This window comes from Durio zibethinus, chromosome 27, assembly GCF_047325235.1.
Source record: "Durio zibethinus cultivar Kanyao isolate XHJ-2024 chromosome 27, ASM4732523v1, whole genome shotgun sequence".
Classification (NCBI taxonomy): domain Eukaryota; kingdom Viridiplantae; phylum Streptophyta; class Magnoliopsida; order Malvales; family Malvaceae; genus Durio; species Durio zibethinus.
Window position 1 is genome coordinate 5,044,198 of NC_143188.1, and position 72,089 is coordinate 5,116,286.

Sequence of the window (72,089 nt, forward strand, 5' to 3'; positions counted from 1 at the left end):
TCGAGTGTGGGGGAGGAAAACTTGGTTAAAAAATTTTCAAAATTGTTTGATTTATCATTGAAAGTTTTTGTTTTCAAATCAAATTAATAAGCTTTAAGTCATGATAATGTTTTTTTAGTCAACTTTTCATGATATGATCATAATTGACTTAAGCATCATTCTTGGAAAAGCATAAATATAGTGAAAAGCATAGAATGAGTTCTTGAGCATGATTCTTTTGATTATTAATTTTCACTATTTTGAGCACTTTAGTTTAGATCTTTCAAATGTATGAATCTTGGTGAAAAGTTATGTAAGTATGAAGTTGCATAAAGATTTAAAGCATGATGTTACTTAAAAATTTGATTAATCATCCCTTGAGATAAAATTCTAAATTATACTTCATCAAAGAAATGATGTAGGCTGTCTTGGGATAGTTTGAGTTTTTCAAGCCAACCCATACATTATTTATCCTTAGTCACCCCAGTTTGAACTTATATGTATCATTTTCTTTGTTTTTCACCTACATAGTTTAACTTAGCCTTTTCTCTATGCTTATTTATCATTTTAGCTAACCCACTTTGCTTCTAAAGAAATATTTACAATTAGGAGGAAGAAATAGCTAGGAAAGATTTAATGGCAAAGCAAACCTGTTGTTAAAAAATAAAAACCAAAAAGGGGTGAAAACACCTAAAACAGTAAAGTACAAATCCAAAAATTATGAGGTTGCTTAATAAGAAAAAAAAAAAAGAAAACTAGATGTGCACAATGTTCTTGGAAAGCTTTCAATCTTAAAAAAAGATCAAAAGTAAAGCATAAGCAAGGATTCTTAAGCCTAAATATCCTTTATCATACCTTCAACCTAAGCCCCATATTACAAGCCAATAAAAACCTACTGATTTTTAGTTAGGTATATAAATCTACATTAGTGAAAAAGGTATGAGAAAAGCAAACTTACAAAGTAAGCTCTTATTTTTTTTAATTGATATGTGATGACATGTTTTCATACTTTTTACTAGATGGCATGCATGGATTAGAAATAGACTAATCACACACACACCAAAATTGCAAGAAAAAGTGATTTTATTCTTGAATACATTTTATGTTTCCTCTATGTTTGCAATCTCATGAATTATCTCATAATACAATTTAAGAATTTGTGAAACTTTGACCTAGAGTACATATATCGTGCTCTTTAACATTGTTAATTTAAGATTATTTTGCTTGACGATTAGCAAAAAGCTCAAATATAGGGTGTGTAGACACTGAATTTTGTCTGGGTTTATCAAATGAAGTCATATTTTTAGCTCTTGTTTAATAATAATAATAATATTGGTTTAATTAAAATTAAAAAATTTTTTAAAAAAAGAAAGAAAACAGTTGGGATAGGGACAGACATGGTGCCGTGCACGACAACAACCTGTTCACATGCCCCTGCCACCACCATTCCCAAATCCATCGGAGCCTCTACACCTCACCTACCCCAATTACCCAAAACCATCGATCTTACCTTGCCATGGCATCCATACCTTTCCAGGCGCATACTCTACCTGCCACCACCATTCTCGACCCTATAAAACACCCAGTCTCTTCCCCTTTCAGGCTTTCTCAAACAAACATACACAGACACAAGCACCCAAGCTTTCCTACACCTAGAAGATTGTAGTTCCTACACCCAGAATCCTTAGCTTTCCCACACTAAAAAACCCCCAAAATACCTAAACAATCCCTAAGCACCTAACCAAAAAAAATAACAAACATTCCCCTCGTAAGGAGAAACCTTAGCACCAAAGCCTTTTTGCAACAAAAAAAGTGATCATCAGTTTAAGTTTTCCAAAAAAAAAAAAGAACACAGAAACTTCAAAGTCATATTTGCTCCTATCAAGGCTGTTTCTAGCAAAAAGAAGATCGAATTTGGAAAAAAAAACATGAAGGAGAGTTTATGATAGGTTTTTTTGTATTTTTGGGTTATCGGCGACCACTGGTAACCACCACCGACGTTGAACCTCAGCGACAGCTGATGAGATGACACGACATCGGATTCTGATGAAGGTAAAGAGTTTTTTTAAGGCTGAGATTTTTTTTTTTAAAGAAGGGAAAAAATTATCTGAGAAAAAAAATTGACTTTTATATAAAAAAACAAAGAAGCAAAATGACACCATTTAAAGGGGAAAGGATCCATGTGTATCCGTGACCAAACTCGGGATCCATGCAATTGACCCATTGACCCGCCTTCTTCAATAGCCCTGAACTGGTTCAATCAAAACAGACTGAACTACCAAATCACTAAACTAACCGAACCGATCATCAATCCGGTTCAGGTATTTTTTTATTTCTATTTTTATTATTTTTAATATATATTATTTATATAATTTTTTACTTCATTATTGCTATTTATGCATTTTTAAAACTTTTAGAATTTATTGTTTTATAATAAGTAATAATAATAATAATAATAATAATAATAATAATAATAATAATAATATTGATAATAACAACAATAATAAAAAATTGATTTTAAAACTTTTGATTCTTTTTAAATTTTTTATAATAATAAAATATTTATAAAAATGCTTATAAAATAAATTAGTAATAATGAAAATTTTTCTGCCTAGATATTGGAGGGAGTATAATTATACTCTAAATAATGATAATTTCATCTAGATGTTGAGAAATTATCAAGTAGTAACAATAATAAAATTAAAAGTTGATAAAATAACAATAAATAATAATAATGAAAATGAATTAATAAATAATAATAATATTAGATTGTTATTAAAAAAAGGGGAAAAATATTAAAAAATTTTGCAAAATCATAAGAAAAAATCGAACTTGCTTCGAAAGTCCGCCTAGATGTTGAAAATTTTTAAAGATATTCATTTTTTAAAAATAATAATAATAATAAAAATAATAATAGTAATAAAAACTCTAAAACCCTCAAAATCCTAAAACTAAACTCTCTAAACTTTAAAATTCTAAACTCTAAAATCAAATGCCTAACCCTAAAATCAAAACCCTAAAACCCTAAAACCTCCAAACCCTAAAACTAAACTCTAAACCTTTCAAACCCTAAAATTGAAACCCTAAACCTTTCAAACCCTAAAATTGAAACCCTAAACCTTTCAAACCCTAAAACCTCTAAGCCCTAAAATTGAAATCGTAAACCCTAAAATCAAGACCTTAAACCTAAAAACCGAAAATAAAAAGTCTTAAAATCCTACATCCTAAACCTAAAAACTTAAAACCCCAAATTTAGTACACAATCCCAAACCATCACTCAAAAGTCACCAAACTTTAAAACCTTGGCCCATACCCAGGTTCAATACCATTCTGAAACTTTAAGGATATGTGCAAAAATCTCAAGTGGAGTAATTTGTTCTCGAATGTCGCCTAGACAATGAGATATTTAAGAAACTTTATTCCACTAGATTTTTTTTCGCAGGTCCTTAATTAGCTATAACAATGAATTGATAACTAATGAATAAAAAGTATATTAATATAATGGGATCTTAAATATAAATAGTCGCATCTAAACTTTGCCTAGGTGTTGAAGAGTCAATGTGGTCTCATTATATTTAAGAATCCATTTTTTTTAAATTGCATTTCATCATCTTGCATAATATTAATTGGCATACATACATTATTATATTATTATTGTTATTCGTTTTGCATTCCTCTATCTTTAATTTTTATTTGCTATTTGATAATGTCATCATTTATTTTCTCATATAAAAATGTTTTACAAAACAAAAAAGACAATACATATTTTAAAATTGTGATATTAAAGTAAAACGAAAATAATATTTTAAAAGAAATAATTCTTGGTACTCTGCCTAAATGTTGGAGAGTTACCAACAATCGTTTTTTATAAAGAGTATTATTTTCATTTTAAGGAATATTGTGTCGAATATTAAGTGAAAAGAGTTATTTTAAATTTTACCTAGATGTTAGAGAATTTTAAGATAATTTTTTAATTTAAAGATTTTCTCAATATTCCTAAATAAAAATTTCAATAAAAATTTATCTTTAAGTGAAGGGAATTAGTATTAAATTTCAAATCGAAATCATTTCAACCAATATCGAAAATAGCACATGATTAAATTGTACCAATTTATAGGCGTTATGGGAGTGCTAATCTTTTTCCACACGTAATCGACTCTCGAATCTAACCTAGTTTTTGTAGACTGAAATTTATCTTTTGGATAAACTTTAAACTTGCTTTTATAGTTTTATTAAAAAAATAAATTTTTGGGTGGTCAATTATACCCTAAAAAAGATTGGTGATGACTTATTCAATTTTTCTCTATTTTAAAATTCTTTACATCTAGCAGTCCTAAAATCGTTACGATAGGGTGTGATAAAAATTAAGGTTTTTTATAGGTCTTTTTGAGTTTACAATTTAGAAATTTTATTAACCTTTACTAAAATTTTCCCCTTTTTACTCATAATTAGTGTCATTTTTAGTTTTGTAGGAAAAGATGGAAGAGAATGGAATTTTAGCACAAATTGGACCAAAAATGCACAAAGCTTTTCATGGTTTGCATGAAATGAATAAGATGCAAAGATGGTAGAGACATTTGACCAAAACTAAGCCTACTCCCAACCGGTCCATAATTTCACAATTTTTTAGTGTATTCGGCCCATGCATGGAATAAGGAAAAAAGAAGTTTAAATCAAGTGAGAAATCATTTGAAATTTAAAAAAGTTTGAAAGCAAACAAAAAAGATCAAAGGAAGATTGCGAATCAATTCAAATTATGGCTGAATTTTTCCCTCTCTCTTATTAAATTCAAAATCAAATGAAATGACAATGACAACTAAGCAAGGGCAACATGGAAGCACCAATCATAAGCAAGAAAAAGCCATGCAAGTGTCCACCTAGACTCTTTCTTTCCTATTCATCATTTTAGTCTTAATCAAACTAAAACACTTTTGAATTTTAAATGTATTTGAGTGAGAATCAAAGTGTTTAGGTTTAGCCCCTTTTTCAACCCAATTCAACTATAAATATAAGTGTTTTGCTAGGTAGAAAACAAACTTTGCAGAACTTCACTCTCTTCTTTAAGCATTTTCTTTCTAAGTTTCAGTTATCTTTAGTTTTAAGCAAATTTTTTTTCCTTTATTATTTTGTCTATGGTTCTAATCCAACCATTATATTTTCTAGCCTTGTTTTTTTTTATATTTCAAGTTCATTTTAATACAAATCCATTTCCAAGTTCAATTGACAAGTTGTTTTGTTCAATTTTCTTTTACACTACTTCCCATTTTCAAGCAAAGTTTTGGTTTTATAAAATTTTCAATTTTTAGCCCTAATTTTCTATCCAAACTAAGCTCTATTTGGTCCTATTATTGCTTCCTTGTTTGTTATGCTATGCTTTGTGTTCATCTTTAGTTTGATTTAAAGTTGCAATGCTAAATATTATTTTCATGTATGATTATGCCATGCTTTAGTTTTCTATTTTTGTGATCTAGCCTATTTGATGTTTATTTCAGTTTAATTATGTTCAATTCTAATTTTAGGCTATCATAATTCAATTTATGATCATCCTTTTATGATATTTCATCTATTCATAAGTTTGTCATCTTAGATTGTATGACATGTTTATTTTTTTTATGTTATTACTACATACAATTCGTGATCATATGACATTTACCTTATGTTGTGCATACATTCATTTATTCTATTCATTTCATTCTTAGTTCAGACTTTTGCTGTGCTCATGTATTAATAGATTAAGTTCATAAATTTAAATATTTTTCTTGTTAAATATGATTATATTTTTATTTGTTTAATTTATTTTCTACCCATATTTATGTTCCTTTTTTTAAGTTATTACATGTAAGTTGTTTCACGTTTCCACATGTTTTTACATGTTCAATTTTGGATGTGACCATTTATGCTTATGATTCCACTTTAATTTCATGCCTTAATCATGTTAACTTAAATTTAACTCTTGTTTCTTTTACATTTTCCACAACATTATTTAATCTTCTTTGAATATAAAGAAAAAGAATTCAATTTTTATAATTGGCATTCTTTTTCTGCTATTATATAATCTTCATGGGAACGAGCTTTATGTATCATTTTATTACTTGATTATGATCTGTGCACTTACAATCATTAAAAGCAGTAATCAATATACATTTTCATAAAGTCTTTAAACTATAAAGAAATGCAAATCCTGAATGTCTATAAACTTCAATTTTAAGGCCTTAGACTCTAAATCTTAAACTTTAATCCAATTCCTAAACCCCAAAATCTAAACCTCCAACCATTTTGTTATATATGAAATTGTTAAATTGTTGAACTCTTTTGTATGAATTAGAGGTGAAGGTCGTGTTGGTAAAAGTGGAGTACGTAACGCAACTAACTTGTATATGTACATAAAATACAAAAAAAGTTTAATAGTTCAAAAAACTTTTAACATAAAATACATCAAATTTTTTTATGAATACATAAAATACAAAAAATGTTAACATTTCAAAGTCAGAAACTATTGACATATATATGTTATAAAATCCTAATCCTTCATCCTCTTATTTCATAAAAAAATAAACGTTGAGGTGGAGACTAAATTGGTAATGGAGATTAAGCTTTCATGTTATTGCTACTGTGGGTTAAGAGAGAGTAGGCACGAGCGATGTTACTAGGGGTAGTGCTAAATGTGATGGTCTTGTCGATGCTGGGGAGAGTGAACATACATAGTTGGTCTATACTGATTGCTATTGATAGCTATTTTATATTGATTAGTATTAGTTGCCCTTAAAGACCTAAACAATAGGTCATTTGTAGTAAATAATGCTTATTTTCATTCAGGCACATCTCAATTTAATCCACCCATAATAATACTGTCAATATATGACATTATTGTTAATATGCCATCCTATGCATTAAACAAGATAATCATTATTAATAACACATAATTGATTGAGTAAATTCTATAAATGCATAGGTCATACAAGTAATAATAAAAGCCTTTTGGTCAAGATATTTAGAGATTAGGTAAAAGGTTTTTAAACTAAATATCTATTATTTTCATACCCTTCTAAAGTTGGTTCGATAAAAAAACAAGCATAAAATTAACTATGAAAATAAAAATAAACAAAGCATAAAAATATATAAAAATAAGTAAATGAAAAAAAATGAATAAGAATAATAAGTATATGAATGATATCAAATGAAAAAAAAATGCAGTAACTAAACTAAATGAAAATTAAAAACTAAAAATCAAAAAAATTAATTAAATAGCCTAAACCGAAACTAGAAGGAAAATCATGAAAACAATGAGTATAATAAGCAAAACAAAAGCTAAATTACATCAAATTGAATACAGTCAAAATTTAAATTGCAAAACCAGTAAAAGACCTAAAGTAAAAATAGTTTGAAATGCAAGCAATGACAGAAAATTGTAAAATCTAAGCTAAAACATGAAAATCGAAAGTATAACAAAATCTAAAAATTGAATTTAAAACTACCATTCTAGCTCTAAATGATGCAAACTTAAGTTAACATAAATTGGAAATTTAAAGTTTGACTAAGGAACAAGATGAGAAAGAAAAAGAAAATAAAAAATTTTAGAAAAGTTCCATGAAGGAATTAAAAAAATTAACCAAACAACAGTTGTGCTAAAACAAAATTTTAACGATTCACAAACTGAAAATGTAGATTTAAAAATTTCTAATGAACATGAGCTTACATTGAACTAAAGCAAGATCAAACAAAAAGTTTAATACAAATTTCAACAAAAAATTTGTGCAAAATAAAGAGAAAATAGCTCAACTAGCTAGCAAACTAAACAACACTAAAAACATATAAAATAAAGCATACATTACAAATGTGATCCAAACAGTAATCAAATGCAAAGAAATAAACTGGATCAAGCAAAAATTAACAAGTAAACAAGTAAAAATAAGAATATTCAGTGAAAAGAAAGCAAACAACTCACTTAAAGGAAAGAAGAACCAAGCTTCAACTTGAATTGCACACTTGATCTTTACTGCATGCAGGATTTCAACCTCAACTTACAAGAATTAACTGTATTGATTGAGAATGAATTTGATGCTGATTTTTTACTATGTTGAAGCCTATGAGTAACAAAACTATGAAAAAAAATTATAGCAAAAAAAAGGTACGAAATGATTGAGTTCTAATTAAAACATTGCAATTAAGTCAAGTACAAAAATATAGAAACAAAATTGAGATCAATGGTAAAACTTGAAGATTTAAGCTAGAAATCAACAAATTTGCAAGTTTCATTGCTTAAATCATTAAGAACACTGAAAAAAAACTTGAAAAAATGTAAAAGTCCAATCAAAATCAAAAGAAAAACATGAAGATCAAGGGCTGTTTGTTTGCTAAGAAAGTAAAATGTAGTAAAAAAAATGTAAAAAGTAAAGAATAAGAAAAATAAAATCCTAAGCTAAAGTCTTCCTAAAATGGCTGGCTCTACTCTTATTTATAAGCAAGTGAAATGGTGAATGAAGCCTCAAAAAACCTCTCTAAAATATTAGTGAGCTTTTAAAGACTTATCTTTTCCTTACTTCTGCACTTTATGCATAGCTGTTTAGCTTTAAAACTTTTCACTAGTATGTGAGCTTTTCTTCATGCATTTTTACCATGCCAAAAAGTTTTTTTTATAGCCAATAAGAGCTCTCCAAAGTGCCAACTCATGTTCTCTTTAAAACCTCCTTTAAGTTTTCAAAAGATGGCACCAAAGTGTATTGGTTACATAGCCAACTTCCAACGTGTAAGCTTGCATCCTTGTTCCCTCTTTTTGGTATTAAATGCATCCATTTATTCTTTAATTTTTCTACCAAAATTCAAGTCATAAATGAAAAAAATTTATGCTTATAATGTTTTAAAAAAATCTAGAAATTTACCATATAAAAATTAACTTTCAACTCACTAATACACACATTACCTTTCAAGCATGTATTAAAATCCTAAAATGGTACTAATGCATAATTGAGCCAAGAAAGATAATTCTAAGTGAAGATTATAAGAATCAGGACTTGAAATATGATTTCATGAGTTCATTTGAGCTCAAGAAGTTATAAAAAAAAGGGTAAAAAAAACTACCTTAATAGGCAATGAAGCACAATTATACTAGTTATGACATTTGCTAACATTTACCACCATAAATCTACCAACATGTGTCCAAATTGTTCAAAATTTCTCATTTTCTCTATGTGTATCTACACATGAGATAAATGTGCATTTATGAGTAATTTTATCAAAAATTTTAAGGAACAAGACTAAATATGAATTAAATTTCACTAAAAATGAGCAGTATAAAACTAAAAGTTTTAGTGCAATCAATAATTGCTATCAAACTCAATAATAACAAATAAATTGATTGCTTATAATTTTACTGCTAGGCTCCTTGTCAACCAATAATGATTGAAATTAGGATCTTCATTTTGGATCCTGAATGTGTCGATGTGAAATTGATGTATACCAAGTATTATAGTCAAATGAACATTCAATAGATGTCCAACATTATTGCCCTCGATACTTTTCAAGCAAGACATACATATCCCATTTCTCTCATAACTAGTCTAAAAGGTTGTATTCAACTTGATATGTAATAGATGATGAACCTTGAATGACTTAAGAAAAGTTTAAATGGGTTTTAGGAATTGATTGTACAAAACCAAATTATCATAAAACCATTTTCTGGATGATATGGCTTAACAACACCCTGCACTTCAAATACTAAAAAAAAAAAAAATAACTAATCTCATGTATTGGGTGCTACTATTATTGTTTTGCATAAGGTTCCCAACACACCTCGGTTGGTTGTAAGTTACATAGATACTCCTATAGTTATTGTAATTGATTGAATATGTGCAAGGTTCCAACATAGAGCATGAGGTTGAGTATCAAAATATTTCAATACAACTACAAGATCTAACGAAAGAAAATGCTCATAAATCTACACCTACATCAAATACATGAAGTATCATTATTCACATGTCTGTTTCTATCAAATAAAAGAATAAATTAGACTAAGATCATATAACTATATTTATATATATACCTAAAGAAAAGTCATATAACAAGTAATTTGGTAAATGTCAAACCTACTGGCTACCCCAAACTGCATGTACAGATATGTCAAGTAAGTTGTTTTGTAAGCATATCTACCAGTCTAGTTAAATCTCTCAAGAAGGATAAATATACTTACGAATACCTTATTCCCATTTTGCCAATAAATAGTGTACACTCTAAGAGATAAAGTAAAAAAGTTGCTTACACACTGTACAACTCAATTAAAAGTTATATTTATATTATTTTTAAATCTATCCCACAACTATTATAGTTTGATTGTTGCACCATGATAGAATTTGGTCTCATTGGTTGTTTTAGCCTTTGACACTTTAAAAACTACACAACATCATGTTCAATCGTCACATGATTTTGATGAGAAACCATAACTTTCATGACAAGTATGTCGAGAATGGTGGACATATCATATAGTGTGATTGTCATTTAATCAAATGGTAAATGAAAGGTGTTCGTCTCAGGCTATCACTTTTCTACAAATATAAACACTATCATATTATTAGACAAATGATAGGCATAATCGATCAATGGCTACAATCATGATTGAACAATGTATGCATGAATAAGCTAGCTAGAAGCATCTAGAGGTCACTACTATAACTTTGCCCCATGGTTGATCGATTTCAATGTAGCTCGCTCCAATAACAACAATAACAAATAGAAACTAGTTATTAACTTTACAAGTATTAAGTGACAGTAATAAATCATAAGTATGATCGTAATTGACATAGCCATCTTCATCTTTATCATTCACATCATCTTCATCTTTATCATTATGCTACTAAGTGGGAGATCTATCCTTAAGAATAATATCATGCTTTAAGGGTCATTAACTAACTCATCTACATGTTCTTGGACTCATTGTCTCCTTTTAAAGGTAGTCGAATGTGTCAAAATGTTGATTGTAGTACGTCCCCACCTCCACCAACACCACTTCCTTTTGTTTGTGTCATATCTATTATTACATAGAACAAATAGTCAACACTTTATCTCTCAGACATTTTCATTCAAGTAAATTTAAAGCAAATATATAAATTAACCCTACATTGAATGTGTATTATATTAATAGTCAATACTATATAAATTTGTATTACTATAGGTATTGAATTGGAGTTTCTAGATATATGAATTCGAAAGCTTTTAGAAACTTTTGAAAATGTAAATCTGAAAGCTTTTAGATGTTTCTATATTTGTACTTTCGAAAACTTCTAAACATTTTCAAATTTGAATTTTCAAAAATTTTTAAAAATTTTCAAATTTGAATTGTCAAAAACTTTTAAAAGTTTTTAGTATTTCAAATTTGAAAATTTAAATATGAAATCGATGATTTCATACACAATTTCAAAAGCAAACACTATAACAGAATCAATGAAATTAAAGAACTTAATCAAAATTAGACAAAAGCAAAGACAAATTACTTTTAAATCGAAGTAATTTGATTAATTTCAAAACTTAGTGATTCTAGTGTTAATTTTTGGGGTTTAGGGTTTGAAAGTTTATGATTATTGAGATAAATGGGCAAGGGGCAAAAATGGTGTATAAGGGCTTAGGGGTAATGGGTGGATTAAGTAAAAAAATGGTTTTTAAATTTTGAATATAGGTTGTAACATGTATTGGGTATATAGAGGAAAAAAAAGTATAAATAAAAGCACCTTATATATATCATAGATACTATTTCATATAATTGAAATTGAAGATTTGAATTTAAAAAAAATAAGTTAATGTCATGAATGTGATACTATTCTTAAACTATAGTAAAGTATTTAATGTGATACTTAAATTTTAAAAATCTCTAATATGATACTTTAATTATAAATTTGTTAATTAATACAATATTTGAAAAATTATTTATCCATCATGTATCATCATTTCAAATTAATCATATTGAGATGAATATCATATTAATTAATAAATTCATAGTTTATATATTATATTAGAGATTTGAAAATTCACGTAACACATTAAATATTTTATTTTAATTTATGGACATTTATGACATTAATTTTAAAAATATTAAAGCAATGGGCCTTGTTGGGCGGCCCAGACTCCTAGAAACGGATTGTAGCCGTGCGGCCCATTCTGCAGCTTGCAATCGCAAAGGTTCTTTCAATGACCAAATAGTCCTCAAGCTTTCCCTAATATTCCCCATTTTCCTGTCTAAAACAACTTCTTTCCCAAGACAGCTTTCTATTAGATAGAGAAAACAGCAAAAAAAAAGGGATAAACTCAAAAACCTCAACAATCAAACCTAAACCAGATCGAAGTAAAAATGGAGTGCGTTTTCGGTCTAGTAGGCAACGGCTTCGCCATAGTAGCGGCGGACACATCGGCGGTTCACAGCATCCTCGTCCACAAATCCAACGAAGACAAGATCATGGTCCTCGATTCTCACAAACTCATCGCCGCTAGCGGTGAATCCGGCGATAGGTTCTCCCTTTTTTCTTTTTCTCTGTATAAATCTACGTATATGTTTCATTAGTTATTCGTCCTAATAAAATTTAATTAAAAATATGTAGCTTTTTTTTTTTTCCTACAGAGTGCAATTCACAGAGTATATACAGAAAAACGTGGCTTTATATCAGTTTCGAAATGGTATTCCTTTGACAACTGCTGCCGCAGCCAATTTCACTCGCGGTGAGCTTGCCACTGCCTTAAGGAAGGTATAAATTTTACTTTTTTTTTTTTTTTTTTACAGTTTCAAATTTCAATTAATTGTTTTGACTTTTAATTAGGGTTTTAATAGTTTTGTATTTATGACTAATTGATCATTTCCCTTGGTTTTTGTTAAGTTGGAGTTTTGTAGGATTTGTAGAAAGTTTTTCAATTTTTATTTACTTGCTTTTTAAACTTGTTTACTGGCGACGATAAATGTGTTTTGGAAAAAAAAAGTGTTATTTAGGGTTGACACTAGTTACAATGAGTATTTTGCGTGTTTTAAAGGTTAATAGTTTGTGTTGGAGTTGATATTAGCGATAATCTGTTTAGCTTTGCTAGATCTCTCTCACGGTGCATATTTGAAGAAGTGTTCAGCCTGTGATATAAATAATTTTTTCTACAACAATGTAGGAAGAGCTTTTAGGTTTCTAGAATTGGCTGTAATACTGATTACAATAAGCTCTTACCATGCCCTGAAATGTAGTGCAGCCTATTATGTGTTTTGCTCCCTCTTTTACCAGAATTGGTGACAATAACTCCTTTTCTCCCTTTATGGCATAACACATTGAACTAGGGATGTATCGTTGTTAATGAGGGCTAAATTTTGATGATCGAGCTGAAAGCATTATGTAGAAAGAATTGAGCACTTGTTATGTTTTTCAATTATTGCTGTTTGTATTGTAAAATTATAGCGATTTTTGAGATTCCTGGGTAATACTAATTACTTTTAGGGACTAGGTGAACGTGCTGGCCGGTCATTTTTTCTGATTAGCTAAATGGTTAATTTTGACCTCTGGATTTATTTATGATGCTTAAAGTTGCTGGATGCTAAGTTACTTAAGAGGTTATCTTATTCATCTTAACCCTTAGGTTTTATCTGGCACCCTTTCAGAGATTGTGTTTTATTTGTGACTTACTAGATTCATTTAAAATGGTTTAGTCTCCCATTCCATATGTTCTTGAATGAGATTCTTCTAAGGATATTCTATTCAGTTGAAAAATAAAAGCAATTGCACCCAGTATTATCCAGTGCTGTCAAGGCGCATGCCTAGGAGTGCCTAGGCACTAAGGCATAGTTCCAGATAACAAAAGTACCTCAGGCCCTTTTGGGTGAGACATACATGATCAGGTGCCTGCCAGGTGCACCTAGGCACACTTTCTTGCAAGGTGGTAAGTGCAAAAAAGCCTGCCTGATTGACGTTCTCTTGCATTTCTTTTATCTGGTCAGCTGCTGTGTTGTGGTGTGCAGTGTGCTTGTTGGTCATTGTGGTTCTTCGATCTTGCAAATTCTAGTTTTGAAGAAGTTCTTTCTTAGGTTGTCTCTGTTTGTTTTCCTCTTAGCTGTGAGTTTAATTTTCTGACCTTGGATCAACCAAATTTAACTAATTAATTAATGAAGAAAAGTTAAATCAAAGTATATATTCTCAAGCCTTGTTGTAGATATGTGACGTGCTTTTACAGGAATAAATGTTATTGAATAGCATGTGACTCAAAAATTGATCTTCAGTTTCAAGTGGTTGGTAATTGCACCAGGTATATGTATTCTTGTTGCTTTGGTAAGTACCTTTAAATGCACCTAAGATATATATGCGTCCATGCATGAGACAGTTTTTTTATTTCTGTCCTGCATGCCAAGGGAATTCTGAATTTGTGTCCTGCTCACCTGCTTATTCTTGTTACTGCTGTTGTTAACAATGGCATTTGGTTTTTCCAGAATCCATACTTCGTGAACATTCTTCTTGCTGGCTATGACAAAGAGACAGGCCCCTCTCTGTACTATATCGACTACATTGCTACACTTCACAAGGTTGATAAGGGAGCATTTGGTTATGGATCCTATTTTTCTCTCTCTATGATGGACAGGCACTACCACAGTGGCATGACAGTGGAAGAAGCCATCGATTTAGTTGATAAATGCATAATGGAGATAAGATCGAGACTTGTTGTGGCACCACCAAACTTTGTTATCAAGATCGTTGACAAAGATGGAGCAAGGGAGTATGCCTGGCGTGAATCTGTCAAGGATGCTGCGGTTGCTTCAGCCTGAAGATTTTATCCTGGATTTGCTCTTCCATTCTGGTTGTTTAATTTGCACGAACCAATAGAAAACATTATGTCTGAACAGCCAAAACTTAGTATAAAAAACTATTTACCCACCATCTGTTGCTTGAATTGATGTTCTGAAAGGGAAAAATTTGGAATTTAGTGATATTTTATTTTGAAGTGGAAATCTTTGAGCGGCCAATCTTGTCTCTTGTTTGATTATTGCACGTCTCTGATTCAATTTTGGGCTAATTACCTTTGGTTTAAGCTGCAGACACCTATTATTTATTTATATGGGTTTGTTTTTGGGTTTTGCCTACAGTTGGACTGTTCTTTTAATATTGACCATGGGATTTTTAGTGTTGTTTATATATATATATATATATACTTATTTATTGAAAGGCTGGTAAGCGATGAAAAAAATACTTAAAGGCTAATTAAAAAAAAAAAAAGGTTTCTTCGTAAGCTTCTCCAAAAACTATGTAAGTATTCAAACAGAGAAAAACAAAATAAAAAGGGGACAAAGCAAGAAAAAAAAAGATCACTCGGAAATGAAGGAAAATAGTAGTGAGTTGACAGAGATGAGTTGAATCGGGGAGTTGAGCTGAGCTGAGCTGGAAGGAGAGTTGGAATGAGATCTGAATCGGTGAGTTTTGGATTCAAAGAGAGAGAGAAAGAGAAAAACCCATGAGGGAATATAAACCTTAAAAATGCGAACTGAGAAAGAGCGAGAATGGCAGAGAAAACTTTACAACTCTTTTTGTGTTGTTTGAAGAGTCCTGCCAATGTCCATTACAGAGTCCTGCCAATGTCCATTACAGTAAGGCACTAGATTTTCAAAGAAGCTCATCCTCCATTAATTTAGTTAAGAAAAGAAAAGAAGAGAATGGAATAGAGAGATGGGAAATGGAAGTGAAGATCGATAGTGGGTTCCGACACCAAATCAATCATTCGTCAATTTTGCAGGTTCTAACAAAGAATCTATGAGTTGAGATTCTAATGCCTTTTGTTCCTGACAATTTTTTTAATTCAAATACTCTTTCCTTTCTTTGTTTATTTTTGTGTTGTAGGTTCGTCTAATTTGTTTTCATTGACTTTATTTTAAGCTGTGAGGATTCCGATTATGAGGTTTACATGTTTGCATGTTAGGTATATTAAGAGCAAACTCTTCCAACTATAAAAACATCATCAAATATTAATAGAGGATTCCGATTATGAGGTTTTTCATGCTTACATGTGCAAGATTTGATTTTTTGCTATTTGTTGTCTAATTTTTTATGCAATAGCCTATTTACAAATGTTGATGGAGCTTTTTGCATTGCATGTGTTGATAGAGATCTTTCCAAGAAAATACATATTTACTCATTCAACATCTGCCAATGTTTCAAGTTGCAACCAGCAAGGTGTCTATCTTGCTAATTGCTTCAACCGTATGGAAGAGTGTGAAAAAAATCTTGAAGGTCCCCTTAGGTTTTAGGGATCAGGTAGCCATCGATTCCATCCTTTTCTCATAGGTGCTCCTCTCATGCCTTTTCTTTTTTTTTTTTTTTTCTCAAGATTTCTTATGTTCACACTATCTACTGGGAGCAATCGGGAAACCTAAATGGCCATGTGAGTATCCATTGCCTTTATCCATCAAATAGGAATGATGTGAGACCTTTTCTCCTTGGTTTCGCTATCCATTCTAGTCATATTTCATAACCAGTTATGTTTTTTCATGGAGGACCTAGAGAAGGAACATCGCGAGGTAATCAAAGATTCTTTGATCCTCCAATTTATTGGATCATTTTATTTTATCAGGTAAGTCTTTGTACCTTTACGTTAAACTCTTAACAATGCTTTCTTTTAACCTCTATTAAAATGTATGTTCTGTTGCAGCGTGCGGTAGGAAAGAGTATTCTTTATTCTTGCTTGGAAGAAAACACTAAATGGGATCTAATTGATGACATTGAAAAGCTAAAAGAACACTTGGAAATTCTGGTAGGTATTTTTTATATACATGGTTTTGATTGCTTAACCTATGTCATCTTTAGGTTAGCAGTTCTTGGTGAGTTAACCACATTGTTTTATCTATTTGCTGATTATCAGGTTTTTAGTTTTTTTCTATTTGTTGTCTGGGTTTTTATGCATTAGCCTGTTTACAAGTGTTGATGGAGCTTTTTTCTTTGCATGTGTTTATAGAGATCTTTCCAAGAAAACACATACTTACACATTTAACATCCGCCAATGTTTCAAGTTGCAAACAAGGATTCTATCTTGCTAAGTACTTCAACCATATGGAAGAGTGTGAAAATAATTTTAAAGGTCCCCCTAGGTTTAGGGGAACAAGTAGCCATTGATTCCATCCCTTTATGTAAAAAATTGAACTTCTATCCTGTTTTGCATATTCTCTCTTCTCCATGTGTCTTTGGTGCTGTTTTCCAATTTACGGTTTCTAGGAAATAGGAATACAAGTCTACAACCCAGTTACATCTCTCACAATACATGGTTGTAGTTCAATTCAAAAGTGGATGGCCTGTTTAAGAGCATATTTGGAGAAGAGATCATTCAATCTTAATGGCTTGGGAAAGAAATCAATATGCCTCATATCTAATGTTGTATTTCAACCAATGAAAATTATACCTTTACCACAAACACCGTTAATCTTCTTACAAGAGCAGGTACTTGGAAAGCCTGCTTCTTTGGGAGGGGAACAAAAAGCTGCACAACTTCTTGGTGATTTGGTTTCTATTGGACACAGCTCGCAGTGGCTTGGTATTCTATCTATGCAACGTATTAATTGGTTTTTATTCCAAGCTTTTTGCTTCTAAAAACTTAAATAATTTCTTTTTTTTAGAAATTGAATTGGTGAGTCTGAGCGTATTATAAAAAACTTCATGAAACATTTAGGACACTGATCTAAAATTTATTCTTGTCCTTTAAACTTAGCAAGCAAGTAAGCTGGCGCATGAATGCATTGGTGATCTCGGACTAGATAAGACGTTTTATTTTTAGAGGGATACGAGAGGCATTTAAGGCAACTAACAAGATTGTGGGTACTGGCGTTACCGCTTATTGATATTGCTACATAAACATTACAAGGTCTATAGGTTCGAGTGCTGTAGAAAAATTTTGGTTTTTCTTCCACATTACCAATTCATTCATTTCATAATCATGTTGCCCTCCAGGGCTTTTGACCCCTTGGTTGTGTTTTCACTTGCAAAAATTGACAAATTAATTGATTTCATCTTTGATTTATGCATTATCCAAAAACTAACTAAATTTGAATATTGAAATGCGTTGAGTTCTTTACTTCTAAAATGGGCTTTCCTTTGCAAATATGGAAAACTACTTTACAATGGAGAAACCATAGATTCATATAAAATAAAATAGAGAAAACTATTATGGTACTCTTTTTTTCCTTGGGAGTATTTAGCTCTTTCAAATTAGATAGCAATTGTCATTTTTTATATGATAATTGTCCTTTCCGTGCAACCATATTGCTATATATGTTAGTGTTCATGGTTAACTACAATGATATTTAGATATACATGATTGGGGATGGAAGGGAATGCACAATATGACCTGATTGTCATGATTTTTTTTAGTCACCTATTTCTCTAGTAACATTTGTGCCTTTATTTTTATTAACGAAAGATTACTTCTTTAAAAATATTTTGAAATGACAAATTTTTAGGAGGTTTTATGATTCGTTGGAAAAATTAGCTAGGAAAAAATACGAGAGGCTTACTTATTTAATATTTATGTAGAAAAGAGTTTGTGATGGAGTTGTCTAATCCTACTCTATGTGTGTTTAGTAAAACTATTTGTTGATTGGTTCCAAACCACCATGGCATCAAAGATACACAAACAAAGGTTGTTTGGTAACATTATAGTGTTGAATCATTGGTTTTTATCTTAAACTATCTTTCTTGTATAGCCTTGAAGACTATGTAGAGTTTAACGTAACTCTGTCATGTTTATCTTCATTGTCTTAAATTGTTAAATTAATTTGTGTTTTTGCTTACTTTGTTGTTTTCATTATAATTAGTTTATATCTTTACATAAAACTACTAGAGCTATTTTTGTTTCTTTATTTGTTGGTTTTTCATTTTATTTTTATTAATTGCCATATCAATTAACAATTATTTATCATAATTATATTATTATTATTTTCTCTTAAAGTAAAAGAATAAATTATAACTTTGATATTAAAACTTAATATATATATATATATAAATTAATATCTAAAATATATACAAATTAGAATATGAACTTTCTAATTATTTATTATTTGGTTAATTGAGTTTGCAAAATTTATTAGAAGTTAAATTCACTTGTAAATTAGGTGATTTCTGAAAGTTACTTTTTCATTCAACTTTATGGTATTTCATTCTTTGTATTTATTTTGCTTTGTAGGTTTCTAGGCTAGCATTTAGTTGTGCTTTTTGAAAAATTATTTAATTTTGAGTTAAATTGAGGCATAACAATTTTAGAAAAAATAGATTTATATGATTAGCAAGATCCCAATTCACTAGTTTAAAGTTTTATATGGTCCCTGCTTTTATCTATTCTAGAGTCTTTTCGCAACAATTGGAGTTTTAAATTCATATATCTTTTTTTTTTAGTGACTAAGTATATTTTTCTTTGTTAAATGTTTAGTTGCAAACAGGATTACTTATTCTTCTGTGATTCAATGATTATGACAAACAAATAAATCTTCTATGAATAAGTTTAATATCCAATCATCATTGACTTCAACTAATGTAAATGCTTATAATATAAATAGCTATATAACTATTTTTCTTAGACATTATTAAATATTTAAATTATTAATATATAATTTTATTTTGCTTCTATAGCTAAATTATAAGTATATAACTTATTTTACTTCTACGGCTAAGTGTGGGCTTGAAACCTAGTATATCTAATACTTGTGCGACATTTAATTTTTGGTACACAAAGATAATTATTTATTTTTAAGGTTTTTGTTGAAATTTTTTAATGAATTAAAAAGATCAAATGATAAAGTTAAAAGAAAGTTATAGAGATGCACATGGCCTTTAAGTAAAAAAGCTTATATTGACTACTTATTGAAAATAAAAAACTTAAACTCCGGGTTGAGGAGTTTCTTAGAATGCTACCAAGATATCAGTATCTTTGACTTCATATTTAGGAGTATAATAAGTAAATTTATACTCGTTAACACTAGTTTTGAATCCAACACTTGCTTTAATTTCTATTTGTGGTGACATAATTCCCTCTCTACAACTCATGAATTGAGAATTCTCGCAACAATAAGGTACATAAATTAAAAGTTAATGAAACCTTTTTGAAGAAATCTTTCAAAAAATTATCAACTAATTTGAAAGGTTCATTTACCATTTGTTGAAAAGAAAAATAAAGTAGAAGTATTAGGCATGGAAATGAGACATAAAGTCAGAAATGTGGAGTGATTGCTTGGGATCCCAAATGTTTATTTTTTTTCTTGTAATTTTTGTTGAGGAGAGAAACAAATAGAAATAGAATAAAGGTATTTTCAAAAAAAAAAAAGAAATATAGTAAAGGTAGAAAAGGACACAAAAAGAGAAAAAAGGGTTTTTGATATGTCAACAATAGATGTCTGGATTTGATCTTGCCTAAACCTAGTTGATTTACAGATTTTAAGCACTATTACTTTGGTTATATTGAATGAGAACTCCAATGGATTTGTTGCTTCCTGGTGGATATTTGATTTTCTTTTAGATTTTGTTTTTTTGTAGTGCTAATATTGGTTTTAATCTAGGGACGCAAGGAAGAGGTGGAGTCAATTTTTCAAAGAAGATGATGGCACAAAGAAATGTGGAGTCATTTTTCTTCATGGTGCTGAAATCAGTTCTAATCCAATAATGCAAGTTATATTGGTCACCTTGTTTGAGTAATTTTTTTAGAGGTAATTTTGAGTTTTGATGTTTTTCTATTCCTTAATTTTTTATTAATTTTTAATGATCTTTTATTATCAAATGGGATAATATCTCAATTGGCCTCTAAACTATTGTAATTTTTCTAATGTGGTACATAAACTAAAAATTTCTAATTAGGTACCTAAATTTTAATTTCGTATATTAAATTGCCCTAACCCGTTAACACCATTAGAATAATGCTGATGTAACATTTTAATATTGATATAGATAACACGTGGCTGTCATCAAGTAGTGATATGGTTGCATGTGCCATTTTTAAAGAATAAAAAAATAAAAAAACTTGTTTTTTAGAAATTCTACTTTAAACACTTTTTTATTTTTTAAAAATGGCATGTGATTATCATATCTCAAATCACATGTCAATCACATCAACATTTAAATATCATATTAGCATTATTTTAATGGTGTTAAGGGGTTAAAGTAACTTAATATATAGAAATGAAGTTCAGGTACTTAATTAAAATTTTTTTATTTAGGTACCACATTAGAAAAAGTGCAATAATTAGGTGCCAATGTAGCTTATCCCTTATCAATTTGAAGAGAGCTAGTTTGAAAAGAGAAAAAGAAGAAAAACTTGAAAACAGTTGCAACATGGGAAAAGAAATGAATAGTGGTGATAAATGAAGTATTCTAATATATGAGAAAATTTTAATCTCAAAATTGTCTCTAATTTAATTGATATTTTTTGTTTTAATGTAGTATTTATTATCTTTCGTTTGATTGATTTTAAATTTGTACAAGTACTAAGATGAGTTTCATATATAACTAGTATTATGCCTCTCGCTTTTCTCTAGGATTTATTAATCACTTAACATTTGTTTCACATTTTAGATTAATTGTTTTATACTATTATGATTCTTTTGGCCATCCAATCAAAATGATATTGTATTACCATAAAACAAAGTTCAATTACAACCTAGTAATACAATCATTTTAAAGCTAAAAGACATATTAATCTAATGATTATTCATATTTGAAAGTACATGATTAATCCCTTAAAGGGAAGTTGGCAGACTATCTTTCAAAAGAATGGTGGTTACTTATTTCAATCAATCCTATTAAATTATTAGAACATCTTATTTGAAAATTAAATTCTATCAAACTATTAGAGGACTTAATGATTTTTTAAAAAAGTTAAAAATAAAAATAAAGTTTTGAAATTAATCTTACCAAACTATTGAAAGATTTTACTCAGAAAATAAGATCTTACCTTACTATTAGAAGATTTTATTGATTTAGAAAAAGTTAGAAATCATAATTAATTCTACAATGGAGCTTTTTCAAAAAGTGTTAATAGTCTTATTGAATACTTTTAAGGTGAGAAAATATTCATAAATTGCTATCAAACTATTAGAATAGTTTAAGAATAATTTTTAATATTAAATGATTTTAGTACGATCTTAAAGATGTTTTAAGGTTTTGGATAACGTGAAATCAACTAATACCATCCTTTAGATGGGTATTGTAGGAATGCTATAATCTTTCCCATATATAACCATACTTTCGGATCCAATTTTGATTTCGTAGATTAAAATCTACCATTTTAAGAAACCTTAGTCAAGTTTATGATCTCTCTTTAAAATGGATAGATTTAATTAAGTAGCCAATCGCACCTAAATACAAATATTGGTGACAACTCCTTTTATTGTTTCTAAAGATCAAGTTTTCAAATTTATACATTATAATAATTTGGCAACTCTACTGGGGATGATAAGAGCAAGACCAATACTAAATTTTATGTTACCTAATCTTTAATTTAATAGTTTTAATGGAGTTAATTTTTTCAATATTTCTATCTCTTATAAGAAAATAAAGTACTTACACTTTTGTAAAGTTTTATGTCTCCTCATACGTTAGCAAAATACTTTCACTCAAATTGAATCTTTTTTGTTTTTTGCATTTTTATCATGTACAATGACGAGAGAAATAATTTGGCAACCTTTAAATTGAAGATTCGAACCATATATATTGAACTTTAGGTACCTAACCTATACGTAGAGCCATGTCTTCCTTATTCATAAAATTAGCTTGAAGTTTAGAAATCATACTTTTCATTATATATGTTGTATAATAATTAATTTCTATCTTTATATTGTGCACTAACTAACCTTTTTCTTTGTTGGTTTTCCTTTTCTCCATGTTTCATAGCAACATTCATAAAATTGTATAAGAATATTTACCTTCAAGACATTTTTGACAAAGTACTCTCTTGGAATGCACAAAACATCTAGTTTGTGCCTTATCCATTTATGCTAAATGTGAGCCACCCAGTGAAGTGAAGATAGAGTAAAAGAGAACTCAGCAGAAAGAAGGGGATTTTTTGCTAACTAGTTATATTTTCACTTTGCCTAAGAAAATGCATTTACGTCTTTGGGCAAAATAATCAAGAAGATTTGATAGACTTCTAGAAACATATGAGTCCATCAAGATAGCAAGATTTCTACCAAAAGTATGGCATATTGCAGATCTTCTTTTAGTAGTGGTTGAAACTTCACTAATTAAAGCCGCTATACAATTTTGCTATCTTTCATATCGATGTTTTATCTTTAATGAAGTTGACATGACATCGATTTTGCTAAATGTCTGATATACAAACAGAATTTATGTAAAGAAGCAAAAGTTAAGGTATCGTAAAAAATTGGCTAATATTATGAGAGTTGATAAGGAGGTGATAGATTTGTATGTTCAAGAAAAATGAGTGCATAAAGGTATTCCTTGAAAATATCTCTATGATTTCGTTGTAAAAGATCTAGATAAGGACAAGGACTAAACGTGTTACCTTGGTGATATATGGTTTGGTGATTTTTCCTAGAGTTTTAAGTCATATTGAGAAATAAGTGGTAGATTTATTTGAACAAATGGAAAGAGGATGTAAACCTTCACCGATAATTTTATTAGAAACTATCAGGTCATTTAATTATTACCACCAAAATGAAAAAGGCTATTTTTTGTGATGTACTCGATTACTTTACTTATGGATGAATAGTCATTTTAAATGTAAGAAAAATGCATTTTCAAAGCTTCATTTCACAATCGAACTCCAATCAAAGAATTTTATGAAAGTGAATAGCCAGACACAAAGTCCAATATAGAGTAAGAGTTTCTGTTATAGAGGCTTACAAGTGCACAAGTGAAGTGGTTAGTCCTATAGATGAATTGTGAACCGATTTTGTATCATTGTGGAGATGAAACTGGCCGTTTTAAGGTTTATGGAAGAAAAGAGTTATGCACCACTTATGGTACAAAGTTAGTTTGGAGCTAAACAATTCATTCCCATGACACACAAACTCAATCAATTAGATTGTCTTTATGGTGTGCCAAAAACATTTCAGAATATTGATAGTATGGTTAAAGCATGGAAGAAGCCCCAATGGGTAAGCCTTAGGCTTTTTACTAATAAAGCCACTCATGAATATCTTATATGGAGAGCAAAGATAGGCAAAGATTCATGAGCCAAGAGTTAGAACAACTACCATTAGATGTCGATATTTTGAAGAAAGAATTTGAAGTCAAAAAGGATACGGTGAAGCAAAAGATTTAGTGACTTCAAGAAAAAAATAATAATGGAATGACAAAGTGGAAAACAAGAAGTTAGAGTCCATAAGATTATTAAGGAATGTGACATGACCTTTAACAACTTGACTAAACAACATCAAAAGCACAAGAAAATGAATATTGAAATAGAGAATTGAGAGACTAAAGTTTGAAATATCATAAGATAATGTAACATTAATATTAATGAGTTAACTGAACTATATTAAGAGTGCAATAGGTGCTGTGTCAAATTGAAGGCTAAAAAGATAAATATCACTTACCTGATCTGTAAGAATGAAAGATTGAAGAAAGATATTCTTAATTAGAAGATGAATATAGCCAAGCTCAAACATAGAATGCCTTGTTTAGGAAACATATTCAAAATTTGAAGCAAAAATTGAACGACTATGAGAACTACATTGCTATATTCATTATGGAACAGAACGAATTGTCGTACCAAGTTTAGTTTGGTAAAAGAGAAAATTTGGAACGATAGAGATACATAATGCATTTGGCAATACAAATTTACATAATAGTGTTCAAGGTAGGGGAAATGGCTAAAGAGGCAAAATTATTAAGACATGAGGTGAACCCAGTAAGAAAGCATGGACAATGTTTGATAAACAACATCAAAAAGGCAAAAAACCAATATGAGTAGATCAAGTGTTTTTATAAGTTAAGAATATTAGATTGTGTAAAATAGACTTCTTTGGAAAAAATGAAAGTTCTTTTCTTGGATATTGTCAAATGGCAAATATTCTTACATTTTTATTCATTCATGCATTGCATTGTATTCATGTTTTATTCTGTAGCAACATTTTAAGCAAAAACATAATATCTTTTGCTAATTTAAAAATTTTGATACTTAAGATTCAAGAATAGTTCGACCTTTGAAAACCCCAATCCAGCCCACTTATCACCTGTACAACACTCGAGTCCAAGCAAAACTTATAGTGCAATAACAAGAAAGCCATTTTGAAAAGATAGAGAAGGCACAAGAAAAGCTGAAAAGGGAATTGAATAAGACACTGAAAATGTTGAATAAACTAGATAAAGGCAAACTAGTGGAAGATTCACCTAGCTTGCATGAACATCCATTACAAGATGTAGTGGATCCTCTGTACCCTTCTAGGTTTGATCCAAACCAAGCCCAAACTTCTCAAACACAACTATTCATTTTTCCTAGAGCATATATTTATCTAGAAATGTCATCTGCGGTTGTTGCACAAGGACAAATTCAAAGTTATACCAATCATATCTTTATAAAAAAGACAACAAAACCAATTCAAGTCCCTAATATGGATGACCAAAATGAAAAGGAAAAAATGAAGCTGAAGGCAATGGAAGCCTTAGAAGACTCAAAATCTGAGCAGAAGATGAACTCGCTAGAGGAGATGTTACAAGCTGTTCAAAGGATGGATTTTTATGGCTCAATGGATATGATCAAACTTTGTTTGGTTCATGATGTAGTTATCCTACCAAATTTCAAAGCTCTAAAGTTTAAGAAATATGATGTTACTAAGTGCCCAATGACCCACATTACGAGGTACTATAGAAAGATAGCTATTTATACCAACAATGAAAAGTTACTGATTCATGCATTTCAGGAAAACCTTACTAACTTAGCTAGTAAATGGTATGTCCAGTTGGACAGGACCTGAATCTATTCATAGAATGAGCTTGCAAAGGCATTCATCACCTAATATTGACACATCATAGACTTGACCCTAAATTGCCTTTCTTTGTAGAACATAAAAGAGGAGACTGAATCTTTTAATGAGTACATCTAAAGGTGGAGGGACATGACTGCTCAAGTCCAACAGCCTTTTATTAAAAAGAAAACTATGGTGTTATTTGTTAGCAGCTTAAAGGTACCTTATTATGAAAAGATGATTGGGAACACCATAAAAAATTTTGTAGATATAGTGATGCCTTTACAAATTAGGCCATGCACTTTTAATATGAAGTTTCAAGTTATGGATATCTCACCTTCGTATAATTGCTTGTTGGGTAGGCCTTGGATACATACTGCAAATATTATTTCATCATTACTGAATCAGAAAATCAAATTTCTTGTTAAGAATCAACTTGTGTGTGTCACAAAAAAAAGATTAGTTGGTGACTCATCCTCTGACCACTCTATATGTAAAAGCTATAAATGAAGCTTTAGAGTGTACATATCAATCTTTTGAACTAATTAATGCCACTTATGTGGGTGAAGGCTCTAAGCTATATTTTCTTTGCTTGTCTATAGCTATGAGAATGGTCACTAAGTAATTGGAATTGGTTTTCTTAGGGTTGGACTTGGAAAACATTTGCAAAGAATTAGAGTGTCATCAGTAACATTCGACAACAAGAAGAGGTTTAGCTTTAGTTATAAGCCAACAAAAATGGATAAGAAAAAGATCTTTGAAGAAAATAATGTAAGAAAGATGGCAAATCTTAAGGGAAAGGACCCTGAGTTTGAACAAATGGTTATTCCCTATCATTATGACACATTTCAATCAAGAGGACACATCTATCTGAAGTTACTTTAAGCTCTTAAAAAAAGATTTTTCATGAAAAAAGCTTTATCATAAGGGATAATGTGAGATAGGTTATTGGAGCAGCAATTGTTAAAATGGGAATAGCAACAAATGCCTGCACGGTTGAAACACAAGCAACCAATTCTGAAGATTTGATTGTCACTTATGTTTCTATCGTGTAGGCATTTGTTGCTAGTCCCATTTAACTATTGTTCCAATAACCTATCCCGCATGATCCCTTATGATAATCCCTATACCACCTCGTCTGTTGCTTGTGTTTCTCCATCTATTGCATAGATAGTCATAAAATGTTTTCAATATGAAGAAGTTGGAGATTTATCTACCATTAGACCAATTCTACATAATGTTAGAGAGTTGTTAGAGCAATTTGAAGATTGCCAGCTGTAACACATACTAAGGAATAGGAATGTGGCAGCACATGAATTAGCAAATTTAGTCTTTCAATATCAGAAGATGTGTTTTGGATTGAGAAAATCCCAAACATTATTAACTCACTTGTAATGCTTGATCTTTTAAATATGGAGAAACAAAAACTTTTTTCCAAAAAAGTTGTGGTATTTAAACCATGAATTTATTAATTAATGTGGTAATCGGAGGATTGTTTGTCCATTATGTGTCATCATTTAAAGCTAACCACATTAGAAGAGAGTACTATATTAATTAACAGATCTATAATTCAAATATCACGTTAAATATTCTTAAAATTCAAATAACAAGTTAAACATTTCATATAGTATAGGGGCCATTATGACATTAATCAACCTTTAATAATAATACTAAAACTTTCTCTTGAAAAATAATAGCTTATATTTGTGAAAGTTATGCAGAAATGTACAAGCTATACAGATTAATTATTGGTTAAATTTAGAAGTTTATTGGTCATGTTTAAACATTACAAGAATAACAAGTATCAGTGACAGAATTTTACCGACAGATTATCGACAAACTATCGAAACCATTTCCAACAAAATTTATCGATGAAAATAAATTTATTGATAATTCGTAAGTTAAAAATTGATGCCATTTAATGTGAAAATTACCAATAAAAAATTTTATTGATAATCATTTTTGTTACCAAAAATAATTTTTTAAAAAAATTTTACCGATTACGAACAAAAATTCCATAAAAAAATTTTAATAAATTTGAAACTTCCTTATCAAGGAAAAGCCTAAATCCTCATATTTCCTTCAAATCCCTAATCCCTCTCTCCCTCTCCCACTCTCCCCCTCCCTCTCTCCCCACCGTGTGAGTAATTACAAGATATTTCTCTTTCCTCTTTCATCGTTCTTGCCCTTTGATCTCCTCTCTATTTTGGTTTAATTATCTGATTTCCTTTTTTTTTTAATTAAAAAAAGAAAGAAGAGGGGAGAAACAGTTATTGAACGACGTCGTAATGGAAGCACATGGCGTCGGACTCCGGCGAGTGTTAGTGTTGGCATTTTGCGTGGTCGGCATTTGGTCGGCCTATATTTACCAGGGCGTTGTTCAGGAAACTCTGTTAGTATTTTTAATTTTATATTCATTTTTGCTTTTTACTCAAATTGTCCTTTTTTTATGTTAAGTTTGATTCTTTTCGACCTTTTCGATTAATTGTTGCTTCATTTGATCTGTTGCTGATAGTTTCTGAGATATGCATTGGATTTTTAAATATGCAATGAACTATTCGTAATTTCTTAGTTCATTTGGAAGTGGATTTAGATGCAAAGAGGAAGAAAAAGGCTTGGATCTCAGTGAATATTTTACCGTTGATTTAGAAGTTAGTTTTAAAATGGCCTTTATTTGGGTTGAATTAGAATATTTTGCCTTGAATTCTTGCATTTCAATTTAATTGAACGTATATTTCGAAAATGGAAACTGTTCAATTAAACAGTAACTTTTCTACTGCTTTTTGTTGAGTATTGTTGAGTTTTTAAGGTTTTGTTGGAAGCTTTGAGGTATAATTCATGGATAACTTTCCCTTTTGTTTGCGGAAGCGATTTCTAATAAGATGTTTTGATCCCTATGTGAGTGAATCATGTTGTTGTCCTGTAATTGCATTGTTTGATAGCATTCGATACGACTGTTAGAATTGATGAGAGATTTCAAGGTCTGTATTTTCTTGTGCGCCTTAGATGTGATATGAAATTTATATTGCTCCATGCTCGCTTTGGCCATTTGTGAATTGCAATGCTGATTTCAATTAGGTTTAGGATTTACGTCAGCAATGTTGCATGGACTTAGGATTTGGTGTGAGTTGATATACGTTAGACATGGTTATTTTCAATTTTTTACATTTAAGATCTATGCATCATTCACCTATAAATTAAAGCATTCAAGAATAATGGGATACAGGTATGGTAGGATAAAATGAAGAGTCCATTTAACACAGCAAACCAGATGCGTTATATACTTTTTTTCTTTCTTGATGGACCTGAATATTTTGTTGACTCTATTTGTGCATTATTATTTTACAATGGGCTAGCAGTAAAGGTATGGTTGGTCGTTACCTTTTTTTTTTCCAGTTTAGATCATCGAAAGTAGGTAGAACTTAGACACAAATTGCTTTGCTGTTCTGTCTAAATTTTCATCTTGGTTTTGTTATTTTTTTTTGCTAAAATGCTGACTGTTATTCGCTATGAACTTTTGTTTGTCAGTCGAGTCTCATTTAGAAAATTTTTGAAATCTTGGTTCTTGTTGGTTTCAGGTATGAAGGATGAGGTTGATACAAAATCTCAGACAGTCTAGGCTGAGCCAAAAGGTTCCTTCCCTTCTATCTTCCTTCCTGTGCATATCTGTATTATGTCTGTCACTTTAATATTCCAATTTTCATTTTCTTGTTCTCATTTTTAATTTGGTTGTGCAGTGGAAGACAAGGAAGTAGCTACTCCAGAGGATGCTGAAGCACTATATGAAATGGAAACAGAAAAGAAGAGCCACTTGAATTTTGTGTTTATTGTTCATGGTGGTAGGTATTACTACTTCATGGTTTTGTTTATGTGAAAATTAGCTTGCATTACATATTAATGTCCATTATGAACAGGATGTGCTAAGCTAGGGAAACAGTTAAAAATTATACTATTAACCTCTCAAGCCCCTTATTTATTATGCATTTTTGTGAGCTCAATTATGTGTATCAGCCACTTGCATGAGTGCTGTGAAAAGCAGTTATAAATTTAATTATTACTAGGACCTCCTGGTTAGAATTGAAATTTGAGCTTGGGTATAGAGAATGCTACTTTTTCTTTTTGGATAATTCAATGTTACCTTGAAGCTATTGATTGTAACCTTAAAAAGAGAGTTTTTAGTCTCAAGTTGAAACTGCTTATGGTGAATTAGAAGAATAAGTAATAAACGAGGTTTTTACTTTGCCAAATTCACTACCTGATCAATAACGAGAATGCCTTACAGTCACAGGATTTTCGGTAATTGCATTATCTGACTTAACTATTTTCCATATGTTAAGTATATGGCATATATTATGGACACTAATGAAGAGGACAGGGTTAAGGTATTGTATAATAGGGAAATGCTGTTACATAAACTTTGAGAATATGTGTTGGAAGGGAAGGAAACATTCACATGTTCTGTAGGTATTTTTAGTATTGTATATTAGAAGTATTTGTTTATTTGACTTGCGTATATTACTAAATGTCCGTTCGAAATTTGTAACATATATATATTTTTTGTATTTTTATTTAATAGAATTCATAAACAATTTTGTAAAATATTTTACATTCTTTTATAAATAAAATGAATGGAGCGTTTTATTTATTTATTTACTCTATTTATGTATATTTAGTATGTATGTAATTATTTTAAAAATAAGTATAAAAAATAAAATAAAATGACAAAAATTATAACTAAAATATATTAAATATAATTACTGATAGAATACAGATGAATTTTTTAATTGGTGATTATCGATTATAAATTTCATCGATAATAATTCCATTGGTAATTATTGAAATATTTTGTTTATTATCGATAGAATAGCATTACTAATTTGGTTAACATTAATGGAATTTTTCTATCGTTAAATCTGTTGTTATTGCTATTATTGACATTTAAATAACTTTTACTGATGAAAATTTTTCTTCATGCTTCAACTGTAATTTCTTTTAACGAAATGAAAACTAATATATTTCTATTTTCAGTAAATATCTTCGAAGATGTTACATATCTAGTAAATCTAACTCGAAATCGCTTATTCTGCCCCAATTGAAACTTGATTGATTTCTTTGATCAATAATTTGAATCAGTCAAAATTAATTTGAATTTGACATGATCCAAATTCGAATGAATTCAGAACAAAATTGACTCAAATCTTAAATAATTTGAATTTAAATTAATTCAAATAAAAAATAATTTAAATTCAAATAATCTTAAATACTTACTTGAAATGATTTAAAATTAAATTGAGATTAATTTTTCTTTCTAAAATTATTAATATATTTAATAATAATAGATGAAATATAAATTATTAACTTGTTAAAATTTAATATCTTTAAATTATATTTTCAATCTCTTTTCTTAACTATTATTTTTCTTAATAATGTTTAAAAAATTAAAAGTCCATTTCTTTTTTTCTTTACTCTAAAATATTATAAAAAAAATAAAATAGACAAATAATAATTTTAAAAAAATTAAAAAATCAATAAAATTTAAAATCTAACAATAATCTATAAAGCTAATTATAACAGACAAAACCATCAGACTAAAATGAAAAATTATCATCACTTGTTTATAATCTAAAAATAAAAGAAAATCTAAAACTTAACCCAAATTCTATAATAGTCAATATGTCACAAAGGTTACACATAATCAAATTAGCATATACGACAAAACTCTTAAGCAAAATTAATTTTTATCATGAACAAAATTAATTTTATATTTAGCATAATTGTAGACACTTTATTGGGTCTGGGCCCAAACAAAATTAGGTTGGCTTAATAAAGCCCAAAGTATAACTCCAATAAATTTTTTTTTTAGGTTTTATTGACTTATTTTTATTTATTTTTGTTATTTATTATTTTTTTTGGTTGATTATTCATTTATTGTTTATCTTTGATTTATTGTTTTTTATTTGATTTTATCTTTAGATTTTCGGTTGAGATAATAGTGATAAAAAGAGTAAAAAAAAAAGTATAATAATAATAAAGGTGATAAATATTCTGTCATGGATTGGTGTTAGTGAAACTGTAGATGGATTCGATTTGTGATGTGATCTTGTTAAAGATTGACTTATGATTAATCAAAAATTCTTTTGATTTTTCACTATAAATACACACAGAAATCAAAGCAAGAAACACAGATCAGAAACACAATAATTAAATACAGAAACAGAGAATGCAGAAGCAGAGAGATGGGAAAGTCTAGTAGAAAGCAGAGATTAGAAAAAAAATTAGAAAGGAAATTTTGGAGATTTTTTTTTGGAAAATTTCTAGAAAATTTTCAGATTCTAGCAAAAATTTTCAGTGAAACTTGCATTTTTCGACAAAATTTTTCAGTTTTCAATGGCTTTTCCTAGTTTTCGGCAAAACATTCAATCGAAATTCTAGGTTTTTAAAGAAAGAGGGAGAGAAAAAGAAGGAAGAGAGATAGAGAATGAAAGGAAAATCTGAGAAAAAATTGAATTTTGGCTTTTATAGCCAATCAAAACGACATTGTTTTAAGGTTAAACAAGTCCCAAAATCCGTGCGTTTCCATTCTAGCTAATCTAACCTGATCGCAACCCGTTTCTATCGACCTGCGCTCTAGCTAACTATTTTAGCCAAGCCAAGCCGCGTCTTTGGAGCTACCCTTTATGTCTCTAGTCGAGCCAATTTAACCGTTAAGTCAAGCCAATTTATTTTTTTTGGTATTTTATTTTATTTTATTTATTTAGTTATATTTATCTTATAAGTTTTTTTATTTATTATTTTGTATGATTAAATTTTAGAAAAATAAAAATATAAAATGAAATAAAATATTTTTTTGAAAATAAATAATAATTATCCAAGGATGAAATTTTTTAGAAATTTTAAATTGTAAATTTTCTATAAAATTCATAGGTAAAAAATTTTATCTGAATTTATCTCAAATGGTGGAATAATTTAGATAAAGTTTCAATAACAATAATTGATATTTATTTTCAATAAAAAAATATAAAAGTTTTTGGGAAATAAATGCTAATTACCCAATGATGAAATTCTTAAAAAATTTCAAATGGTAAATTTTCTAAGAAATCTTTAAATGAGAAATTTCTCTGAATTTATCACAAATGATGAAAAATTTAAGAATAAAAAAAAAGAAAATTTTTAAATTGACCCAAATAGTGAAAAATTTAGAAAATAAAAATAAAAATAAATTTCAATGATGAAATTCTTAGTAATTGCAAATATTTGATTATTTAAGAAATTTTTAGGTGAGAAGATATTTCTAATTTAGCCCAAATGATAAAATAATTAGATATATTTTCAATATAACAAAACCAAAATATAAAAATAAATAAATTAAACATTTTTTTGATGATGGAGCATTTTCAAGAAAATAAATGGGATTCTTGAATACTCTTGAGGTGAAAAAATATTTTTAAAAATTTTATCAGATTGATGAAAGAATCTTAAGAATTATTTTCAACATTTAAACATTAAAACTATTAGAATCAAAACTTTAAGATAAATTTAAAATAAAATGGTACTATCTTTTGGATGGGCATATGGGGGTGTTATTTCCCCATATGTAACCAAATCCCTAAATCATGTTCTAGTTACTAGATCCGAACACATTTTTTTAAGAACCCTTAATCAAGCTTAAGAGTTTCTTAAAAGAATAGATTCATTAGGTGACCAATCACACATAATAAAAAATATTGATGGTGACTCCATTTGTTAAGCTTAATTATAAATTTTCAGATCTATATGTTTCATAAGTTTATATTATTAGCAAATAGCTTTAAATTCATTTAACTTTAATATCTTAATTTTGATATAATTTAACTATTTTGATAGAAAGTATAATATTGTTCTCACAGACATTGATGATCAAATATTCGTTAACTACTAAATTTATTAATTAATTATTGATGAGAAAAAAAGACCGCTGAAATTATTATTTTTATTTGCTTTGCTTCCGAAAATCCATGAATTTGAAGTTTTATTTCTTTGAGAATTGACAAATTTAAAATAGTGGGGCAAAGATTAATTACTCTATTTCCATAATAGTTTCACTTTTTGTTTCTTTGTGGTAATAATAAAAATATTTTTTAAAAAGAAAGGAAAAGATATTTTCCATGTGCATGTTAATTTGTATTTTGATTGATGTGAAAAACTAAAAATGGCAAGATGACAACTAGCGCTAGGTTCAAAAAATAATCGAACCGGTCATCTATGTAAAATGTTTCATGCATGATAGGATTTGAACTCATGAGCTTCTAATTTTTCGTTAATGATTAAGTTATTGCAACAAATATATATTTTTGTCAATTATTTATTATATTTAATACTTATTTAATACCACAAAATTATATTTCAAACAACAAAATCCCAATTTAATTGGATTGGTCAATTAAACCGATTGAACCAATTGAATCCAAGACCGAAAATTTCACCATTTCAACCTTCAATCCATTTTTAAAGCATTGTCAGTAAAGACAGTTACCTCATTTTTTTCTCAGTCAAAGTTGAATATTAATCCAAGTATTATCTCAATTATAAGGATTTAACCCATTTCAGGGAGTTTAGTCTCCGTATTTTCATCGATACTAATTTGCCACTCATACAATGTATAAATTATCTTTAATTATTTAAATGTGTATAGTTACATAAATTAACATTATTTAATCATTTATATATTCAAGATATAAATAAAATACGTATAATATGATTAGGGAATCAAATCATCATAAATTAAAATTTTTTATTAAAAATTTAATAAATTTCCAAAATGTGAAAAAAAAAATATTTGAAGAAGAATAAAATATCCAAAAGATATTATAAATAATGATACTAAGTGCACCAACAAAATATTAAAATAAAAACTAAAAGTTTCATCACTTCAAATTAACTTTCTTCAATTTGCATATCTCCATTTTGTGTAGTCATTTTCAAGTACCGACAAATTTATATGATTTTAAGATTAGTTTCATTTATTTATGAGAAATAATTATTTTAAATGTTTAAACAATGTACTAAGAACTTAGTTTATTTCACAACCTATAATAATAACATCCTACAGCAAGTATGGTGTTTCTTCTATTTTGCATGTGAGAAATATACTTACAGTTACACAATTCACCTAAAAATGAGAAAATCAAGTCAGTTAGATTTGAAAATTTTAATAATTAAAGCCAAGTTCCTCTATATTAAGAAAAGCCAATTTTTTTCATGAAACAATTATCAGACAGAACAAAAACTAATAAATATTAGAAAATAAATAATATCATATGTGTAATTATTCATTTGTAAGATCAAATCACTAATGTTTTTATTTCTAAAAAATGCAATTAAATGTTTTATTTAGAATAAAGAATACAACTAAATGTTAACTTAGATGTTTGTTGATAAAAGGTCTCATACAAAATACTTACATATGGATCTATTCTTTATCGTCACCCAAACTAAGAAACAAAGAGTTCTATACATTTTGAAAGAGAATGATGCAAATAAGCATTGCAACAGAGTAATAAAACATCTACCTACCTATCATTTTTTGTATGAGATTAGTGCATTTAAAACCGATGGTATAGTATCATTGCACATGGTATCGCCACTTGAGGCCTGCAAGTATATTTGTCAATCGCCATTTCTAATAGTGTTATAAAACATAAAGCCTATTTTAAAAATAAAGTGATTACCAAAAAAAGCAAATTTAATGTACATATTTGTAGGTTAAAGATAAGAAACATATCATCAACACTTATAAAATAGAAGAATAAATACTTTCATAAATAGGAACTTTATATTTCACAAAATATAAAGAAGTATACATAAAAGGTATTGAAAAAAGCAGAAAAATATAATTGACTTTAAAAGTTTTTTAAATTATTTGTTCTAATAAGTGATATTTGGTCATTTTGAATTTAAAAATAATCAAATAATAGAGAATTATTTTGAAATCTCTAAAAATAAAAGCTACATTTGAGAGTTTGAAATTTAAAAGATATATATTTAAATTATCCAAAAATCTATTTTTTTTAAGTAATCAAGAAATTCATTTTAAAGATAATATATGAGTACATTTTAGTTTTTTATATTTAAAAGGATATATAAATCTAGATTATTAATAAATTCATTTTAAAAATAATATATTTTACATTTTAGATTTATTCTTCTCTTTAAAAATATTTACTTGGGTGTTTTAAAGTTTTTATTTTTTTTATTTTGTTAATGTTTCTAGTTTTTATTTCAGTAGAAATTTTGTGATTTGGATGGATATATGTAATTAAATTAATCTATAAATAATTTAAATATATATTATTATATTTGAGATTTTAAAATTCACAAAGATAGAGATATATATTTAGATTATTAGAAAATCTATTTTAAAATATCATATATTACTAAGATTTTTAAAATTAAAAAGATATTATCTAGATTACTAAGAAATTTATTTAAAATTTAAAAAGATAATATATTTAAATTAAATTTTGTTGATAACAATATTTAATTATAACTTACAGATTTTGTTGGTAACAATTTATTTAAATTATATATTTAAAAAATATATATAAAGATAATTATATATTTTTTAAAAAATTATTTATTTAAAATGATAAAAAAATAATAATAATCAATTATTATTATTATTATTATCTTACGTATCATTCAAAAAAATTATCCATATAACTATCTATGTGATAGGTTTTGTCAGATTTTTATGTCTATTACAATATAATATTATATATGATTGAAGATAATCATTAGTGGTGTAAATTTGAATCTTTAAATTGGCTGACATGGCTTAAACTTGACCAAGTTCCATCGTATGTGGACTTCTTTTATATATTTTAGGGACTACAAATCTAAGAATTTTTTTGGTCTAAGTCCCTACATTTTTTTATCATGTTTTCTTTTTTAATTATAAATTACAAAGTTTGTTGGCAACAATATATTTAAATTATATATTTAAAAAAATATAAAAAGATAATTATATATTTTAAAATTTCTATATATTTAAAATGATAAATAATAATAATAATAATAATATAATAATAATAATAATATTCATCATCATCATCATCATCATCATCATCATCATCATCATCTTACGTATTATTCAAAGAAACTATCTATATAACTATCTATGTGATAGGTTTTATCAGATTTTTATGTCTGTTACAATATAATGTTATATACGATTGAGGATAATCATTAGTGGTATAAATTTCAATCTTTAAATTGGCTGACATGGCTTAAACTTGACCAAGTTGCATCACATGTGGACTTCTTTTATATATTTTACAAATCTAAGAAATTTTTTGGTCTAAGTCCCTACGTTTTTTTATCATTTTTTTAAATTATAAATTATTAAAATTATGATTAGGAAAATAATCAAAATAAATTATTTGAGATGGAGTAATTAGTTGGTTATGTTAATTACTAAAGGTGTCAAAAGTTGATTCTATGAAATTTGGTGATGGTACACATTTTCATTGTCTTTTGATTGATAAGAGGTAAGAGAAAATGAAAAACAAAAAAAGAAATTTGTAGTTAAACAGTTGAGAATTTATCTTGAATTTTTGTTTTACATGGGAATTTTAATGGAGTTATAAGTATTAAGAATTTGTTTTGAATTTCATATAAAATTTTAATAAATTTATAAGGGCTTCACCCTTATAAATAAGTTATTATCCAAATAGTTAGACACAAAAAAAAAAAAAAATTAAGTGAGTAGGTTATTAAAATAATATGATTGATTTTAAGATTTGATTATATATTTATAATTTTTTATAATTAATAAAATTTTTCTCTTATTTATAGAAGTAGGCAAATGAAATGTTAAATCACGTTAAATTATTATATTTTACATAGATAATTTATGATTTGATTTTGTTTTCATTAATTTGTAAATCCAAGATTTTTGGTTTAATAACAGGAATCAGAGCAGGTTAACATAAATGATTTTATGTTTGATATATGATTTACTCTCTCGTTTACTAGCTACATTGGGTAGATGAATTTTTATATAGTATTTTAACTGTCCTTCGGATAAATGATGAATTTTTAATTATAAAAAAAAAAGAGAAATTATCTGAAGTGAAATTTAATTTTTCTCTTATTAGGATAAAGAGATAAATGAAAATGAGTTTAAAATGATACATTTAATTTGGATTCTGGTTTTTCTGTAAAATCTTAATTTCATTTTTCAAATCTGTCCAAGTTTGTGAAAGAATTAATGAAGAGGAAAATTTTAATAATAGGGACTTATACTAGTGTATTCTTACATTATTTTAGATTATTAAATCAAAATTTTTAAATTTAAAAATATTATTTTAATTTAAATGAATCATAAATTTAATTTTAATTTAACGATCCAAAAACTATAGGAGATTTGTGCTCAAATTTTAAATGGTAATTTTTCTTTTCTCATCTCCTTACCATCCAACAAAAAAAAATTTAGTTTGTGCTCTCCATGCACCCTTTCAGAATATTATACATTGAAAGAGCATAAATTTAACTGCTATCAAAGTTCCCAATGTCTATCAAAGAAATTTACTTTCACAAAAGCCTTGCACCTTGAAAATTCATCCAATATTACATGTTATGTCTGCTAAAATTAACCGTTCAAAAAAGCCTCCATGAAATCAACAATGAAAATCTAAAAGCTCCAAGGAATTGCTCGAACCTCTCTATTAGAAAAAAAAAAAAAAAAAACCTGAACCAACGTACGAGCATCTGTCCTCTTTACCATGTCGATGATGATGACGTGATTGCAACCTTGTGTTTCCAAAGTCTGCCCTTAGTCCCGAAGAGCTGTGTCATGTCCTGAATCATCAATGTGTGCAGTCAATTTTCTTTGGTCCGAAGCAATAAAAAAGAGTAGATATCATTTTCAGAGGAAACCAGCCATACATAGCATCTAGAAGAAGCAACGACCTTCTCCAATGCACAATTTTGTTCATAATTGTCTTTTTGACTTTTGTAACGAATTTTCTTCTATCTAAACAGGATTCAAATTCCTAAAAGAGAGTTCTACAAGGCTAAATTCTGCAATCTATAGAAAGGTAGAGTCAGAAACACGTTATGCTTTCTTCGCCGTTGAGGTTTCCAAGAGTACTCAGCTTTGAACGCTTTAAAAATCCATGCCCCCTGTATCAAAAATTCATCAGCTGAATATAGGTTGGTCATCCATTTCAAACCAAACAATATATGTAATTTTATAAACCCAAAGCGTCCATCATTGCAGCCTTCAAAGATATGAACCTGTAGTTGACTCTTGATCCCTTTAAAGAGTAGGAAAGTTGGTTACCTACAACTGCCATCATTGCATAGTCTCCCTATAAAAACCACAACATTCTTCCATCGCTGCATCAATTCTAGCCACATTTCAAAGTTGCAGGAAATCAGCACAATCTACAGGAATTCTCAGCAATTACCATGAAGATGGCAACGTGTCTTGTCCTGGCCGTCGTAGCTATGCTTTGTGCAGGAGCTACAGCGCAGTCAGGTTGTACTAGTGTATTGATCAGTCTGTCACCCTGCCTCAGTTACATGACCGGAAATTCATCAACCCCATCTCAACAATGCTGCACACAGCTAGCTAATGTTGTGCTTTCTTCACCACAATGCTTGTGCGAGGTCCTCAATGGTGGCGGTTCATCACTGGGGATAACCATCAACCAGACTCAAGCTTTGGCCTTACCTGGCTCATGCAATGTTCAGACTCCACCCATCAGCAGCTGTAATGGTAAGGATGCAATTACATATGTATTTCAATTTAATCTCAATCTTGCATAAATTTCAACAAAAACTTTTGCTTATTACAGGAACTTTAAGGTTTCTGCAACAATCAATCAGGAAATAACTGAGAAATAAAAATAATAATAGTTTAAAAGTTCTTCATTTAATTAAGAGATGATTGGAATTTACTCAAAAATTTGTCTGGTATTACTAACACCTCGCCTGCTTGTTATCAGCTGCTTCTCCAGCTCCAGCGGACTCTCCAGTTGCATCACCAGAATCAGGGAGCATAATTCCCACGGGTACAAAATAGTTGTTTTCTTCCAGACTATTTCTTTCATTGCCAGATGACTGCCATGTTTAGGCATCCCATTCACTCTGATTTTTTCACATAGAATTTTAAACAATCTCGAATAGCATGAAAACAATGAGTTATATTTGGCAAAACTTTTCTCTTTGTTCCTCAACTTTGCCCATCGGAGTAAATGTTAAAAACGGGTGCAGGAGGTGGATCTAAAACAGTACCATCCACGCAGGAAGATGGCTCTTCATATGGAGGCACCACCAAATTGTCACTCTCTTTGCTCATCTTCCTTCTATTGGCCACATCATATAGTTCAATCTTCTCATCACACTGCATGTTCTCTAGTTTGCCCTAACTCTCATGACACTGTCCTGGTAGCGAACATTCTATGAGATTCTTGATTTGTTACTTACTTTCCCTTTGGTTGAGGATGCATGTGATATTCATACTTTTATCCCCTCCAAGGGCCAATATGTTTTTGTCTTCCCTTCTCAATAAAGATTGTTTATGATTACTACTGAATGTCTAATAGAGGATTTATTAACGTATAGCTCTTCAAAGTGACAAAAAGTTAAACCTGAGGTTTAACTTAATTGGTTTATCTAATTGTATTAATAGGTGACATTCAACAAGTACGAATTCAAATCATAACACATGTAATTCTTTCTTTTATACTCAGGCTGTGACTGCACCTCTTTTGTACATAAATAAAAGTGACAGAAAGTAAAAAAATCATCAAAGCAAGAACACAATACTAACATATGGAAGTGAATTAGAGTTGAAGCTCAAATGATATAGAAGTCTATACACTCAAGACAACAATATTGCAATTCTGTCATGTGTTGAGGTCAACAAGCAGTGACAAAGTGGCCGAATTGATAAATCAAAATTGTAATTTGCTAATGATGTTTTACAATTAACTCATGCGAAACCTTAAGCAGAATGCTTCTTGAAAACCGCCTTGCGCTACTAATGTTAGTATTCCGAACGGTCAATTCATTCCAGCAGAATTTCAAAAGGTTACATGTGCATTGGCACTCAATAAAACAAAACCATCAGCCAAGAGTAACCATATGGTTTAGATATCATCATAATGATCCCATCTTTATGTCATTCCTGTTACAAAGATTAAATTAATTCAAGCTATAAAGGGCTTTCGCGTGCTCTTAGGAAGCTATGTTTTGAAGCTGAAATTAGAAGCCTAAAAATCACCACATCCAAGGTGGGAGATGGCAATCTAAAGAAATCAGATGACCAAAACTTTGTCTTAAAGCAACAAATCGGATGAAAGATAATAGTGTCAACAGTCATGCTACTTGCTTGGATGGCAAGCCAATTGGATTCACAGCATTCAAGCCGGCTTCTGCCAATGATAGATGCAGAGGATTAATAAGTTATGCTTTGGGTTCAAAGTACTGGGGCAAAGGTATTATCACAAAAGCTGTGAAAATGGTTGTTCCAATTATGTTTAAAGAGTTTGCAGATGTTGAGAGAGTGCAAGGTCTTGTTGATGTGGATAATCAAGGGAAAGATCACTGATGTTTTGTATTTAGCCCATTGATCCCTCATCTCATGGCAAGTTAAAGGGTTTGTTTGATTTTTTTTCCTTATTTCTTTTTTGATCAAAAAATTGTTATTAAACTTTAGCAAGAATAGCAAACCTTTTCAAAGCTACATATTTGCTTTAATTGTAAGTCACAGCTTTAAGTTGCAAAACCTCCATGCCCAAGCTTGGAGGCAGAAAAAAAGCCCAGTTCACCATACATAAACCTTTGTCTGGATTTGCCAGCACTGAAAGGGTAGATTGTTTTTAAAGTGATATGCACTAAAGGTAAGATTTTTTTAGGACATTTCCCTGCTACAAAAAGTTTCTAAATGGCAAACCAAAAGACAGTCAGAATAATGGACAATACTTGCTGCAATCAACTTACGGTGATCTATTTTATAGTTCAACCATAAAAAGGTAGAAGGAAAAAATTTTTAATCTAATGATTAAATTAATAACATGTATTAGTTTATAGCTCAACCATCAAATTGTTTTTTTTTTTTTTTTTATTATTTTCTTTACATCTTATCAAGCAGAACGTAAATATAAGTGTATTTATTAGTATTCTATAGTTCTCACAGTTTCAATTGGGGAGTGAAAAGATCATATTAAATCTAACAATTTAAAACATCATGTGAACAACACAAAAATGGAATGATTTAAAATTTTAACGAAAAAACATATATGAGTTTTACAAAAATAAAAAAATGTATAACTTATTTTCCTTATGAACATGAATCATATAATTTTCATATAAAATTTGATACAAATTATGAATTATCAGGTCTAAGAACTACTAGGGAAGAACTAAAAATCTTAAATCATTCTTAAATTTTACTTGAACATTGTGGAATGATCCTTCTCTTTGTGCTTGATTTACTTATTAGTTTAATTCTTCCTTATCCCATAGCTGAATGAATAATTCAGTTGAATAAAGTAAGCGGACAAGCTTTTCTCAACAAGTCACCTGCAGCTTGGACTTTGGATTCTTATCAGATAATCAATTGCCAGCCAAGAGGTTGGTTCAATTTAATGCACCAAATTCTACATTATTTGACCAGGTTCTCGTTTCTGATTACAACAACTGACATATATTTATGGCTAGAGTAACCCGTTATCTTAGTTGGATCACTGGTTCCAGGGAAGAGGCCCCGCCATACCTTGAGAAAGTTGCTATACCCCAACCTTATCGTAGGTCCATGTTTAGATGATCATTCGATCGGATATGTTTCAATCAAGCCAGGATCAAGTGATGATAAATGCAGAGCCTCACGGTACCTTGGGTATTTAGTGAGTGCAGAGTACTGGGGACAAGGAATTGTTGCAGCTGCATTGAAGATGGGGTTTCCAGGATTGGTAAGGCATGAAGCTTTTGCAAAGGAAGAAAATCAGGGTCCCAAAAGGTGTTGGAAAAGGTTGAGTTTTTGAAAGAGTGCCTGTTAAGGAAGTATGGGTTTTCAAAAGTGAAAACAGAGACATCATTGTCTATAGTTTCTTATCAACAGATAGGATTGATTGGGTGATTGTTTAAATTACCCCTATCATTTTCAAAATTATCATAATAATTTAATCATTAAAATGATTTTATTACTAAAATGATTTTATTGTTTGTGATTTGAAATTATTTTATTTTGTTAAAATCATTAATTCTTAGTAATTAAAAATCAATGTGTTTGATATTATTAAAAATTAGACATTATTTTGTTTGAAAGTAAATAATTATGTATATTATAATAATTATATAAGTTAATAATTAATGTTATTTAAAGATAATAACGTGTATATAAAATATTAGTGATATTTTATTTACTTCATAATAAATATTATTAAATTAAAAATATATTTTTTGATAGTAAACTAATTTTTATATTATAAATTATGTAAAAAAATATTTGAATTAAAAAATAAAACTAATGTATTACAATCAAAATATTATATTATAACTAAATTTTTAAAAAATTACAAAAAAAAATCACATAAAATATTTTTGAACTTGTTATAATAAATAATAATTTAAAAATATAAAAATTATAATATAAAGTTATTCAATTAATTTTAAGAAGAAGTTTTTGATTTTATATATTCAATGGATAATATTTATTTTTATTAATTTTACATATCACTTTATTTTAATGATAAAATTTTTTTATCTCTTTGGATGAGAATTAAATTATCCTTCAAAGCATTGATCTAATAATTCTTAATGATTTAAAATTACTATTACATAAAATCATTAATTGATTACTAAACACAATAATCTAATCATTATATATAAGTCACCGTAATTTTTTTTAACGACCACTTTATATCAAACACATCTTAAAAATTTCAAAGTTCATATTGTACTTTGGGCCACATTGAGGACTAACCGGCCCACAACCTTAATACCTTAGGGAAGAGGGCATTTTTAATGCTGTAACAAGGTCGCTATGTCCCATCCTTGGCTTAAATTAGATTATGTAAATTTAAAACAAAAGCAGTGCAGAAAGACAGTATTTAATGTAATCCATCAGATAAGATATTTACACGTATGACTTTCTCCCAGGATAACCATGAATTTCCAAACAACATTTATACAATTTGTCTACTTGTTTCTAAATGAGTGATGAGCATTGGGGTACTTCAATTGATTTATCTCGAAGGAGTATGAACCGTATTGTTCGTCCCACCTGTTATTGTGTGGCAAAAGTTTACATTGTATTTGATATATATATCATTGAAGGGAGCATTCACTTATAATTATTATAGCATAATTAATTAATTATAATTTAAAATTATGTAAGATCTATAAAAAATTTTATGTGAATACGTTTATAAGTATGAATCTCCACACAAATTTTTTTATTGTGATTCAATAATTATAATATTATAATAAAAATAATTATAACTAATATACTCTATTAATATATTAATTATAAAATTATAAAGTACAAGAACTATTTTGACTGTATTATCATTGTGGAAATAGAAGTTCTAGTTTTTTAAAATAATTTCATTTGCTAAAATTGTAAATGGTAAGATCATATCACCTCAAGCTGAGAGCTGATTAATTGGAGCACTGAAATTGCCCTTTCTGCTGGATTCATATATGTAGCTTCGATTGATCATCTACTTAGGAAAATTATTGTATAGTGCACTGAAATTTGTTCATAAGTGATTTCTAGTACGCCAACGAGTATTTGACTTTGCAGCGTAAGGGTGTTTAGGCATTGAAGGGAAGTCCAAGTTCAATGAATAATCTCCTTATTTTTGCCAAGTTTTATAGTTAGTGAATTCGGATGAGTCCAAAATAAGATAGAGCAAAATAAAAACTAAAAAAAAAAAAAGTGACGTTTAGTACTCTTTAATCTTATCAAGCCTTTATCTGGATTTCTTACCAAGCATTAATCTAGACGCATCCAGATGATGAAATCAAAGTAGGTCCCATTTGTTTGGAGCTTGATCAAGACTTGAGAGGTTTTCCATGGCCCATTTTTGCTTCATAAGTCCTTTAAGAGGACATCAATTTCATTACAATCACATTCATGTTTTCTATTTTTTGTTTGAATTGATAAAATCTATATATTTTAAACAGTTAAAACTTAAAGTTTCAGTTATAATTAGGATATTCTAATTAATAAAGAGAGACATGAATGTCAAATAAAAAAAAATATATATATATATATATATCTGTGGGTCTCTTTCTTCAATCTTAACCTTTTAGGATGGTCATAAAATTATCAAGATCAAGGTTACATCATGAAAGAAAATATTGAAGTAATTCCCACTTGCTCCAACTATATATATATATATATATATATATATATATATATATATATATATAGGGTTAGGGTTTTTGTGCATTTGACTTTCATTTTTTTTAATAACTTGATGCATAAGTTATTAGAAAATATTTTCAAAATATGAAAATTAAGTAATAACTTAATAAAAAGAAATCATGTTAAGTTATTAAATAACCTAAGGTGTGGTTCCAAGATCAATAACATAATTCTAAGCTTAATAGAATATAGTTAAGAAAGTTATACATGCAAATAATTGGTCGTCATGCTCAAAAGAGTCAACTGCCATATTCAAAGGAGAAGATTTGTCGACTACCAATGGCATAAAGTTGGCTACTTTGAGAAACAGAAACTAAACATAGCTTTTGTGTAAAATAGCAATCAATTGTTGTAGCTAGAAACGAGTGGAATTGATTCCGAACCCTAATAGAATCGAATGTCAATATTTAAAAAGTCTTTTGGAAATTAATCCATGCCATAATGGTTGACTGTCATTAAAGAGGAATCGACTGCTCTATATCAAGCTATAATTGGAACCTTTTTGGAAATGGAAAGGAACAAGTTGTTCACATATCGAATGCATTCTATAAGATGAAAGGAGTCAACTGCTTTATAGTGAAGTTGACTACCTTGCTTAAAAAAGCATTTTGGAAATTGGAAATAGAAAAAGGCAACCGATTGCCTTCTAGGTAGAGTCCATTGCTATATGTGAAAAGTTATAATGAAAAAATATGTTTGTAATCTTTTAGAAAGATATATTTCTAATTAAAAGGAAGTGATCATTGATTGAAATAATACAATAAAAAAATTACAACCATAAAATTTAATCTCTGTAAATAGATATTGATGTGAGTTCATTTGTACACCATAAAAATTCAAAAAACTCTTTCCCTTTCTTCCAATCATTTCTCATTCAAAGGTAAGTTTCTTTAGTATTGTTTACTGAAGAAATAAGCCTTAAGGAATGTGGCATTTGTAGTACATCTTAAAGTAATTTCATCCATGATTGAAGGTCCTAACTACACATTAAGGAGGCTACAAAATGTTTTCTATTTATTAAGATATTCAATCATCAACAAGTTGTTTTTCTTATAGCCTTGTATACATTATTTTATCTAACAGTTTTAAGACTTATTTGGCAATATGGACAAGTTCAATTCCATAAAAGAGATGATAACCAATTTCCAAATATTAGAACAATTTGATGAAGGCAACTTCCTAAGGTGGCAATAAAAGATCCATATCTTCGTCAATACATTGAAGATTCCATATGTTCTCACTACTCTTAGGTCGGAAGAAAAAAAATGATGAAACTCACAAAAGGCAAAAGTGAGAGAATAATAATTATACATGCATGGGCTATATTTTAAAAGTATGTCCAATTCTTTATTTGATACCTACATTACATGTACATTGACAAATAGAGTATAGGATAAGTTGGATGCAAGGTACATGAAAGAGGATGCTAAATCCAAGAAGTTTCTATTTCAAGATGGAACATGTACAAGATGACTAATTCTAAATCGATCATGGATCAATTTTTTGAAATTGAGGCTATCTTGAATAAGTTTAAACAATACAAGATAGAAATGGATGAAGCATTTTTTGTGCCTTCTATAATTGAAAAACTTATTTCATTATTGAAGGATTTCAAGAAAATATTAAAACAAAAAAAAAGATTTTAATCTTGAAGAACTTATGAGTCATCTTCACTTGAAAGAGTAATACCACAAGAAAAATGACAAAGAAAAGCAAGCTAGTTCTTTGAAGTCAATGTAGTGGAAAGATGTAAAGCTATCCAAATCCACAAAGAGAAAGGAACTTTCACCAAATGCTAAGAAATTCAAAAAGAAGAAAATGTGTATATTTCTATTGTGGGAAGCAATGTCATTTCAAATATGATTGCTTTGCAAAATAAAGAAAGAAGCACCAAAAGCAATCAAAGAAAGTTTTGTTGCTATGAATTTTGAATCAATGTCAGAGAAGATAAGAAGTCATGGTATATTGATTCCAACACCATAAAGCATGTTTGCAGTAAGAAAGTCTTGTTCAAAACTTTTCAAGAAGAGAATGTAGGCAATGAGCTTTACATGGAAAATTTTTCAAAAACTGAAATCAAAGGTAAGGGAATTCAATTAAAATTCATTTATCATAAAACGCTAACAATTACCAATGTTTTGTATGTCCTCAAAGTTAGGAAAAACTTTGTATTCTTTAGCTTGCTTAATAAACATGATTTCAAGTTAGTCTTTGAAAGAGACAAGTTTATCTTGTAGAAGGGTGGCATTTTTGTGGGATATGCTTATAATGGCATGTTTAAACTTAATGTATCCTCTATTATAAAAAGTAATAATAATTCGTTTGCTTGCTTGCCTGATTTTTTTTTTTTTTATCTTTGGCATTATAGATTAGGACATGTTCATTATAGAATAATGAATGCAATGTCTAAATCAAGTTTAATTTCATGTGTTACAATGAATTATGGTAGATGAATAACATGCATGCTTACTAAAATTAGTAGAAAACCTTTTTATAAAGTTGAAAAAAGTTCTAAAATCCTAGAATTAATACATAATGATGTATGTGATTTGCATAGTTCTCTTTCAATAGGTGGTAAAAAGTACTTGTAACTTTTATAGATGATTACTAAAGATATTGATATGTTTACTTAATTTATTCTAAAGATGAAGCTTTGGATAAGTTTAAAACTTATAAATACTAAGTAGAAATGCATTGTAATTCTAAGATTATGACATTAAGAATTGACAAAGGAGGTGAATATTTTGATCCTAATTTCTTTGAATCTAATGGAATAATACATGAGGTAACACCTTCTTATAGTCCACAATCTAATGGTGTAACTGAAAGGAAAAATAGATCATTGATCGAAATGGTTAATGCATTGTTATCTTACTCCAGTTTAAGATAAGATTTTTAGGATAAGGCATTGTTAACTTTATGACAAATACAAAATAAAGTTCCTAAAAAAAGGAACAAGTTAACCTTATACGAACTATGAGAAGGAAAAGAAGCCTAATCTAAATTATTTTAAGGTATGAGGCTATAGAGCAATAGTAAGAGTTTCTGAACCTAAAAAAAAGAAGAAATTAAGTGAAAAGTAAATTAAATGTATATTCATTGGCTATGCTTAACATAGCAATGCATAAAAATTTATGGTAATAGAACCAAATGACTCAGTTCTTATTAATATTATTATTGAACTAAGGATGTTATCTTTGATTAATATAAATTCAAACTACAATCTTATTCCAAAAAAATTAACCTAGATAGCTCAAAAGAGTAAGAAAAGGTAACTTTTATTAAAAAATAAGATAACCTTGTACCTAAAACAAGTAAAAGAGTAAATAAAGTTAAAGCCTTTGATCCAAAAGTTCACATATTCCTAGTTGAAAGAACAAGAGAAACAATAAAGAAACATATTGAATATATTTTCAATATGGAATTGGATCTTAAGGCATTTGAAGAGGTAATGAAGTCTCTACATATAGCTTTTTGGAAAAAAGTTATAAATGAAGAAATAGATTTTATTATGGGAAATAATACATGAATCTTAGTTGATCTACCTCCTGCTTACAAACCTATCAGTTAAAAGTGGATTTTCAAAAAGAAAATGAAAGTCAATAGAACTATAGACAAGTTTAAAGTTAGACTTGTTGCTAAGGGATTTACACAAAAGCATGGCATTGATTATTTTGATAATTATGCATTGGTAATAAGAATTGCTACAATAAAAATGCTTATAACTTTGGTTTCCATATATTAACTTGAAATTCATCAAATGGGTGTTAAAATAGAATTCTTAAATGGTGAATTAGATGAGGAAGTATATATACAACAACCAAAAGGGTTTTTACTTCTATGACTATAAAAGAAAGTGTGTAAATTGATTAAGTCTTTATATGGACTTAAACAAGCTCCTTAGTAATGGCATCAAAAGTTTGATGATGTTGTGCCAGTTAATGGATTCAAGATCAATGAATTTGATAAATGTGTTTATAGTGAATTTGAAAAGAGGAAAGGTGTCATCATATGTCTATATGTGGATGGTGTGCTAATTTTTGGTATAAGCATAAAATAAGTTGAAAATACTAAAACATTCTTGTCTAGCAATTTTCTTATGAAAGATATGGGTGTTACAAATGTGATTTTAAAAATCAAGATAATTAGAGAAAATTCTAATATAACTTTTTCACAATCACGTTACATTAAGAAGATTATCAAAAAATTTAGTCATTTTGATAATGCAACAGTCCCAACACTTATTTATCTTAAATTGAAATTAGTTCCAAATAAAAAGATGTCAATTGCACAACTTCAATATGCCAAGGTTATAAGTTGTTTAATAAATGCAATGACTTACACTAGACCGAACATAGCTTATGCAGTTGGTAAACTTAGTAGATATACAAGCAACCCAAGTAATTTTGCATTCGAATTATATTACAAGAGTCTTTAAATACTTAAGAAAGACTATGGATTATGGTATTTGTTATTATGATGAACCTTCAATTTTAAAAGGATACATTATGCAAGTTGGATAACCAATATAGAATATCATTCATCCATAAGTGGATGGGTTTTTATGATTGGTGGGGGTGCAGTTTCTTAGTGTTCTAATAAGCAAACTTGTATAACAAATTCTACTATGGCCTCTAAATTTATGGCATTAGGTTTAGCATGCACAAAAGCAAAATGGCTAAGGAATTTACCACTAGAAATTCTTTTATGGCCAAAGCCATTGTTACTTATGTCAATCAATTATGATAGTCAAGCTACGCTTGCAAAAGTATATAGTCAAGTGTACATAAGTCTAAGACATAGCTATGTTAAACAACTCATAAGAGATATGGCATTTCAAACTTTCATTGGAATGGGACTCAACTCCATAAATTAAGTCACACATGATAGAATCTTAACTTAACGTTTAATTGCACATAAAGTCTTGAGTTTTAATGAGTAAAGTAGATTATTTGAATGAGATTGCAAGTACTTTAAATTAAAACCAACCCAAATAGATAGGTACTTGAACCATATGTGGAAAGGTTGAGATTTAACTCTTATTGAATCCATAACATGTAAATTTAATGTTGTAATGCTTCTATGGTTGCATTTTTGTCAAAGTTCACCTATATTAGTGGAAGTGATGCCATTTTCAGGAGCAAAGATTTGACTTTGAAAAAACACTTATGAACATACAGGACCTACAACCATTGAAATTGTGTTAGAACAAGGCTAAATAACATTTTGGTAGGATTTGATATTTTGTGTGTGGTATTAGTGCATTACTAGACATATAAATTCATTGGTTCAATGATTTAAGATCATATAAATTCATTGGTTCAATGATTTAAGATCTATCATTCCATTTGACTAAATTAGCACTAAAGTAAAGATTTTGAAATCATGTTGTATGATATCTTTACTTATGCATAAAAATTTTAGAAATATTGAAACTAAACCCTATTTTTAGAACAAGTAAGGGAATGTTAGAAAATATTTTCAAAATATGATTAAGTAACTTAATCAAAGAGAAGTCATGTTAAGTCATTGATTAAGTTAAGTTAATCAAACAGAAATCATATTAAGTTATTGAATAACTTAAGGTTTGTTCCAAGATTAATAACATGATTCTAGACTTAATAAAATCTAGTTAAAAAGGCTATACATGTAAACAATTGACTACCATGCTTAGAAAAGTCCACTACCAAAGGCATAGAGTCGATCTCTTTAACAAATAGAAGCTAAACATAGTTTCTATGTAAAATAACAATTGCCTGCTATAGCTAAAAATAAGTGGAATTGATTCCTAACCTTAATGGAATTGACTACCAATATTTAAAAGTATTTTAGAAATTAATCTATGTCATAGTAGTTAATTGCCATTGAAGAGGTGTTAACTACTCTATATTATGTTGTAATTAGAACCTTTCTAGAAATTAAAAAGAGTAGACTGCTCACCTGTCGAGTACATTTTATAAGATAAAAGGAGTCGACTACTCTATAGTAGAGTCACTTGCCTTCCTTTAGAATGCATTATGGAATTTTGAAATATAAAAAGGTAGTCAACTACCTTTTAAATGGAGTCAACTATGCTATTGAAAAGTTATAATTCCAAAACATGAAAAATGGTTTCTCTTTGTGTGAAAAGTTTGATTATTCATATCAACAAATATGTCTATAATATTTTAGATAGACCTATTTCTTATCAAAAGGAAGTGATCTTTGATTGAAATAATACAATCAAAGAGTTACAACCTTAGGATTCAATCTCTATAAATAGAGGTTAATGTGAGTTCATTTGTATAACATAACAATTCAAAAATCTTTCTTCCTTTCTCTCAATCCTTTCCCATTCAAAGGTAAGTTTTTTTTAGCATTGCTTACTAAAGAAAACCTTGTTGAAGACAAGGTATTTTCATTCTTTTCAAGGAGTATTTATTGGCCTATTTTATTGGTGCAAAGTAAGAACAAACAATGCTACATTGTGCATTTTGGTTCACTCTTTTTGCATACTATAATTAGTTAGAGTGAAATAAGTTTTAAAAGAAGTGGCATTTGTAGCACTCATTAAAATCATTTCATTCATGATTGAAGGTCCCAACTACATATTAAAAAGGCTAAGTTCTCTAGTTATCAAGATATCCAAGTATCCACAAGTTATTTTTTTTTATAGTCTTCTATGCATTATTTTATCTTACATAATTTCCTTACCCATGCTATTACTCTTTTAATAAACATTAAAGATTCTATTGTTAATATGATTGTTAGCTACAAATAAACGTCATACTAAGATTTGATTAGGCCAAATCCTATGTAGATATGTCTATTTAAATTCTCTAAGCCAAATACTAGTTATGATAAAAGAGATATTTATAGTTTACACATTTTTATTTTTAATTAAATGTTAATTATTATATGAGTAGATAGATGAAAGAAGAAGAATTTAACATTTTGATTACTGATAATCAATTTATATCAAATCATATAAATTATAAGTTCAAATATTAAAAATATATAATATATAATATACATAAAGTTACAAAGATATCAATAAGAAAAATAAATAGTTTATCTCGTAATGATCAGAAGCAGATCAAACCACTAGTCAAACTTGTTAAATTGATGGTTTGACATCCAAATCGATTTGATTCTAGTATTAAATTGATTTTTCAATTCATGTAATACCTTTATCAATTTATAATTAGTTTTTATCAGATTGTACTAAACAACAAGTACGCATACAATGCAAGTAGAACACATCTTTCATACTTTTTCTCCTCAATTTTGTTATATGCCTTTTCTTTAATTTTTTATTATCACAAATTATGATTTACACTTACAGACCCCTCATATAATCTTCTACACTCTAAGAAGTCAATAAATTAATCTTCCAATTTAATATGGGGTCTTGGAATTCATTAATGAATTGATACTTGAAACTTAAGTTTAGTCTAGCATTACTATTGTGATTAGAAAAAGTTTAAATTAGAAAAACAATTTTCACCCAAAAATTTCTAAAATTAGAAAAATAATTTATCATGAAAAAATTTTTAAAAACCACCTATACGTGCATTTGAAAATGAATGTTAACTATCGTTTATTGAAATTTTTAATCTAAATTTTTCATCATTCTGACAAAATTTAGAAAAAAAACATTCTCACTTAAAATTTTCAAAAATATCCATTTGTGCATTTTTAGAATTTTATCATTGGGATAATTACCATTTGTTTCCAAATTTTTTATTAAAATTACATTTTTATTTACAAAAATAAAATTTCTTAAATAATTAAAAGCCAAAACTTATCCTAATTTGTAAATTTAAATAACACACATACACATATATATTATATATATGAAAAATAAATAAACAAATAGAACATATAAATAAGACAAGAATGAAATTATTAAATAAATAGAACAAATATAAACTAAATAGAAAAAAGAAAAAGAACTAGAAAAAAAGAGAGGAAGTAAGATATACGAGTCAGGTCTTAACCAATATAAGCACGGGTCATTAGATCAAACTGTGAGTCATGCAAAATTTTTAAGTCAAAATAATGCTACTGTAAATCTTTTAGAAAGCCCAAATTTCTTGTTCATTTTTCCTTAGCTCATCGCTCTCTACACCTCAATTCTCTCTAACCTCTCTCTAGAAACTTTAAAACACCAGTGCCAAAAACTTCTTCTAACTCTAAAATTCAATGGAAATCAAAATTCGATCACCATTTTTACAGTGCACCACCATTTGCTAGTAGCCAAACACTTCAAAAACATTTCCTTTCTCCAAAAGATCTCGATCTCCTTTTTTTTCATTTTCAAATAAACTCTTCTCAAATTTTCCTAATCAAACCTAGATCTAACCCTAAAACTAAAAATCCCCATTATCCATACACCTTTTGCAAACCCAAGAAAACATAATAGATTTTCCTTTTCCCATTTCTTAGCCTAGTAGAAACATAGTAAACCCAACAAATTAAAACCATCAAAAAGCAACAAAATCACTACCTAAAGCTAATTTTGCCTATAATTGCTCTTGATTACAATAGATTGTGCTTCTGCTAATGAATGCATCTCTATGGTTAATATGTAAACCTTGTTTATGGAAATTACTTATTATTGTATCCTAGAAATTATAGAGTGTGGTTGTATGATTGTGGTGTATTTTTTAGGCTGCTGATTGTTACTTCTTTTTTGTGTTTTTGAGTTTGTGACTTTGTGTATCTCTAGTGTAATTGATCTTCTAATATGATTATATGGTTGTTTTTATAGGGAATCACTTCCAATTTCAAAAGAAATCTTGATCAAAGGAGTTTTAGCCCAGAAACATTCACTTTTGTAGTTTCATTAGGATTATGGCTTGTAAGGGATTTTTTTATGCCGAGTTTATCGAAGGTTAAACCTTGAAATAAGGAAGAAAGAGAAGAATAGTGGTTAAAAACAAAAGCTTAAAGTGGTATTGACGTTTGTGCTTTGACATTTAAGTCAGAGATCGACAGGGAAGATAATAGGAAAAAAATGTTAGAAAAGTAAAAAAAAGTAAGATGGTGAAATGGTACCTAGATGGTCTTATTTATACCTATAAAAAAAGAGGACATGGGCAGCCTAGGCTGCCTAAGGTCAACCCTAGGGCCTAAGATGACCTAGCAGATAGAGTTGACATGAACTTGCCTTTAAAGCTAATTAGATGTTAACTATCCATTGTAGGGATGACAAGTTAGCATTTAGTGGGGCTTATTGGGTAGATTGGTGAGGTGGTAGGGCTAAAGTGGCCCTACGAAATCAGGTCGACCTAATACATCAGCTTGGCCCAAAAGTTAAAAATGCCCTTACCTATCTATTGACAGTCTCTAATGGGAAAATATTATTTTACCCTTTGTACCTAAAAATACCTCTAACATTTTATCTCTTTAATGAGTAGTCTGAGAATCAAACTAACAAATGTTGATTGAACCAATCTGATATGGTCTCAGTGATGTCGAGCTTAAATTCTTAAACATGGGCTTTAAGAGCTTTATTTAGTTCATCTAATCTAAAGTCACCTAGGTGAATGACCAAGAATGTCGATATGAATGAGGATCGGATCAGGTAGGCTTATAGGCAGTTGTTGATGTGTTTTGTACGTTTGATGTCACACCTGGTTATAATTTGCTTACTTGTTATTATGATGATCGATTTGGGACTTATGATTTTTTGTTGGTTTTGAATTTCTTATGTTAGTACATGGCTGATCTAACATGTTACAGGTATTTGATAGATGTGAATGGTATTTGCTGAATGATCTGTGTGCCTTTTTTGCATTTAATTAGAAGAAAAAAATTAGGCAATAAAATGAATTAGGGTTGAGAATGTGAAGGGTCATCATCAATAACCATTTTGGCTACGTGGCACAATTTGGAGGTGTTTATCTGATCTCTGTGCTTGCTATATAAAGGGTCATTTAGGGCCTCCATTTTTCACATTATAGCCTTCTAATTATCAATCTAACCTAATTTAACTGACCTCTAATACTTTTAACCTTTTTTTAACCAACTTTCTCTTTTTTCTAACTCCTCAAAACATTTTTTTCTTATATCTTTTGATTCTAGCATGTTTGGAAATTTTAAAGTAGAAGCAAGTAGAGGTCAGCTCGACCATCAAGATTTTTTTTTAGATGATGAGTTCCCTCTATTGTTGTAAGAAGAGATTATAGTCAAGGTACTTTTTGGTTAAATTTTATGTCTACTAAGGGCTAAAAATAAATTGAAGACAATGCTCGTGCAAAAAGAGAATAGGTTTATCATGGGATGTATGAGCTTTTTGCTACATTAGATTTTAAGATCTAGAATCCTCCAGCCCTAATGCTAAAGATCAACTTGGCTCCTCTAACTAATTTTCCTATGATCCCTTTTTTTCTCATCCTTATCATTCTTACCTTTCTAATTTTTCTCTAAATCGATTGTAGGGTCTAACTCTGGCTTGCATTCTAAGCTTTAAGAGTCTTCTGGCTTCTCTTCACCTTCTTCTTCCCCTAATGTAATGCGGGTCCCAAGTTTGGCTTGGGTGCAAGGTTTTGCTTTTACCTTAAAAGCTGAGTCATTTGACAGTGAAACTTTTAGAAATGAGCAAGCTCTGGGCAAGAAGCAAGTAAAAGCATTTGACCAAGTTAAGAAAGAGGAAAAGGTTGCCCAAAGCAATGACATAAAAGACTTCACCCCATTCTCACCCCTATAGCTTTCGTATAACCTTAAAGAATGTGATGTAGAGCTTGAAGGGTAAAGTCAACCCCAAAGACTGCATAACATGTGCTCGGTGCAACATTCTAATGCTTTAAAAGTCAAATTTGACTTTTCAAAGAAGAAGTATATCGTAATAGCAATGACCACTGACGACTAAATCAATATTCCTTTAAACAAGAACAAATTTGGGTCTATAATGGCTGGTTTAAGGTTTCGTTTACATTTTTTGCATTATAGATCTTCCTTTTTCTTATGATTTAACCATCACTTAGTTTACCCCAAATTCTTTTTAATACATAGTAGATTTTATTATTCTTTGTAACAAGCTATGCTTACTTCCTACCATCCCTCTATTTAGGAAATTTTTTGTAGTTAAGAAGCATTCACATAATAAAAGCTAGTTCTATATGACAACTTAGCTTGCTAAAATGATTTTATAGATTGCTTGAGCTTAATAAAGAGTTAGAAGCTGCCTTTCCCCTATATAGAAAAGAAAATAAAGAGGCATAGGTAGTAAATAATGGGCCTAGCATTTTTAAAAATGTCCACATCAGCCTCTTCATTAGCCTCAAGCTTGAAGTTCAGGATAAAATAATTGACTCTCTCAATAGGGAGAGCTGGTTGTTAAAGTCTATAAGCTAACTTCCCATAGTGTTGTCAATAAAGTTAAGTACTAAGGTAGGTACGAGGTAACTTCGTATTTATTTTACTAATTTTTTTAACACTTTGCACATTTTTCCTTTGTAGACATGTTAGCTTAGGGCAAACCTTTTAACTGAACCCATTTCATACATGCCCATTAGGCTAACGATAAAGGTATAATCCCTATCCAGTTTGATACTCTTTCAAGAGGCATCAAACTAATTGATCCACATCTTTTTTAGCCTTCATCTACCTTTACTGCACCCCAGAAAGGTAAAAGAGCATGAAACAGAAGCTTTAGAAAAAACAAAAGACTAAAGCCTTCTTTTTTAGGCTAACCAAAAGACTATAACCCACTTTGAAGCATATGGCAATAAACGTAGAATCTAACTCCATAGAAAAAACATTTAAAGACCTAAGGTGGTAAGGAAGATCATATGGGTTTCTTTTAAAAGAAAGGTTATAATGTCTTCTAACTCAATTTATTCCTCTTTTATGATTTGTTTTGTTTCCCAAGTTTACTCCCAATTTCTATCTTTTATAGTCTTTGAATAGCCCACATCCTCCATCTCCCAAATTGTGAGGTAAGATATACTAACTACCTATTAGAATCCTGTGCATTGCCATAAGATCGAAAAAGACCTTAAAACTTATGCTTTGGACATTAACGCTACTATGAATACAAACAAGAAACTCAAGGCCCATTATACTAAGATAAAGAAGTCTATTAAAGAGCTCGACTAGAAGTTTGAGGATATAACTATTAAGCTTGAAGACATGTTAGTCCAAAAAACCAAAGCTGAGTCTTTACAACAACGGGCTAACTTCATGCTTAGTGAAGCCTTGGTTGAGGTGAAGAGGCTAAGGTTAAAGCTTGTAACTGAAAATAAGGCCAGGTAATAAATAGTGGAAGATTTCTTAGCGTTTGATGAACTCTATGATCTACAAATAGAGTTTGCTCAGGATCAAGTTTTCAACTCTGTCAACTTAGTGTTGGAAAAGGTAAAGTTCCTTCATGCTGACCTAGACTTGTTTGAGATCAACCTTTACAACTTGAAGTCTAAGCAAGCTTTTGCACCTACTGGCTCTGTTAAAGATAGGGAGAACATAGAAATAAAAGCTGCCATTGATGCTACCTTTGGAGTTGAGGCTGAAGTCAAAACTGGTGAGCCTCTAATGTTAGATCCTGAAGAGTAGGAAAGGAAGACCTAAGAGGAAGATGCTTATGATAAAATTTTTTTTTCTTTTTGATAACTTATGTAATTTTTATGTAAACTAATCATATATAAATGATTTTTTGAAAAAATAAAAATATATTTGTTGAATAAGTTTCAGCTCTAAATTTTTTTTCTTTTACTTTGTAGCTCATCTTTCTTTAATTATGAAAACCAAGTTTTAGCTTGGTATTCATAAAATAATTACATAAGTAAAATTAACTTGAAATTATGATCGAGGTTCCCACTTGAATCATAAATATACTTCTCAAGATCAGTCTTGCAGTGTTAGCAGATTTTATGTAATGGTTTTTTAACTGATTACTCTATTAGTGTAAAATTGGTTAGTTTATTTTGCCAACCTGATTAATAGACTTCTAACTTCGAACTTCATTGTTAATGTAGACACCCCAATCTATCTAAGGTCTATTAGACTTTGATTCTGTTAATTAAGAAAATTAAAAAAAGAAAAAAAAAAGAGAAAAACAAATGGTTGAGTTTGTGTGAGTTTGTTTTTCTGGAAACTGGAATTCAAAGGAAATTGGAATTCCTTTCTGGATTAGGGTTCTTATCCTTATAAATATAAACCCATGCCAGACGCACAAGAACATAGAATACACAGAGAGCAAAATACAAAGGTCAGAGTGAAAAAACATTCACAAAAGCATTCAAAAAATTGGTAAGGAATTTTTGGGTAAAAACATTTTTTGAAAAATTTTTGAAAATTTTTCAAATTTTGATAAAATTTTTCAATGAGTTTTGAATTTTTCAACAAGATTCTAACAAGATTTCCAAATTCCAATGTGTTCCCTAGTTTCCGGTGATAGATTTCCATAAACTAATGAACTTTCGACCAATTTTCGATGAATAAACCTAGATTTTGATGATATTTTTCAGAATTCGATGATTATTCAACCAAAGTTCATCTAGTTTAGAGAGAGAAGGAGAGAAAAAAAAGGGAAAAGAGAGAGAAAGGGAAGGAGAAATCTAAGGAAAAGGTCAAAAACTAGCCTTTTATACCAGTTTCAAAACGATATCGTTTTTGCCATAAATAGCACCAAGATTCACATGTTTTTCATTCGGGTGATCCGACCCGATCGCAACCTGTTTCGCTGACCCATGTTTCATCTAATCCCTTCAATTGAGCCGAGTCGAGCCATGTCCCCCGAGCTGCGTTTTCGAGTTGTTATTTGTGCTTCCAATCGGGCCGTTTCTATTTTTTTGTATTTATTTATTTATTATTTTATTTATATGGTTTGTTTAGTATTTTGCCATGATTAAATTTGAAAAAAATAAAAAAATAAAATATTTTTTAGAATAAATATTAATTATACAATGATAGAATTTATAGAAATTTTAAATGGTAAATTTTTGTAAAATTCCTAGGTGAGAAATTTTGTCTAAATTTGTCCCAAATGGTGGAATAATTTAGATAAAATTTCAATAACAATAATTAATATTTATTTTCAAAAAAAAATATAAAAAAATAAAAAATAAAAATTTAATAAAATTTTGGAATTAAATACAAATTACCTAAGGATGAGATTCTTAAAAATTTCAAATGGTAAATTCCTAAGAAATCTCTAGGTAAGAAATTTTTTTAAAATTATCCCAAATTGTGGAATAATTTAGATGAAATTTTAATAAAAATAATTATATTCTTTTCCAAATTTGGTTGAAAATATTTGATAATTATCCAATGATGAGATTCTTAGAAATTTCAAATAGTAAATTTGTAAGAAATCTCTAGGTAAGAAATTTCTTTAAATTTGTCCCAAATGGTGGAAAAATTTAAATGAAATTTTAAGAAAAAATAATTGTCATATTATTTTCCTTCCGAAAAAAAAAAGAATAAAAAAGAATAAAAGGAATTTCTAAATAGGTCCAAATTGTGAAAAATTTAGAAATTTGAAAGAGAAAATATTTCTAATTTGGTCCAAATGGTGAAATAATTAGATATATTTTCGATAAACAAAAAAATCAAAAAATAATTTTTTGACGACAAAGCCTCTCCAGGAAAACAAATGGGATTCTTAACTACTATTGAGGTGAGGAAATATTTTTAAGAATTCTATCAGATTGATGGAAGAATCTTATGAATTATTTCCAATATTTAACATAAAAATTTTAAACCATTATAATCAAGACCCTAGGATAAATTTAATATAAAATGGTACCATCATTTTGATGGGTATGTAGGGGTGTTATAACCTTCTCCATATGTAACCAAACTTTTGAACCCTGTTCTGGTTAGTTGACCCGAACCTATTCTTTTAGGGACCCTTAGTCAAGTTTAGGAGCTCCTTAAAATGATAGATTCTTTAGGTGGCCAATCACACCTAGGTAAAAAAGATTGGTGGTGACTCATTTTGTGAAATCTAACTATAGATTTTTGAATCTATATGTTATGATAGTTTGGTGACTCTACAGAAGATAGCCATAGAGAGTCAAGCCATAAACTTTTAAATTTATCCTATTCTTTGGTTTAATGGTTTTAAATTGTAATGATTTGTGTTATCTGTTTACTAACGTTTTTGTCTTTTTTGTCTTTTATTTTTGGGGCATGAAACTTATATTGTTCCTTCACACAAACTATTACATGCATTTACATTACATGAGCTTTATACCCAGGCTCCGTCCCTCTTAGAAAAGAGTAAAGTACCTACGCTCTTGTGAGATAACAATCTCTATAATGGCTAGTGAAATACTCTCACTCAAATTAAATCTTTTCCATTGGTAGCTTGTGATGGGTGAGGATTGGACTGCTTTACTAGTCTATGATGGACAACGATGTAAGGAACAATTTGGGAACCTTTAATGGTCAAAATCACCTAACCCTACATATAGTTCACCCTTAAGAGGCCACCCCTAAAATAAAGCCCTTCCTACCCATTGATAGATATAACCCAAAATTAGGACATAAGAAGGAACAACTTGTTTGTTGCTTATCTAACCATTTTGTTTGTTTGATTTTGTGCATCTGCATCATTTCCATATCATTTCATTCTATGCATCATTTTCATGCTCATGTTTTAACATTATCATTTTCATCATTCTCATATAGGAAATATTTGCCATATATCAATTATTGAAAAATCATATCTCACATTTACATTCATGGAAAGCCAAATGCAATCAAAGTTTACATTAGTTCATTATGAATCTACTCATCAATTAAAAATTAAGTTAGAAAAAGGCCAAGAAAAATAGGGTAATTGCTTGACTGAGGGTTTTATCTCATCATTGCCTGAGAGAGTTCATCTTAATCTCTAACAAAATGACTTGGTTAACCTAAGCGGTGTCTAAAGATGCATTAGTAGAACAAGACAAAAGGCATTTGAGAACCGATAAGGAGACATAGCATCACTGCTCCAAGTCGATGTGGATAATAATCTGATTAGATCTATCTTTTAGTTCTAGGATCCTTCTTATACATGTTTCATTTTCAACGAAGCAGACATGGTGCCTATAATTGAATAGTACATAGTTTTACTTTGCTTCTATTTATCAAATTCGGACAAGATTTACTGGTCAAATAAGGTGGGCTATTGTAAAAAGCTAATGCAAATGCTTGGACTTAGCTTGTCTCAAGTTGATGCATGTGTCAAGATAAAAGATGAAAGTAAGGCTATCCCATAGAGTTTTTTGCAAGATTTCATCCAGGAACATTTGGATGATGATCAGGGGTTAATGGCAATGGCTATAGCTCTATATGGATTGATGATCTTCTCAAAAGTAATCGAGTATATTGATGTCGCAATAATAGACTTTGTTAATTAGTTAGCATACCAAGTCAATACAGCACTAACCATTTTAGTAGAAACCATTCGTTCTTTAAATTTTTGTCACAGAAGTGGTAAAGATCAGTTTAACGGGTGTTTACAATTACTTTATGTATGGATTAAAAGTCACATTGAGTGTGAAGAAAGCTAGTTTCACAAACCATACCTGTGTTCCAGTATTCCAATCAAAGAGTTTTGTTGTAGCACATGACCTAAAGCAAAGTAAAAAAAAAGATGGATTTTCTACTTTCAGGCTTTTGATAGTCAAAGGGTAGTCTGAAAAGCACCTTAGATATGTCATGACACAGTGTTATACAGTTGTGGAAATCAACCTTGGGTGTTCTTATTAGGCCTATAGGGTGTTGCTACTTATGCCCCAACTTTGGTAAGAAAACAATTTGGATGTGAGCAATTTATTCCAAAAACCTATCGACTTAATCAATGGGAATTCTTTTTCATTAAAAAAGGGGCATATGGAATGGTTGAAAAGATAAAAAAGGCATAGAAGCAAACCATTAGGGTTAACCAAGGGAGGCTTACTTATGACATCACCCCAAAATATAGTGTGTGGCATGTATGGAAGGGTCAAGACATTGTGCTTCCTAAAAAACAATTAGTTGGCCACTCTTCAAAGCTGGTTCCTCAAGATCCCTTACTTAAAATAGAAACAGTTAAAAGAAAACTCCAAATAAAAAAAGATGAGCTAGAATAAGAAAATAAAGCGATTGAAGTTAGAAATAAAAGAGAGTTTATAGCTTCAAAAACTAAAAATCCAAAGCCTCACAGAGCAAAAAGATCAGTGGAAAGCTTTATTCAATGATCTAGATAGACACATTCGTCGGTTACACTCGAGCTTGCCCAACTTTTTTAAAAAAATGAATTACTAAAAGTAAGGGTGGAAGAAGGACAAAAGGCCACTGCTAGGGCACATGAACATAGCCAAATGCTATAAGAGATAGTGGATTGACACACAGCACAAGTACAAGCCTTGTCTGATGAATATAGGAGACAAGCTAAATAGAGTGAGCTATGGAAATACATGTGCACAGAAAAATAAAAACGTCTAAGGCATTTGTTTGATCAGCTATGCATTGCTGCTGACAAGGCATCAGAAATGGAAAAAAATGAAAAATTTGAAAGCTATGGTGCAACCAGTGGGAACTCATGGGTAAAGATTGCTTGATTTCCTAAACGAGGCACAAAATCATTACCATTAAGATAGGAAATTTATAAAGAGGCATTAGAAATAAAGGATGATGCTTAGGACTTTAGAATATTGCTTTGGCTTTATTAGGATGTAATTTTGCATTTTTATTAAATAAAGCTTCGAATTGAGATTTTTTTTTATCAATAACGGTGATGTGGCAAATATCAGTACATTTCATTCATGTATTAACACATCAAACATAAAGTACATAATTTCTAATAATCATATAATTATGGTACTCAAGGTTCAAGAATAGTTTCACCCAGCAGAAACCTTACTCATTGATATAACACAAGAGCTCGAGCTAGAAAAATGGAGCAAGAAAACTCTCATCATCTTGAGAAGATAGAAAAAGCCCAAGAAAAGCTTGAAAATGAGTTGAGTAAAATTTTAGATGCTCTAAACAAGTTAAACAAGGGGAAGGGAATAGAGAAGAATACCAGCCAATAGGACCATCTACCATAAGAGGTGGCTAACTTTTTATATCCACCTGGTTTTGGTTCACCTCAAGCTTAGTCCACATAAGAGGTACCACCATAACAATTTAAATACCTTGCATATCCTGGAATGCCATCAGCTTCGAACCTAGGGCATTACCATAGCTATGTAAATCTTATTTTTAATGGAAAGGTAGTGGAACCAATGCAAGTTCTTAATTTGGATGACCTAAAGGAAAAAGAGAGAGAAAATAAAAGTAGTTGAATCTCTAGAAGACTAGAAGATTAGTATGCTCAAAGAAAGGTTACAGGGCTATGGAAAGAATTGATTTTTATAATTCTATAGATGTTGTAGGGCCTTGTCCAGTCCCAGATGATGTTATTCCTCTAAAGTTCAAAGTATCAGAGTTTGAGAAATATAATAGTATGAAGTGCTCGAAGGCCCACATTACCATGTACTTTCAAAAGATGGCTGTCTATGCCCATAATAAAAAGCTACTAATGCCAACTTTCAAGATAGCTTTACTAACTCAGTTGTTAGGTGGTATATCCAGCTGGACAAAACTCACATCCATTCCTAGAGTGATATGACCCGTGACTTTATCAATCAATACCAACATATCATGGATTTGGCCCCTAATCATTATCTTTACAGAACATAGAGAAAAAGGCAAATGAGTCATTTAAGAAATACACCCAGAGGTGAAGGGATGTAGCTTCTCAAATGCAACCTCCTCTAACTGAAAAGAAAACCACAGTGTTGTTTGTCAACATTCTGAAATCTCCCTATTATGAAAAAATGATAGAGAATGCAACAAAAAATTTCATTAACATGGTAATCTTGGGTGAGATCATCAAGAATGCCATAAAGAATGGCAAGTTAGAATGAGGGGAAGCTTCCACTAAGAGAGCCTTAAAGAAAAAAGAGATTGAAGCTCAAGCTATGAGTTTTGATAAGCAACAGTTTAGCGGTTATCAACCCTACCCACAAGGGTACACTCTATATTACTTCGCTGTGAATAATGCTTCTCTCCACCCATACCAACCAAACCCACAACCATCCTACCCTACGACCTATCAACCCTTTTTCAAACCTCAAAATACCACATACAGTTCTAATGCCCAACCCCTTTTAAAAGCTCAAACCCATTCAACTAGCCCAATGGGTGGTTCACGAGAGCAATGAACTACTCGCGAAAAATCCATATTCGACCCAATCCCCATGACTTATACAAAATTGTATCAAGAGCTATACAATAATCACCTGATTGGTTCTAGCCAATTATAGCCACTCAAGTCACCTTACCCTAAGTGGTATGATCTAATAGCCCATTATGACTATCACTGTGGGATTGCTGGTCATTTCACTGAGAATTGCTATGCCTTGAAGCATAAAGTGCAAAGACTAATTAAGGATAGAATGATCAACTTTGATACAAGAGGGGTAATTACACCAAATGTTAATGGCAATCTTTTGCCTAACCATAAAATGAATGTTTTGAGTAAGGAATAAGGGTGTCACTTGAAAAAGAAAGTGATAGAAATCAAAACGCCTCTCAGTCAACTATTTGATACCTTATAAAAAGCTAACATGATATAACCGGTAAGTCCACGTAATTATCATGGAGCATATGTAGCAGATGAAAGCTGTAAATATCATAGTGGGGCGCTTGGCCACTTTATTGAGACCTGTGAGCAATTTTGCCATGAGGTACAAAAGCTCATGGATTTATACCAAATTGAATTTTATGAAGAGGAAGAATTTTCAAAAAGTGTTGAAGTATCCATGGTTGACAGGCCATCGAAAGTGTTTCCAAAATTGATGATAATTCACTGTGAAGATAAGCTGAAGTCGATCATAAACAAGCTCATTCCTAGGCCAATGACTTTTTGAGTCCCAATTCCATTTCCATATAAGGATGACAAAACTGTGCCCTGAAAATATAGTTATGACACAGTAGTCTAGAGGTAAGAGAAAAATGCTATTAAGTTTAATGTTGTAATTATAACTGGTATAGGGGGCATCACTCAAAATGGAAGGTGCTACACTTTAAAGGGGACTAGAAAAGAAAAAGTCAAGGTAGGTGAAGAACAAAATAACCTATAAGTGGTACCTAAATAAGAATGTCAAAAGTCAATGTTAAAAAAAGAAGATTGTGAATTCTTTAAGCTGATAAAATGCAGTGAATACTCTATGGTTGAATAGTTGAATAAAATGCCAGCATTAATCTCATTGTTATCACTACTATTAAATTTGAAACTACACTAAAATGCCTTATTGAAGGTGATAAACCAAGCATATAAGGCACATAATGTGTTTGTTGAATATGTGAACCACTTAGCTGGAAACCTGGTCATGCCAAATTACATAGCATTTAGTGATGATAAGATTTCTCTAAAAGGAAAGGGCAACACTAAGGCTCTACACATCACTATCAAGTGTAAGAGCCATATTATAGCCAAGGTTTTCATCGACAATGGTTCTGCTATTAACATCATGCATATGTTAGCTTTGGCAAGGCTACCTATTGATTATTCACATATGAAGGATAACCAAATGGTTATCTGAGCTTTTGATGGGACTAAGTGAGAAGTCTTGAGAGATATAGAGATACCCTTGTAAAATGGATCATGCACTTTCAATGTAAAATTTCAAGTAATGGACATCTCTCTTTTTTATAGCTAGTTACTAGGAAAACCATAGATTCACATGACAAGTGTTATTCCCTCTACCCTACACTAAAAAATCAAATTCAATGTGAAAGGTCGATTGGTTGTAGTATTAAAAGAAGAAGACATGCTAATAACCCAACTGTTAATACTCCATATATGGAAGCTGCTGAGGAAATAATGGAATGCTCTTATTTATCCTTTGAATTAGTCAATTCTATGGGCGAGAGACCTAAAAGCCAACAATTTTCAAAGATAGTGATAACTCAGGTCATCAACAAAGATTGGTACCCTGGAGTAGGGATGGGTAAAAACTTATATTGGATAGAGAGCTCCCAATAATAATGGACAACAGTGAGAGGCTGGGTCTCAGTTATGAAGTAAAATACTAAGAAATCAGGGGAAGATAAGCCAATCAGATAGTAAAACTAATGATCATCCCACATTTGTATAAGACTTTCAGGCTTAAAAAGTTCATGTACCTAACTACGAAAGAAAATTTGGAATAAAGCATAGAAAAGGCATTCGTTGAATTATCCATTCATGCAATTAGAGGTGAAAAAGGGTATGAGCAAGAAACATGGGTTCGCCTTCATCCGTTAGATTATGTGCTGAACAATTAGAGCATCATTGAAATGCCTTCTATCCTTGAAGCCAATTCAATGTAATTATACATCCCAATAGCTTATGCCTAAGGCATTGGGGTAGTCTTTCTTGTTTGGGCCATTTATTCATTATTATTTTAATAAAAATTAGGAAGGATGCATTTTCATTCATTTTTTCTAATGCCTTCATTTTTTCATTTCTCTAATACATTTTGCCAACATATCCCATTTCATTCAATTTTAGGTGTTTAAATGAACAAAAAGATAATCATGATAATGATCAAAAGGTTAATTTTGAAAATTCAATCAACACTGATAAACTTGATAACAAAGATGATTCTAAAGAGTATGTTATCCCACCAGACTTAATTAGATTGATTGAGCAAGAAACTAAATAAATTAAGCCTTATTAAGATATAACTGGATGGGTGAATCTAAGAAATGAGCAAAATAAGAAAGAGGTTAGAATTGACACTTCACTTTCATCAGAAGATAGGCAACGATAGGAGAATCTATTTCGAGAATTCGTAGATGTGTTTGCTTGGTCTTATCAGGATATGCCTGGGCTCAGTACAAAATAGTAAAGCATAGACTACCTCTGAAGCGAGAATGTAAACCACTCCAATAGAAATTGAGGTAAATGAAACCTAAAATGTTGTTAAAAATCAAAGAAGAGGTAAAAAAGTAATTTGATGCAGGTTTCTTGTAAGTGACCTAGTATCCAAAATGGGTAACCAACATAGTACTAGTCCCTAAAAAAGATAAAAAGGTACGAATGTGCATAGATTATAATGATTTGAATAAGGTTAGCCCAAAAGATAACTTTTTTTGTCTCATATTGATACACTGGTAGACAACACGGCCAAGCATTCTATGTTTTCCTTTATAGATGGGTTCACAAGATATAACCAAATAAAGATGGCTACTGACAATATAGAAAAGACCATTTTCATGAGCATGTAGGAAACTTTTTGCTACAAAGTCATGCCCTTTAATTTAAAGAATGTTGGGGCAACATACCAAAGAGCCATGGTGACGTTCTTTTATGATATGATGCACAAAGAGATTGAGGTGTATGTGGATGATATGATAACAAATTCTCATGAAGATGAAAATCATGTCACTAACCTCAGAAAGCTATTTGAGAGGTTAAGGAAGTTCCAACTTAAGTTGAACCTGGTAAAATGTACATTTAAGACGAGGTCAAGAAAGCTACTAGTCTTTGTTGTCAGTGAAAGAGGGATTGAAGTTGACCTTGACAAAATATGAGCCACTCAAAATTTGTCACCCCCAAGTATACCAAAAAAAATTTGAGGTTTTTTGGGTAGATTGAACTACATTTCTCAGTTCATTTCTCAGCTTACCTATAAGTGTGATCCCATTTTTAAGCTTTTTGGTAAGAATAACCCTGGAGAATAGAATAAGGAATGCCAAATGGCTTTTGATAAAATTAAGTAATACTTTTCCAATATTCTAATGCTAGTATCGCCTATTCTAGGGAGACCCTTAATTTTATACTTGACGGTGTGTGAAAATTCAATAGAATGTGTATTGGGACAACAAGATGAGTTTAGCAGAAAAAAGAGAGCTATTTACTATCTAAGTAAGTAATTCATAGAATATGAGTCCAAGTATTCTTCTTTGGAGAAAATGTGTTGTGCTTTAACTTAGACTACCAAAAAACTCAGATAGTATATGCTCTATCATACCACCAAGCTTATAGCAAAACTAGATCTAATTAAATACATCTTTGAAAAGCTCTCTTTGTCTGAAAGAATTGCTAGATGGTAAGTAATACTTTTGGAGTATGACATCATATATGTAAGCTAGAAGTCCATCAAAGAAAGTGATATAATTGATTTTCTTACAATCGTGCCGCTAAAGATTATAAGCCAATGAGGTTAAAATTTTTTGATGAAGATTTGATTACTGTTTCCCATCTGAAAAAAGAAAGGCATGAAGAGAAGTATTGAAAAATGTATTTTGACGGAGCTACCAATGCCTTTGGACATGGAATGGGGTAATTTTGATTTCTTTATAAGAATAATACTATCCTATAACAACGAGGTTGAATTTCAATTACACAAATAACATTGCTGAATATGAAACATGTGCCATGGGTTTACAAGCTGCTATAGATAGAAAAGTTAGAGCATTAAAAGTGTTTGGAAACTTAGCTCTAGTTATATATCAATTGAAAGGAGAATAGAAGATGAGAGATTCGAAACTCATTCCATAGCATAAGTATATCCTAGAGTTGATCAAGCAGTTTGAAGATATTCAGTTTGATCATTTACTTTGGGAAGAGAATCTAATTGCTGATGCCTTGGCTACTTTGGCAACAACGATCCAAATTAATGCTAACACCAACATTCAACCCATCAAGTTAGATGTCAAGGATATGCTACTCACTGCTCTAAAGTAGAAAAAGAGAAGGATGGGAAGCCCTGGTATTATGATATTTTATAGTACATTAAGAATAAAAAATACCTTATTTAGGTAATTGAGAATGATAAAAAGGTCATCCGGAGACTAGCTATAAGCTTCTTCCTGGATAGGGATGTTTTGTATAAAATGAGCCATGATCAAGTATTATTGAGATACGTAAATAAGATCGAGGTTAAAAAAATTATTGAGGAAATGCATGATGGAATATGTGGGGCATATGCCAACGGACATATGATGGCAAGATAAATCATGAGAGTAGGGTAATATTGGTTGACAGTGAAGAGTGACTGTATTGACTATGCTCTAAAATGTCATAAGTGTCAAATCTATGCTGATAAGATCCATGTTTCGCTATCTGTTTTACATGTTTTGGCACCACCTTGGCCATTATCTATGTGGAGCATAGATGTTATTGGCCCTAATACCGTAAAGGCTTCTAATGGGCATAGGTTCACTTTATTAATGATAGAATATTTCATGAAATAGGTGGAAGCAGCATCCTTTAAAAGTGTGATGCGATATATGGTCTGTAAGTTCATAAAAAGAGAGATCATTTATAGATATAGACTTTCAAAAAAAATAATTTTCGATAATGCCAAGAATCTAAATAGTAAGATGATGCAAGAAATATGTTCTCAATACAAGATTAAGCACCATAATTTAGCACCATACCATCCGAAAATGAATAGGGCAATTGAGGTAGCAAATACGAATATAAAAAGAATCCTTGAGAAAATGATTGAAACCTATAAAGAATGGCATAAGAAGTTGCCATTTGTATTGCATGCTTATCGGACATTAGTGAATACTTCTACTAAGGCAACCCTATTTTCTTTGGTTTATGAGATGGAAGCTATACTACCAGTGAAAGTGAAAATCTCATCTTTGAGGGTTCTAAAAGAAGTTAAACTAGAAGAGGTTGAATGGATTCGAAAGTGCTATGACTAGTTGAATTTTATTAAAGAAAAGAGATTGACAGTACTATACCATAGTCAACTATATCAGAGAAGAATGATAAGGGCTTACGATAAAAAGGTTCGACCTCGTTGCTTCCAAGAAAGGGAGTTGGTCCTGAAAAAAATTCTCTTAAACCAACATGATAATAGGGGAAAATGGACTCCGAATTGGGAAGGGTCATATGTCTTGAAATAAACTTTCTCGGGTGGAGCATTAATATTGGCCGAGATGGATGGAGATGATCTATCTCATCCTATAAATTTTGATGTTGTGAAAAAGTACTTTGCTTAAAAAAATAAAAAAAATAAAAACAAAAAAATAGAAAAAAAGGAAAATAAAAAAAAAGACTCAAGTCAAAAACCTAAAAAGGCAGTTTGAGTCAAAAGAGGGTTTATCTAAGTTAAAAACCTAAAAAGGTAGCTTAGATAAAGAGAATATAGAATCAAATTTAAAAATTCAACAGCGTGGATGCTAGCATGTTCTGATGAACTCTAAGTTGTTAAAGGCATAAGGTGGTTGAGTTTCTCAAAAAGACTTCAAGATATGTTATCATAATTGTATGATTGTTTATTTTGGGCATTGTCTCCCATACCCATCATTGTAATTCTTTCTTTTCCACACTGGCCAAAGTTGTGCTATCATTTTTCCTAATAAGTGATATTCCACTTCATTCTTTTTGTTTCTTTTTTGTTGATTATTTGCTAGCCATTCCTACTTTATCCCTTTTTAATACCCTACCATAGAAGAAATATGTGATTGCATTCTTGCTTTTTGGAATTGAAATAATAATGGATAAATGAATGATAGCATGAAAGATTTCTACATTACTTTGGAAAAGTTGAGAGTGATAAAGGCAAATATAAAATGTTCAGTTCTTGGCAAGGGTAGTGAAAAAAGAGAAAAAAGGAAAAAAAATTTCTTGAAATAGAAAAGTGAGAGTTAAATGAGAAAGATGACTAAGAAGTACATCGATTTGGTCTTAGAACTTGAAGATTGAAAGGTTCAAAGTTCAAGGAAAAAGCTTGAGTACCACAATTGGAAAAAAGTCAATTGACATTTACATAACATACATTACATTTCTGAATGTTCAGTGCATGGCATGCATTACATGTCCAATGCATGAAGCACGAATATTTCAAGATTTCCCATGGAAAAGATAAACATGAAAACTTTTCAATGAAAGGATTTCAACTTCTCATTTGAAGCAAGAAAGACTTTGAGGTAAGATTCTGATCCTTAATGTTAGGAATGATTTGTAAAACCTATGGCATAATCTCCTAAAATTTCTTTAGACAAGATCTATGATTCCTTTGGACATGATTGTTGAGGATTTATTTCTCTAAAGTTGTTGAGCCTCTGTTTAGAAGAGCCTTTATTTTTAAAAGTTGTTGAACCTCTATATAAAAGAGCTTTTTATTTTCTAAAAGTCATTGAGCCTCTATTTAGAGGAGCAAATAGATGAGCCTTTTACTTTTCAAAGTTGTTGAGCCTCTATTTAGAGGAGACTTTTATTTTTCAAAGTCATTGAGCCTCTATTTAGAAGAGCCTTTTATTTCTCAAAGTCATTGAGCCTTTGTTCAGAGGAGCCTTTTGTTTTTCAAAGTCATTGAACCTCTATTTAAAGGAGCCTTAGTTTATTTTTCAAAAGTCATTGAGCCTCTATTTAGAATAGCCTAATTTTATTTTTCAAAGTTGTTAAGCCTTTATTTAGAGGAAGTCTGAGTATGTTTTAAAAAACAAAACAAAAAAAAGAGGAGTATGTCACGTCAATTAGGTTGTCTACATCTTTGCACAATTTTTGTTTCATAAAAAATACGCAAAGAGGGGCAGCTATAGATACCCCAATCTGTCTAGGGTCTATTGGACTTTGATTATGTTAATTAAAAAAAATTTTAAAATGAAAAAAAAAAGAGAAAAACAAGTGGTTGAGTTTGTGTGAGTTTGTTTATCTGGAAGCTAAAATTCGAAGAAAAGTGGAATTCCTTTCTGGATTAGGGTTCTGATCCCTATAAATATAGACCCGTGCAAGACACATAAGAACATAGAATACACAAAGAGCAAAATATAGAGGTCAGAGCGAAAAAACATTCACGAAAGCATTTAGAAAATTGGTAGGGGAATTTTTGGGTAAAAAACTTT

The 72,089-nt window shown here is 29.8% G+C and overlaps 2 protein-coding genes and 2 pseudogenes across 3 annotated transcripts; all 4 read left to right on the plus strand.

Annotated features, from left to right (window-relative positions):
- Nucleotides 1-12,220: 12,220 nt before the first annotated feature.
- LOC111279852 (proteasome subunit beta type-2-A-like) lies at nt 12,221-14,944 on the plus strand. Its single transcript, XM_022866915.2, has 3 exons — nt 12,221-12,471; nt 12,581-12,704; nt 14,414-14,944. Exons 1-3 carry the CDS (start codon nt 12,314-12,316, stop codon nt 14,744-14,746), a joined length of 615 nt encoding a protein of 204 aa, XP_022722650.1. The 5' UTR covers nt 12,221-12,313; the 3' UTR covers nt 14,747-14,944.
- Nucleotides 14,945-15,073: 129 nt separating this feature from the next.
- Nucleotides 15,074-29,997, plus strand: LOC111279645 (proline iminopeptidase-like). The gene is made up of 6 exons (XM_089756219.1): nt 15,074-16,542; nt 16,621-16,722; nt 20,507-20,653; nt 28,121-28,262; nt 29,449-29,502; nt 29,608-29,997. Exons 1-3 carry the CDS (start codon nt 16,450-16,452, stop codon nt 20,546-20,548), a joined length of 237 nt encoding a protein of 78 aa, XP_089612345.1. The 5' UTR covers nt 15,074-16,449; the 3' UTR covers nt 20,549-20,653; nt 28,121-28,262; nt 29,449-29,502; nt 29,608-29,997.
- Nucleotides 29,998-39,319: 9,322 nt separating this feature from the next.
- Nucleotides 39,320-40,281, plus strand: LOC111279358 (non-specific lipid transfer protein GPI-anchored 26 pseudogene; annotated as a pseudogene). Its single transcript, XR_016334651.1, has 3 exons — nt 39,320-39,629; nt 39,859-39,924; nt 40,127-40,281. The product of XR_016334651.1 is annotated as a non-specific lipid transfer protein GPI-anchored 26 pseudogene (transcript).
- Nucleotides 40,282-41,210: 929 nt separating this feature from the next.
- Nucleotides 41,211-43,055, plus strand: LOC149510865 (uncharacterized; annotated as a pseudogene).
- The last annotated feature ends 29,034 nt before the right edge of the window (nt 43,056-72,089 follow it).

Bases quoted from the DNA above. Each gene is read 5' to 3' on its own strand.
- LOC111279852 (XM_022866915.2), top strand. From the start codon at position 12,314: ATGGAGTGCGTTTTCGGTCTAGTAGGCAACGGCTTCGCCATAGTAGCG. The intron at 12,472-12,580 runs GTTCTCCCTTTT...TTTTTCCTACAG, and splicing joins AGCGGTGAATCCGGCGATAG to AGTGCAATTCACAGAGTATA. The intron at 12,705-14,413 runs GTATAAATTTTA...TGGTTTTTCCAG, and splicing joins TTGCCACTGCCTTAAGGAAG to AATCCATACTTCGTGAACAT.
- LOC111279645 (XM_089756219.1), top strand. From the start codon at position 16,450: ATGTTTTTTCATGGAGGACCTAGAGAAGGAACATCGCGAGGTAATCAA. The intron at 16,543-16,620 runs GTAAGTCTTTGT...GTTCTGTTGCAG, and splicing joins GGATCATTTTATTTTATCAG to CGTGCGGTAGGAAAGAGTAT. The intron at 16,723-20,506 runs GTAGGTATTTTT...GTTTTAATCTAG, and splicing joins AAGAACACTTGGAAATTCTG to GGACGCAAGGAAGAGGTGGA.